At 43.4% G+C, this 72,089-nt stretch overlaps 2 protein-coding genes and 1 long non-coding RNA gene across 5 annotated transcripts in view; all 3 read right to left on the bottom strand.

Moving 5' to 3' along the window:
• The window catches only part of LOC139160154 (C-type lectin domain family 2 member D-like), a 13,247-nt gene extending 7,723 nt beyond the window's left edge, over positions 1 to 5,524 (bottom strand). Inside the window, exon 1 of one of the 3 annotated variants that reach the window (XM_070737741.1) lies at positions 5,296 to 5,524. The gene's annotated coding sequence lies outside the window, so the exon portion shown is untranslated. Of the gene's footprint in view, positions 1 to 3,737; positions 3,951 to 5,295 lie in introns of those variants that run through there. The other 2 variants (XM_070737739.1, XM_070737740.1) reach the window with 2 other exon arrangements.
• A 20,533-nt stretch (positions 5,525 to 26,057) lies between these two features.
• Positions 26,058 to 46,667, bottom strand: LOC139159371 (C-type lectin domain family 2 member B-like). The gene is made up of 6 exons (XM_070736690.1): positions 46,649 to 46,667; positions 44,616 to 44,804; positions 40,540 to 40,632; positions 31,980 to 32,164; positions 31,067 to 31,167; positions 26,058 to 27,513 (listed from the first exon to the last, which is right to left on the bottom strand). The coding sequence occupies exons 1-6, from the start codon at positions 46,665 to 46,667 to the stop codon at positions 27,390 to 27,392; spliced, it is 711 nt and encodes a 236-aa protein (XP_070592791.1). The 3' UTR covers positions 26,058 to 27,389.
• Positions 46,668 to 48,175: 1,508 nt separating this feature from the next.
• LOC139160153 (uncharacterized) lies at positions 48,176 to 64,064 on the bottom strand. The gene is made up of 8 exons (XR_011557889.1): positions 64,009 to 64,064; positions 61,091 to 61,180; positions 59,215 to 59,304; positions 58,808 to 59,039; positions 54,348 to 54,437; positions 53,941 to 54,172; positions 49,482 to 49,571; positions 48,176 to 49,306 (listed from the first exon to the last, which is right to left on the bottom strand). It is a non-coding gene; the product is annotated as an uncharacterized lncRNA (long non-coding RNA).
• Positions 64,065 to 72,089: the final 8,025 nt, after the last annotated feature.

Raw genomic sequence — 72,089 nt, 5'->3', positions numbered from 1 at the left:
ACCCATAGTTCAATGCCTAGGGAAGGTGAAATTGGCATCCCCTGCCTCCAGGAGGTCCTCTGGAGGCTGGAAACATCTGTTTCCCAACTTCTGGTAGCCCTCCCCAGGCTCCAGAACAAAAATGTCCTTCCCTGTCCCCCCGGAGACCCTCTGGAAGCTGAAAACGCCCTCCTAGAGTCTCCGTGTAAGCCTAAAATCAGCTGTCTAGCACGCACATGCAGATGTGGCTCTGCATACCAGCTGTGGCACGCATGCCATAGGTTCACCATCACTGGAATAGATGTTATCTTTGGTAACCTTTAATGGACATTTGCTAACTCAAATAAGTAATGAAAAAGTTAAAGCTAAGTTAAAGACTTGTTTATAGAAAACAGATGAGATAGCCGCTCCGAGTCTTTGGAGAGGGGCGGCATTCAAATCAAATCAAATCATAAAAAATAAGTAAGTAAGTAAGTAAGTAAGTAAGTAAGTAAGTAAGTAAGTAAGTAAGTAAGTAAATAAATACAGGAAGACAATATGGGAGGAAAACATTTTTGTCTGAAGTGTTAGAGGTTGTGATAATTTATTAAAACTGTTCATACTTATTATGGAGGGGGAAGTTATTTCTTTCTGGATTTTCTTCCTTCCTTCCTTCTCTTCACTTTTGACTTCCTTTTTATTTTTAATTTTATTTTGGTTTTAGTTATTTTTTTAAATGTAAAGTTCAATATAATGATGACAAAAGAGTTTCAAGGAAAACTATTTTTCCTCCATTGCAGTGGGAGTTCTCACAGTCACAAAGACCTCACAGTCACAAAACACTGTCTTTCTTCATGCTGCCCACAGCAGGAATCTCATCACAAGACTAGAAAACACACCTACTCACCAAAATGTACTATACAAGTCCTACTAATCATTCTATCACAATATCCTTAGCAAACGGGTGACCAGAAACTGGTGCTTGAAAAATAAAATGGAGTGGAGTGGAGTGGGATGGAATGGAATGGAATGGAATGGAATGGAATAGAATAGAATAGAATAGAATAGAATAGAATAGAATAATTTATTGGCCAAGTGTGATTAAACACACAAGGATTTTGTCATGGATGTACATGCTCTCAAATAAAGCCCCCAAACAAGCAAGACCCCTGCACAAACTCTCCAAAGCAAAGCTGTTGTTAGAGAACAATTCACCGTCAGGCAAAGGAGCCTGGCATGCTTCTGCTCAAGCCTCAAAATGCAACTCCACCGAGTCTCAGTCATGAAATACAGGTAGCCCTCGACTTAACAACAGTTCATTTAGTGACCATTCAAAGTTACAAGAAGACTGAAAAAAGTGACTAATGACCATTTTTTTCAGACTTACGACAATTGCAGCCAGAAGCCCACCCAAATCTGCATGCCTCTTCCACAGTAGAGGTAGTCCCCAACTTACGACCACAATTGAGCCCAATGCTTCTGCTATTAAGTGAGACATTTGTTCAGTGAATTTTACCTTTCTTGCCTCTGTTAAGTGAATCACTGCAGTTGAGAAGTTAGTAACCTGGTTGTTAAGTGAATCATTATTATTATTATTATTATTATTATTATTATTATTATTATTATTTAGATTTGTATGCCGCCCCTCTCCGTAGACTCGTAGAATCATGCCTTCCCCACTGATTTTTGCTTGTCAGATGGATACAAAACAGGATCTCATTACTCAGGTACCCAGCAAAGGTCATAAATATGAATCAGTTACCAAGCATCTGAATTTTGATCCCGTGACCATAAGGATCCTGCAAAGGTTATAATTGTGGGAAAACTGTCATAAATCACTTTTGTTCAGTGTTGTTGTAAGATTATACAGTAATCATATACTGTATTTAGCTCATGCAAGACGATTGTACTGATAGTCTTGGCTCATAACACATCAGATTATATTAATATATTGTTTCCTTATTGCTTTTTTGTACCCTATGACAATCATTAAGACTCATGATTCTTGACAAATGTATCTCTTCTTTTATGTACACTGAGAGCATATGCGTATGAGACAAATTCCTATGCACCAAAGACAAATCACACTTGACCAATAAAGAATTGAGTTGAGTTGTGCTGAATTCAAGTCTAGTCTAGTCTAGTTGTTGAAAAGAATAAAGTTTGTATAATTAATGTGGCCAATACCAGTAGAAGACAGAGAATTGGAGAAGATCAGAAAGTATCAAGACCTGAAAATTGGAACTGAAAGATTATAACATAAGTTGGTTGTGTTGGTTCCAGAGGTTATCCACATCACTTGGATTCCTCTCTATATATAGTAAGAACTTGATGCATATGAAGGAAAATACCATCTTAAAAGCTGGCACATATGGCTTCACATTGTTGTGAATAGAGAGTAACAATTAATTTTTTTTAAAAAAAACCCTCAAACCTTAACCCAAGTTTAGAAACCTAAAACTTTTAGCTATATTGATAGTAAAGATCTTTAAAGCTGTAGAGTCAACAGATAAGTTGACACTACTTACGACATTTGATAAACTCATAGATGAACTTATTTCTTCTTTCTTTCTTCTTTTTTAAAAATTTTCTTCTTTTCTCTTTCTCCCCCTTTTCTCTCCTTTTCTTTCTCTCTCTCTTTAGGTTTAGGTTTAGGTTTATTGGATTTATATGCCGCCCCTCTCCGCAAACTCGGGGCGGCTCACAACAATAATAAAAAACAGTACAGTACACAATACCAAATCCAATGCCCACCCATCCAGTTCCAATTTAAATTAATAATCTCATAAAAAACAGTACTGTATATATAAAAAACAGGCACACAGTCAATCAATCAACAAAACAACATGGGCAAGGGGGAGGTGTTTTAGTTCCCCCATGCCTGACGGCAAAGGTGGGTCTTAAGGAGTTTACGAAAGGCAGGGAGGGTGGGGGCAATCCTAATCTCAGGGGGGAACTGGTTCCAGAGGGTCGGGGCCCCCACAGAGAAGGCTCTTCCCCTGGGTCCCGCCAGACGACATTGTTTAGTCGACGGGACCCGGAGAAGGCCCACTCTGTGGGACCTAACCGGTCGCTTTTCCTCTTTATTTTCTTCCCTTATATAAGTGTGTATTTTATTTTATATCTGCATACTCTAAATTCATATAAATTTGTACTAATATTTACATAGTCCTTTTGCTTTCTGTACCCCCTCCCCCATTTATCTTCAATAAAGATTATATTTTATTTTTTTTAAAAGAATAACAATTTAAAAATTGGACTCATAAAATTGAAAACAGCAGAAAATTTAGAACTGGGACTTTAGAATTCAAATAGACACACACCTGCCATATAACACTCCAAATTTAATAATTGTCAATAAGAGGGCGGGGGAGTTTGGATAGTGAAGAGAAGATAATAGAAGAGGAACTAATGGAGAAAATCACAAAATATAAAGAATTTCAAATAGAAACAGAATGACCCTGGGGGAAAAATAAAGGAAAGTACTGTAGTATCAATAGTCATAACAGCCTCTGGTGCAACCTGAAAACAATTGGAAAATCATTTAGCACCATCGCATTGATAAAATCACCACCAGTCAATTGAAAAAGGCAGCTTTACATGTATTTGGAACAGTTTACATCCTGCAACATCCTCGTTTAACACCATAAAAGACCAACCTCTGCCTACCCCTTGTCCTCGGGACGGACCCGATAGGTGGACAAAAATGCCAAATCCAGTCTAAACTTACACCCACATCATGAAAGTTTATCATAGGACTACTAAACGCGGGTACTCACCAAAATGCAATAAAGCAGTCCTCGTAAACCATCGCATTTGCACGCGTCCTTAACACCACTAGAGGCACGGTTGTGTGACTCCAAAGTAGCGCACCCCGACTGTCAAATTAAAACCCCCGAATCCGCAGGACTCCTATGTGAATTTTAATCTCTCCACCGCAAAGTTGTTGGGAAGCGATGAAGCCTCAGGCAGACGCAGGACCACTTCTGTACAAGCCTCAAAGGGAGGCGGGTAACATGAGTCAACTTCGGAATCGGAACACGTGTTATTCGGGAAGCTGGGAGGGAGGCGAGGCGATGTTCACTCTCGCTTAAAGAAGCCTCGACCTCCCCCGCAGATTGATGGCTGCCAATCTCTGCTCTTCCCCAACAGGAGTCTGCAACCTTGGAAACTTTTAAGACTTGTGGACTTCAACACCCAGGGTTTCCTTACATGCTTTGTTAGCTGAGGAATTCTGGGAGTTGAAGTCCACAAGTCTTAAAGTTGCCAAGGTTGGAGTCTCTGTACCAAAGTATTAACTCCCAGTCCCGGAGGAGAAAACGTAAAATCGGCCTCCAGATCTTGCAGCTGTTCGTGCTGTCAAACTTGCCCGCTTTTCTCTTCCTTCCTTTCAGAGACCAACACCTGGCAACCCTCTGCAGCTGCTGCTGCTTTTTAATGCCTCCCGCGTCGCCTCAGCAGATCTGAACGGTTTACGGGGCTAATATAATCTTCATTATTTTATTGACATTATTCCAAGTCATTTAATTGTTCAAGTCTCAATAAATTTTCCAAAAACACCCAAAACGATTTCGTATATAAAATAGTAAGCAATCAGAGATTTTTTTTTCATTTTAACTATTTCCAATTTTTAAATGTCCGTCTTTAAAACTGGTAATTAACTGTATTCAGTCAAAAAAATTTAACCTATCACCATTATCAATGTATTCTTTTAGTGCAGTGTTTCCCAACCTTGGCAACTTGAAGATATTTGGACTTCAACTCCCAGAATTCCCCAGCCAGCATTCGCCATCGGTGCTGACAGAGAGGAGAGATTGTATTCGCTGGCTGGGGAATTCTGGGAGTTGAAGTCCAAATATCTTCAAGTTGCCAAGGTTGGGAAACACTGTTCTAGTGTATAATATCAGCCTATATAAACAAGATAGAAAATTCTTCACTCTTAGTAAAACAATTAAATTGATTTTATATATCAAATCCTAAATAGTTAACATTCTCATCACAATTAATTAAAGCATAGTGATTATAATAGAAAGAATTTAAAAAGAGAAAAAAATATTTCTACAACATTCCAACACCCCTCATCTATTTCCTTTTAATTTCTTTCTTCCCTTTTAATTTCCTTTTAATTTCGAGAAAAGCCTCTGGAGCCCAGGGAGGGCAAAAATTCCCCCCTCCTGCTGTGGTGCAACCACAACCAAAATTGCCACACCCACAGGAGCAACCTGGCAGAGAACACCTTGCTAAAAATTTTGAAGCCTAACACTCTGTAGGTCTGACTCTAATCCCATTTAATAGGGATTAGGGCAATGCCAATTATTGCCCCCAAAGTAATCATACCTATGTTGATCTTGGAGGAAAAGGCCCAGAATCCTAGGTTGAGAGGCTCAGAAGAGCCCAAATCCCCCCTCCCTTCTGTTAGAGGTTCCTTTTTACAGTCCTTTGAGATCACCATAGTACCTCCACAAGATCACTTCTGTCAGACGCCCAAGATCGTTCACACTACGAAGGGATCAATTCTTGGCCATCGGTGCTGACAGAGAGGAAAGATTGTATTTCTTCCAAGTGGAATTTGTTTCTAACTTGTTTCTATACTTGCTCTTTGAGATCATTGGCAGGCAGTAATAGGTGTGGCTAAAGCAGGTTGTAGAGTCCTTTCCTACTTTTATTGTTTTTGATGACTTTGCAATATAGCTGCAGGCATTCCTTTCTTATCAGATTATCTGAGGATTCAGGTTAATACAGTGATACCTTGTCTTACAAACTTAATTGGTTCCAGGACGAGGTTCTTAAGGTGAAAAGTTTGTAAGACGAAACAATGTTTTCCATAGGAATCAATGGAAAAGTGATTAATGCGTGCAAGCCCAAAACTCACCCCTTTTGCCAGCCGAAGCGCCCGTTTTTGCACTGCTGGGATTCCCCTGAGGCTCCCCTCCATGGGAAACCCCACCTCTGGACTTCTGAGTTTTTGCGATGCTGCAGGGAAATCCCAGCAGCGCAAAAACGAGTGCTTCGCTGGCAACGGAAGTCCAAAGCTGGGGTTTCCCATGGAGGGGAGCCTCAGGGGAATCCCAGCAGCGCAAAAACGGGTGCTTCGCTGACAACGGAAGTCCGGAAGTGGGGCATCCCAGCGGCAGCAGTGGGTTTGTAAGGTGAAAATAGTTTGTAAGAAGAGGCAAAAAAAATCTTAAACCCCAGGTTTGTATCTCGAAAAGTTTGTATGATGAGGCGTTTGTAAGACGAGGTATCACTGTACTTTGGAGGGTCTTAAACTATGTTACATCATTTTCTCCAATCTTCTTTTCTTGTGTTGTTTGTTTTATTCTTCATGATGGAGTTTTTCTTTTTATTTCATAATTTTCCCCCTATTTATTAAATTTATATGCTGTCCATTTCGCCATGAGGATTAATTTATTTCAGGGAGATTCTGACTGTAAATTAATCAAGTGGGTAACACTGAGCATAGCCAAATCTTCCAGTCTCTCTTCTTAACAGTGATGGCTAACCTTTTTGTCGTTTTTTAAAAATTTTCTTTATTTTCTTTTATTTATTTTGTCCAATACACAATAATACACAATGAAGGTTATAGAGGATATAGTAGAGAAGAAATACGAGATATAGGAGAGACTATAGGACAGGGGACGGAAGGCACTCTAGTGCGTTTATGTACGCCCCTTACTGACCTCTTAGGAATCTGGAGATGTCAACCGTGGATAGTCTAAGGGTAAAATGTTGGGGGTTAGGGGATGATACTACAGAGTCCGGTAATGAGTTCCACGCTTCAACAACCCGGTTACTAAAGTCATATTTTTTACAGTCAACTTTGGAGCGGTTAATATTAAGCTTGAATCTATTGTGTCCTCTTGTGTTGTTGTGGTTGAAGCTGAAGTTTCAAGTTTCAAGTTTCAAGTTTTATTGGATTTATATGCCGCCCCTCTCCGAAAACTCGGGGCGGCTAACAACAATCATGAACAATATACAGTACAATAAAATCTAATACTAAAAGCAAGTACTCTTAGACATGCAGAACATTGCAGCATATGATCTTGTGGGCAATACTTAGATCATGTTTAAGGCGTCGTAGTTCTAAGCTTTCAAGACCCAGGATTGAAAGTCTAGTTTCGTAGGGTATTCTGTTTCGAGTGGAGGAGTGAAGGGCTCTTCTGGTGAAGTATCTTTGGACATTTTCAAGGGTGTTAATGTCTGAGATGCGATATAGGTTCCAAACAGATGAGCTGTATTCTAGGATGGGTCTGGTGAAAGTTTGGTAAGCTCTGGTAAGTAGTGTGATATTTCCAGAGCAGAAGCTATGTAGAATTAGATTAACAACTCTTGTTTGAAACGTCTTCAAAGAATAAAGCAGAAAATCCAGTTGCCTCTTGAAAAAGCACCTTTGGGACCTCTTCCTAATAGTTTCTAGCCCTCAGTCCCTTTGTGACTCTATGCCCTCCACCTGCTGCCATGGCTCAGTGCTCCTGCCAGTTTCAATTCCACAAGTCACCCAGCCCTTCACATGGACTTGGACTGATGCCAAAAGGAGAGGAATTATTCCCATGAAACTGTAGTTTGCTGAAGCCTATAATACGATTTGTCATTTTAGCAATCCCATTACTTTGCTCACTTCTATTCAATTTGCAGCCATCTATAAACTTTTGTAGTGAATTCAGTATTTATTTAGAACATTTATTGGCTGCTCGTCTTACCAGGAGGTAACTTTGGGCCACTTAGAGACATAAAAGTACATCTTCATTAAAATCTGAATAAATTAAAAGAAAAAAAATTAAAAACAAGGTGTCAACCTTCGCTATGTTTCTGCATCATTTCTATGCTTGGTTGCCAATACAAACGGGGAGGGGTCTTGGGCATTGGGGGGGGGAGTGTGCAGGAGGCCCTGTGAAGTGGGATAAGTTTCATTTTCCTTGAACCCAGGTGACCAGGAGGAGATCGTAAGAAGCTGCATTCCATAAATGTGACGTGGGTTGAAGATTAGATTAGATTAGATTTATTGGATTTATATGCCGCCCCTCTCCGCAGGCTCACAACAATAGTAAAAAACAGTACATAGTGACAAATCCAATGCCCACCAATCCAATTACAATTTTAAGTTGAGAAATTCATAAAACAATCCCAATATATATAAAAAAGAAGCACACAATCAATCAGACAGCAAACAACATGGGCAAGGGGGAGATGTTTTAGTTCCCCCATGCCTGACGGCAAAGGTGGGTTTTAAGGAGTTTACGAAAGGCAAGGAGGGTGGGGGCAATCCTAATCTCAGGGGGAGCTGGTTCCAGAGGGTCGGAGCCACCACAGAGAAGGCTCTTCCCCTGGGTCCCGCCAGACGACATTGTTCAATCGACGGGACCCAAAGAAGGCTGACTCTGTGGGACCTAACCGGTCGCTGGGATTCGTGCGGCAGAAGGTGGTCCCGAAGATATTCTGGTCTGGTGCCATGAAGGGCTTTATATGTGTCCACCTGCTGGTCATGGACAACTAAAGATTGGCCAATCTCTAAGAGGGGGGGTCAAAAAGGGGCTTGATATACTGTACGCATGTATTGCACCTTTTTCTCCAGTCTTTGCTTTCACCGTGATTGCTTTCAGTTCTGATTTTTGATAAATTCACTTTTGAACCTTAAATGGACTCTGTGTTTTTAGTAGTTGACACAAGGACAGGTGGAAAGGGTGGGGATGGAATGGGGAGGTGGATTTCCATTGTGCTGTTCCCCCATTGGAGCCCTAAGGCAACTGGCTGAGCCTTTTGCCATGAATTTCATTTAAATGAACTTTGCCATCTGTTTTTCTGACATTTATGTTTTATTTCTGTCCGCTATTTGGTATCCGCTCACATGTTTACTCATTGCAGTTCTACTAAGAGTTTATTTTTTTTAATTTTATTTACTTATCTGTCAAACCAGTATAGTATTATAGTACATATTAACATAGCATAACACAACATAAGTAGAACGTAGTAATAGAAAGGATAATAAGACAGTAGGACAGGGACATTAGGCACATAAGTGCACTTATGCACGCCCCTGTGAACTCATTAGCACAAAGATCAGAGGGCCTTTGCTAAAAAGATTGGAATCATCCAAGGTTATGTGGAGTGTCAGCATTTCAAATAACATCTGAGAAATAAATCAGAGTCCAAACCTTGGGCTTTCTTCCAAGTTTCAGTTTATTGACAGAGCCATGTTGGTTATGAACTGTAGTCGACCCGATACTAACTTTTCCTACAGTTCTCCACCCAGGTTAAGGTTCATCTCTCATCCCCCACCCACAAGTTCATTACATGGACCACTCCCGTTCTCTCAACATCCACGATCCTCCCCTGGACTTCCGGTTGGTGCTGAACAAAGGATGACCTTGAATCACTGGAAAGAATTTGTTATGGCTAGTACCTTTCCCTCTCATGCAACCACCCTTCCCCAATTCCCACAGTACTTTTCTATTTGTGGGCAGCCAAAGTCTCTAACTCAAAATGATATAGAGCCTGCGGCAAAAATCATTGATTGCTTGATTGATTGATTGACTGATTTACTTACTTACTTACTTACTTACTTACTTACTTACTTACTTACTGATGCCGCTCCTCTCCGTGGACTCATGATATTAACCTTGCTGTTGTGTTCGCATTTACTATACACTTGTACTGTTTCAGGTATAATGAAATGTAACAATCAGCGTGTAGCAAAAAACAACAACCCCCCACTCATAGTAAGAACCCCTCAAATGAGGAAAAGTCAATTAATCACAAGTTTGAGATCCGCATAACAAATAATCTACAGATCTCACATTTCATTTCGGGTAATATTGACCAGAGCCGAACAACAAGGTTAAATGTGCTGTTGGGATTGAAATCTCACCTGTGTTTTTATATGTGTTGCACATGCATTCAATACAACATCTTGAATCCTATGAAAGGGTCCTCTTTGTAGACTTTAGTGCAGGATTCAATGCCATCATGTTGTTCATAAAATCATACATCATAATGTACTCCCTGTCAGTGACTACTTCACCTTTAACAACAACAACTCAAGAGCACGTAATAGGTACAAACTGGATGTAAATCGCTCCAAACTTGACTGCAGAAAATACGATTTCAGCAATAGAGAGGTCACTGCCTGGAACTTATTACCTGACTCTGTTGTTGCTTCCCCCAACCTCAAAATCTTCAACCTTACATTATCTACAATTGACCTCTCCCCTTTTCTAAGAGGCCTGTAAGGGGCGTGCACAAGTGTACCTTTGTGCCTAATGTCCCTGTCCTACTGTCTTATTATCCTTTCTATTACTACATTCTACTTACGTTACGTTATGTTATGTTATGTTATGTTATGATTCTTGACAAATGTATATTTTTATTTTATGTACGCTGAGAGCATATGCACCAAGACAAATTCCTTGTGTGTCCAATCACACTTGGCCAATAAAAATTCTATTCTATTCTATTATGTTATGTTATGTTAATATGCACTATAATACTATACTTGTTTGACTAAATAAATGAATAAATGAATGAATGAATAAAGAAATAAAGAAATAAAGAAGAAATAAAGAAATAAAGAAATAAATCATTCCAGACACTCTTCTAACTAAGCTGAACCAGCTAGTGGTACCTGAACACACTTGTAAGTGGATCATAAGCTTTCTAACAAACAGGAAGCAGCAGGTAAAGCTAAGCAGAATCACATCAGATACCTGTACAATTAGGACAGGGGCCCTCCACTTCTCTCTCCACTTCTCTTCTCTATATATACCTATGACTGCATCTCCTAAACCAGTGTTTCCCAACCTTTTTTGAGCCGCGGCACATTATTCATGTTTTCAAAATTCTGGGGAACGCTGAAGAGGGGGGCGGGGGGGCTAAAGAAAAGTTTGGACAAAAAAAATATCCCTTCCTCCATTTCACTCTATTTCTCCCTCCCTCTTTCTTCCTTCCTTTCCTTCTTTCTCTCCATCCCTCTTTCTTTCTTTCTTCCTCTCTTTTTTGCTCTCTTTCTCTCTCCCTCCTTCCCTCCCTCTATGTCTTTCCCTCTCCCTCCTTCCCCCTTTCTTTCTCTCTCTCTCTTGCTTTCTTTCCCTCTCTTTCTCTTGCTTTCTTTCTCTCATTCTCTCTCCCCTCCTTTCTCTCTCTCTCTTTCTCTCTCGTTCACCACGCCAGCAACAGAGAGAAAAAGAAAGAGTGAGAGAAAGCCGGAGAGAGAGTGGAGTGCGCAGCAGCCATCAGCCTCCTCGCCCTCCCAGACGTCCCCAGCGCCCGGCCTCGCACCGCCTCCCGCTAGCCCGGCCGAAAGCCACACAGTCCCAGACTCCCGGATCGCTCGCTTCTCCGGCCAGCGCGGCGCTTTCCTAGGTAGATGGCTTTGCTGACCGGAGAAGCGAGCGATCCGGGAGTCCGGGACTGTGTGGCTTTGCGCCATGAAGAGAAAACGGCAGCAGGGAAAAGTCGGCCGTTTTCTCTTCATGGCGCAAAGCCACACAGTCCTGGACTCCCGGATCGCTTGCTTCTCCAGCCAGCGCAGTGATTTCCTGGGCAGATGGCTTTGCTGACCGGAGAAGCGAGCGATCTGGGAGTCCGGGACTGTGTGGCTTTGCGCCATGAAGAGAAAACGGCAGCAGGGAAAAGTCGGCCGTTTTCTCTTCATGGCGCAAAGCCACACAGTCCTGGACTCCCAGATTGCTCGCCCCAAGGCAGGAGGCGGCGGCCGTGGAGAGTGGGCGGATCGGGCGGGCAATGGGGCAGGGTGGAGAAGCCAGGGGCGCGTTTGGCCAGAGGCACCGTGGGGAGGCAGGGGCAGGGAGGTGCGGCAGTAGGTGCCTCCGGCCAAACGCGTCCCTGGCTTCTCCGCCCTGCCCCATTGCCTGCCCGATCCGCCCACTCTCCTCCGCCGCCTCTCACCGCGGCACACCTGACGGTGTCTCGCGGCACACCGGTTGGGAAACGCTGTCCTAAACTACTGAAGTTCGCAGATAATGCAATAGTCATTTGACTCATTCAAGACAATGAATCCGCATACAGAAGGAAGGTTGAACAAGTAGCCTTGTGGTGCACCCAGAACAATCTGGAACTGAATACACTCAAATCCATAGAAATTGTGGTAAACTTTAGGAGAAACCTGCCCATTCTTCCACTTCTGACAATACTAGACAACACTAGAGACCTTTAAATTTCTACTTTTGACCATATCGCAAAATCTAAAATGCACCTAATCTCAAAAACGTTATCAAAAAAGCACAACAAAAAATGTTCTTTCCGCACCAATTCAAAAAGCTCAAACTGCCCAAGGAGCTGCTGATACAGTTCTACAGAGGAATCATTGAGTCTGTCATCTGCACCTGTATAACTGTCTGGTTTGGTTCTTCAACGCAATAAGACTGACACAGACTTCAAAAACACTTCTGCTCCTGCTATCTTGAAAATCAGTTAGTTTGATTCTCGGTTTTTTGCTTTGTCATATAAATTTTGAAGTAATTTTGTTCATGTGAATAAAGAAAATATTGTCCGATTTTATAGATATGGTTTCAAAAAAGTATAATAATTTGGGTAAAATATTCATTTTCATGGCAGCAATCTGACCAAATAATGATATTTGCAGCATCCACCTTTCTAAATCAATTTTTATTTGTTGCATTAGTTTTCTAGTTATTGTCGTTAATTGAAGAGCATCTGGTTGTTAAATTGACATATAGGTATTTAATTTTATTAGTGATTTATAGTCGCAATTGTTCTTCTAAATTTTCCTTCTGGTTTGATGTCATATTCTTAGTTAGTAATTTTTGTTTGTTAATTCTAAGGCCTGCCACCTCCCCGGACTCTTCTATTTCCTTAATTAATATTAATGTATTTTGTGGTTTTTCTAAGAAGAATATTAAGTTGTTGGCAAAAGCCTGTATTTAATGCTCTTTGTTTCTAATTTTGGTTCCTTTAATTCTTGAATTGTCTGTCTGTCTGTCTGTCTGTCTGTCTGTCTGTCTGTCTGTGTGTCTATCTGTCTGTGTGTGTGTCTGTCTGTCTGAGTGTGTGTGTGTGTGTGTGTGTGTGTGTGTGTGAGAGAGAGAGAGAGAGAGAGAGAGAGATGTGACTTTTGGGGGGTGCATTTTTCAGAATTGTCAAGAGAAATGTTAAAAGGGCAACCAGTTTGGAACTAAATTCCAAATGAAATTGGTGTCAGGGTTCCAAGTAAAAGACCCACCAAAATCAAAACTATCATTTGTAATCCACGTTGCTTTGAAGAGAATTTCCAAAGGCTCATCAGTCAATCCTAGGTTGCCAAATAAAGACAGGTAGAAGGAATACAAGAAGACAGCCCTTCCAGATGTTGTTTGCATTAATTTGTTACTCTTCTTATCTCTTTGTTTCTCTTCTTGTCTCTTTTTATAACTTTCAACATTTTTCAGCCCTGCAATAATATATCTTCTTTGTCAAGTAGATGACACCAACTCTAGTTCTCAGTACTAAAAGGAGTCCAGCTGATTGTCAAAATTCCATAATAAGAGCAAAGTAACTCTTTTTCATTGTACAGTTTCTTCCAACAGCCAGATAATAATATTCCCAGCAGATTAGGGTTACTTAGCATAACAAGTTCAACTTCAGACTATTTCAATATTGAAAACTTCAAAGTTTTAAAACTTCACATTCTTCTGTTAACATTTCCTTTCTCTTTTGGGTCTAAACTTTTTCTCTGTGTGCTAATTCACCACTTTCTCAGCACTTCAGAGTTATTCAAAAATTATTTTGTTTAAAGTGGGTCTCTAGTAAAAAAAAAAAAAATTAAGAAACACCACCCAGTTCAAATCCACTGTTCTCTAACCGCTCCAGCTCATTTCTTTCTTTGGTTTCTCCAGCTTTGGTCAGCCATAATGGCTGTCACTCTTCTTTGTTGGTCGAGTGGACACCTTGGATCAAATGAATTGAGATAAACCAGGAGCTCTTCATGTGGCTGTGTCATCCAACTTTCTAGCTGGTGGCAGAGAAAATACTTCTCCATGGAGCACATGGTACTATCAGCCCCTTTTCCATTTAGATATGCACAGAAGCCTTCTCCTCCCACTTGAAAACCTACAAAAAGGACAAGTAATTACCACACAGCGTTGACTAAGGGCAGAAATTAGCATTGCAGGAATGATCCTTCCAGGAAGATTCTCATCTTGAAAGCACAGGGAACATCAGCCAACATTATGGCCTCCAGGATGCACTCAATCAACTTGATTGCAAGAGATGAAATTTGTAGGAGTTTTGACCAACAAAATGTCTGTATGACTGCATGACTGTAACTTGTTGCTTGTATCCTTAAGATTTTTATTAATATTGATTGTTTTCTCATTGCTTATTTGACCCCTATAACAATCATTAAGTGTTGTACTTCATCTCATGTTCTTGACAAATGTATATTTTCCTTTGTGCACACTGACAGCATATGCGCCAAAGACAAATTGCCTGTGTGTCCAATAACACTTGGACAATACAGAATTCTATTCTATTCCATTCCATGCTACGCTACTGTACACTACTCTACTGTACTCTACTGTATTGTACTCTACTCTACTCTATTCTACTCTACTGTATGCTACGCTACGCTACTTTACTCTATTCTATTCTACTCTACTGTACGCTATGCTATGCTACTCTACTCTCTTCTCTTCTACTCTATTGTACGCTTCTCTACTGTACTCTACTCTCTTCTCTTCTACTCTACTCTACTGTACACTACGCTGCACTACTGTACTGTACTGTACTCTATTCTATTCTATTGTACGCTACTCTACTCTATTCTATTCTACTCTACTGTACGCTACGCTGCGCTACTGTACTGTACTGTACTCTATTCTATTCTATCCTATTCTATCCTGATCACAAGGAAAGCTTAACTGGATTAAGTTTACTCAGGTTTAGAGAAGGCTGCAACAATAACTTGTGCTATGCTAATGAAGGATGGAAGGATGAGTCAACTTTGAGCCTGGTGAGATTCAAACTGCCAAATTGCAGTCAGCTGGCATTCAGCAGAAGTAGCCTACAGTACTGCACTCTAACCACTGCACCACCGCAGTTCATGCAAGCAGCCTGTTCACAGCAGAAAACCAACAGTTTTTTAATTAAACAACAATTTCTCAAGCAGAGAATAGATCATGCCTCCTATGTCTTAAGAGCCCTATTTTGACAATTTATCTTTATTGATTAAGAGATCCTTTTCGGTCATGGTGTGCTACTCCTTTTTGAAGCGTGCACCATTTTAGAGGCAATATCAGTGTTCAATGACCGGAGAGGGAGTGCCAGTGACGAGGCAAAATAAAGAAGTCTGGAATATGTTCTTTTAAAAATAAATAAATATTTCAAATTTTATGGCGTAAAATTTGGCCTTGTTCTACAAAGTCTTCGGAGAGGGGTGGCATACAAATCTAATAATAATAATAAAAATCTGCTATTTTTGTTTGATAATGAGATAACTGTGAGGTGCTCGTAGTGGGAGAATGAATGCTTCCAGTTGTGGGTGAGACCATTTTCTTCCAACTTCAGACCTGCCAGTAATCTGCTCTTTGATCACAAGAGGGAGGCAAAGATTATAAAACTCTGTTCAACTTTATTGAACTTCAGAATAAACAAGATGTACATCTGTTCACAACCACAGCAAAGGTGACAGCCGCCACATGAGAAGCATTTTAGAGGAATGCTCAAATAAAATATTCTCCAATGCACTGCTGCGGAGAGTCCAACATGGGTGATACTTCAGCCTGATTGGTTAGGAACTGAGTTAGATTAGCATAATAATTAGCTCCGCCCTGTAGCCACCCCCCTATAGCTCAGTCTTAAAAACTCAGTCGTAGTGATAGGGACTAGAGTTTACTTCTCTGTGGAATTTGTATATATGTTTAATAAGTATTAAATGTATTGAATGTATTAATTTCTCTTATTTGTGTTTCCCTCCTTTTTTCTTTCTTACAGAAACAGAAGAGGACAAGAGGATTCAGGTGTTTACCCTCCGTGGGTATAACCTGCAACTCCTTACCGCCTCAGGGCTCGCACCCTCCGTGGGAGCAGCCCAGAGGTACGGCTCTCCCTGGGCTGGGTCCCTGACCTCCGTGGCCAAACCCCACCATCATGCCCAGTGGTTAATCCCAGAGCCGTGGAAGGAATTGAGGTCCCTAGCCTCCGAGGCCAAACCTCACCGAGCTCGGAGGGGCGAAGGTAAGGCTGCCCCAGAGGCACCCCACCCCCCTCCCTCACTCTTTGGAGCTCACCGCTGGCGCCCTCCAAGCCGGAAAAGGGTTTATTCCCGAGGCTTTTTTCTTCTGCGCCAGAGAAGGAGCCGCCGATTTCGGCGGCAGATTCAAAAGACCGACTAACAGCTGTTTGTCGGCTTTTGGAGCGGCGCGCCTGGCGTTTTCGGCGGCAAGAGAAGCGGCTGCGAAAAGACCCAGCGGAGGCTAATGAGAGCCGGCGAAGTCAGGACTGCCTTCGGAGGGAGGGCTAGACTTCGAAGAAGTGGGTCATCAGGTGAAATGCCTGCCTCGAATCCACCCGCCGGACTGCGCCCGCCATTTTGAGGGCTTGGCGTTGTTACAACAGCGCCCGCCTCGAATTTCCCGCGCTTCGTGGCGCCCGCTATCTTTAATGCGGAGCCACGTAACTTCCTCCAAGCCTTCCCAGCATTCCTAGAGGGTGACCACACCCATTGACGAGCTCCTTAGCGCCATTTTGTGGCAAATACAGAGCTCGGTTCGTCACCTTTTTCACTATCGTTATTGAGAGAGTATATATACATATATATATATATATATATATATATATATATATATATATATATATTTCACCGCTTACCGTGAGTAACGTTGCAATTGGGATGGCTGATCAAGCATCCAGCGCCCCTACCGAGGCTACAGCTGGGAGGGAGGAGGCCCCAAAATCTACCACCAAGGCACATTCTTCTAGAGCCAAAACCAAGGCTTCCTCATCCTTAAAGGAAGCAGAAAAGAAGATTAAAGCCTTAGAGGCGCAGCTGGAGGCCGCCCAAAAGCAGGCCTCGCTGAACCCTTCGCCTCGCACACTGTCCACTTGCCCAGCTCAGCCAACCTTGCCACAATGGCTTCCTAGCTGCTCCCCAGGGGCACAAAGAGATTCTGTGGCTTCAGTGCACAGTGCAGAATTATCCCCTGAAAGACAGGCTCCTCAACTGCTGATTGACCCACAGAGGTCTGACCTTTTAATGCCTCAGACCCAATCATGGTACCAGCCTCCTCAACCACGTTATGCGCCCCCTTCTGCAACATTCACCCCTTCAGCAGCGGGGCTTAGGGCCACTGAGACCTGACAGTCTATGCCACCTGCCTTGCAAGACATGTTAACCACTGCATATACACAGGGCGTGTCCATTGGTGCCCAACAGAAGGATGGATCGCAAAGCAGACCACCTAGGAGGGATCTTTGGTCTGTACCACATGCCTCCTCTTTCCCACAAGAGTCTGAAATGGAGGAGGAAGAGGAGGTGGACACAGATCACGAATGCGAGCTGTCGGAGGATGAAGCCCCTCCACCAGAACAGCCCGTTTCTGCAATGCTATTCAAACCAGCCCTTTACGATGTCCTCTTAAGAAAGGCAAAACTAGTAGCCACTGTGACAGACGCTTCCAAGCCTCCTGTGGCAGCAGCAGGATTACAACCAGCTGCGAGACTATTCAATGAACCACAAAAGGAGTCCCACCACATTCCATCTTCACAGATTTTCGTGGAAAGCGTCAAACGCCCATGGGAACACCCAGCGGCAGCACAGGGGCCGTCTATGATGGATCGTAGATTCTACACTTTCGATCCGGAAATCGAGGACTTACTATCCTTCCCGACCATTGATCAACCGGTTGCGAGTTTGGTCTCCAACGCGATGGTCCCGTCAGATCTGGCTGAAGGGCTGAAGCCGGAGGATAAAAGGGCAGAGACACTCATTCGCAAGACCCACCAGATGGCTTCATGGGCCTTGAGGGCAACTGCAGCCGCCTCATTCTTCAACAGAACCAGTATACTCTGGCTACAGGAGATGCAAGCCAGAGTGGGGCCAGAAGAAGGGCGGCTTAGGCAGGATCTAAGCAAGCTGATCCTGGCATCCGAATTTTCAGCGGATGCTACCTTAAACGCAGCCAAATTCGCCTCTAGAGCAATGGCAGCGACCCTGTCATCTAGGAGATTGCTTTGGCTACGATCCTGGCAAGCCGACGCTAAGTCTAAATGGCGCCTAGCTTCAGCACCCTTCTCTGGGTCAGAACTCTTTGGTCAGTCATTGGACAAGGTCCTTATCGAAGATAAGGACAAGAAAAAGGTCCTTCCAAAATCAGCCAGGCGAGCAGATAGACGTCAGACTCCCTTCTACCGCCGCCAACCCTTTCGCCAGGAGCCTGCCACGGCGGGCACACAAAATCCGAGGCCTTACACTGGCGGATACAACCAGAACACGTTCAGGAGTAACCGAGGTGGATACAACAATAGAGGTAGACAGTATCAGCAATCCAGGAAGCCCTTCGGAAACACCAACCAGAGGGGATTCCGTGGGCAAAAATGACTGGGATATGGAGATCCCTATTGGAGGCCGCCTCCAGGCATTTGCCACAGCATGGAGCGGTACAACTACAGATGCGTGGGCCCTCAATACAGTCTACCAGGGTCTCAGACTCAAGTTTCTTTACCTTCCACCTCAACGTTTTATCCAATGTCCCTGGACCAGCTGCCCCCACAAGAGGACTCTCCTGCAACAGGAAGTCCTTCACCTGTTGGACATTGGGGCTATAGAACCGGTCCCCCCAGATCAACGGGGGACGGGGTATTATTCGGTAGTGTTTGTAGTACCAAAAGCCTCAGGGGGATGCAGGCTGATCTTGAACCTGAAACAGCTCAACCTGTACATCAAATATGTCAGGTTCAAAATGCATTCACTCCACACTATTCTTGCCTGCGTAAGAAGAGGCGATTGGATGACCTCCATAGATCTAAAGGAGGCATACCTCCACGTACCGGTGCACGCAGACCACCGCCAATACCTCAGGTTCTGCATCAACGACAATCACTACCAGTACAAGGCAATGCCATTCGGTCTGTCATCCGCACCGCGGACTTTCACGAAGCTCTTGGACATTTTAACGGCATCCCTCAGATCCAGTTCAGTGCACCTGATGGCGTATCTGGACGATATAGTCATCTTATCGAGGGATCCAGAGAGGGCACAGTCAGATCTACAGGTGACCATTCAAACCCTAAGGGACCATGGCTTCACAATCAACTTCCCCAAAAGCCATCTGACTCCCACTACGTGTATCCCTCACTTGGGGACAGTAATAGACTCCCAAATAGGCAAGGTCTTTCTGTCCCAAGAACGTCAACAGAAGATCCGGGAGATGGTGAATCTTCTTTGCCAACAAAAGCAGGCATCATTGGCTTTCCTATCGCAAGTACTTGGGACCTTTGTTTCCTGCATCGAGATTATTCCTTGGGCCCGCCTCCACACCAGGCCACTACAGTGGTTTCTTCTTCCTTACCAGCGAAGTCGATCCAGCCACTCTCATCGCCTAGTGTCAATACCGAGAGAGGTCAGACGCTCCCTCCCATGGTGGCGCTCGTCGGCCCTACTTCAGGGTTCCACCTTCCTGAGGACAGCGGAACTGGTCATCACCACAGACGCCAGTCTCACGGGCTGGGGAGCACACTCGGAGACACAAGTGGCTCAGGGACTGTGGACTTCAGCGGATCTAGAAGACACCAACATCAATCTTCTAGAGCTGAGAGCGGTCTTCCTAGCTCTTCAAGCCTTCCACAAGGAGTGTCAGGCCAAGCATATACTGATACTCACGGACAATGTGGCCACCCGTTCCCACATAAACCATCAGGGGGGAACGAGGTCGGGCAGGCTAATGCAGGAGGCCAACGCCCTCATGTCCTGGGCAGAGTCAAACCTGCTATCCCTCAGAGCGGAACATATCTCGGGAGTGGACAATGTGCAGGCGGACTGGCTCAGCAGGTCCACCCTGCATCCAGGAGAGTGGCACCTGGGGAGGAAGGCGTTCCAGGCCGTGATAAGGAGATATGGAAAGCCGCTAGTGGACCTGTTTGCCACGTCAGACAACACTCACCTGCAACGCTTTTTCTCCCGCTTCCCGTCACCGGGAGCCGAGAGGGTCAATGCCCTCAGGAGCCCATGGCCGGAGGGCCTATTGTATGCTTTTCCACCAGTGTGTCTTATCCATCGGACAATTGCCAAACTGATAGCAGAGAGAGCCGAGATAATATTAATTGCTCCTTACTGGCCACGCCGTCCATGGTTTGCGGACCTGATGGACCTGTCAATATCACCACCTTGGCGGCTTCCAATCAGCCTTGTCTCCCTCAGCCAGGGGTCAGTCTACCATCCAGACCCCCAGTGGTGGAAGCTTGCCGCGTGGCACTTGAGGGGAACAGGATGAAGGCAGCGTCACTTCCGGAGGACGTAATAGCTACAATTCAGGCAGCCCGGAGACCTTCCACCACAAGGATATACCAGGCTACCTGGTCAGCCTTTTACCATTTCTGCAGGGCTAGGGGAGTGGATCCACAATCAGCATCAGTAGACCACGTGCTGTCTTTCTTACAAGTAGGTTTGGATAAAGGGCTTGCCCCGAATACCCTTCGCAGGCAGGTGGCAGCTATCTCCACCATAGTCAAGCTGAATGACTGGAGATCCATCTCCCATCATCCCTGGGTGAGAGATTTTCTCAGGGGAGCCTCCAATCTTCGGCCTCCAACAGTACACAGATTTCCATCATGGGACCTTTCCTTCGTCCTGGACACTTTAACAGCGCCTCCTTTCGAGCCGCTCCGTACTGTTTCACTTCGACTTTTGTCTTTCAAAACAGCCTTCTTAGTGGCCATCACATCGGCCAGAAGAGTATCCGAACTTACGGCCCTTTCGGTCAGACCAGACTTATGTCGCTTCCACCCCAATAGAGTGGTTTTACGCCTTGACCCAACCTTCCTGACAAAGGTGAACACCTTGTTCCATAGGTCCAACGACACTGTTCTCCCTGACTTCTGCGCACAGGGGACCCATCCGCTGGAACTACGCTGGCACAAGCTAGACGTGCGTCGAGCGGTAAAAATCTACACTCGCCGGACGGCCACATTCCGAAGGACGGAGGCCCTTTTCGTGTCCTTTGCGACATCTACGATGGGAGCCAAAATATCTCCTACAACATTTAGTCGCTGGGTGACTTCCTGTATAACTACTGCATATACGTCAAAATCACGGACAGTACCGGGGAATGTCACGGCGCATTCAACCAGGAGTGCGGCAACTTCCGCGGCGTGGTCCACGCAGGCTCCCTTGGAAGACATCTGCCGAGCTGCGACTTGGACCACCCCAAACACTTTCATTAGACACTACAAACTGGACTCATTTGGGTCCTCTGATGCGGCCTTTGGCCGGAGAGTGCTGCAGAGGGTGTGTGAATCGCATGCGCCCCTGGTCCAGCCTTCTCCCGCCCTGTTATCTTGATCTTGGGTATATCCCATGTTGGACTCTCCGCAGCAGTGCATTGGAGAAGGACCGTTGAACTTACCTGAACAGTCTTCTCGATGCACTGCGAGGAGAGTCCAAACCCATCCCGGCCATTTGGCCCAGGGGCTCAGTCGAGTTGTTATTGTTGAGTTAATAAAGTTGTGTTGATTGCACTACTCCTTCATTTTTTTTGACTGAGCTATAGGGGGGTGGCTACAGGGCGGAGCTAATTATTATGCTAATCTAACTCAGTTCCTAACCAATCAGGCTGAAGTATCACCCATGTTGGACTCTCCTCGCAGTGCATCGAGAAGACCGTTCAGGTAAGTTCAACGGTCCATTCAAGCAATCCAGGTGACAGAAATAAAGATTGTTACTCTAGGGAGAGGCAAGCAAACACAGAAACTTATGAAACCACTGAGGAGAACAGAAGATGTGGCACTCGCCCATTCACGATAATATGTGCACATGCTCTTTTGGCACCCGAGCAGAAATAGGTTTGCCATCACTGATCTATAGTGTGGAGATTAAATAATATGTATCATGCTGAATATGGCTGAAGCATATGTAAATTTGAAGAGATGAATCTTCAAGGTTGTTAAACTTTTGCATTAAATCTCTGAGTGAGCCAATTTAGCATAGTGGATAGAAATGGGGAGATTGTGAGATCTGGTCCTATCTTAGCCATGAAGCTGGCTGGGTGACCTGGGATCTTCTTCCTCAGCCCAGAGGAGGAGGGGGGGAGAGGAGGAGGGGGTAGGAAGAAGAAGAAGAAGAGGAAGAAGAAGAGGAAGACGGGAGGGGGAGGGGAGGAAGAGGAGGAGGGGGAGGAGGAGGAGGAGGAAGAAGAAGAAGAAGAAGAAGAAGAAGAAGAAGAAGAAGAAGAAGAAGAAGAAGAAGTAGTTAGTTGGGGGAAAGATCAAAAGCAACATGAGAAAATATTATTTTACTGAAAGAGTAGTAGATCCTTGGAACAAACTTCCAGCAGACGTGGTAGATAAATCCACAATAACTGAATTTAAACATGCCTGGGATAAACATATATCCATCCTAAGATAAAATACAGAAAATAGTATAAGGGCAGACTAGATGGACCATGAGGTTCTTTTTCTGCCGTCAGACTTCTATGTTTCTAAGAAAAAGGAGGAGGAGGGAGAGGAAGAGGAAGGAGGAGGAGGAGGGAGAGGAAGGAGGAGGAGGAGCAAATCTAGTAAGAGTTACCTGGAGGTCTTAAAACTCATTAGCAACGAAGATTAAAGAGGACCATACCTGAAAAGGTTGAAGTCTTCCAGGGTTGTTTGAAATCTGTAGTTAGAAAAAGACTGTGCTAGGGAGGGTGGAATGGGAAGACACCCAGCAGACAGGTTGGCAGAGATGGATGAATGTGGCCGGGTTGAAGCAGATGGGTTGGTGAAGATTGGTGGGTGTGAAGGAGTGGGAGTGGCTAGCTTACTAGTGGACCCAGATTGTTGGGGGCAATATGCTGACTCTCTGTAAACTTCTTAGAGAGGGCAGTAAAGCACTGTGAAGCGGTATATAAGTCTAAATGTTATTTCTATTTCTACTGCCACTGACAGTGCAGCTAGTTGATGAGGATGGGGAATACTAGACCTGAAAAAATAGTATTACTGTGGATGCTGTCAAAGTCCCTGATGAAGACAATGTCTTCAAAGGGGCTAAGTGCAACCCAGCCGTGTGGGATGAACGCAAATCCTAGAAAGAAGACTTGGCCACATTATCTCTCTGGGTGAAGTGACACGGTATGGAGCCATGTACCTCTTTTTATTTTGAAACATAAGGAAATGGGGATAATTACACGTACATGTCAAGTGATACACAAACATCCAATAACATAACTTCAAACATGACATATTTTTGAGTCCTTCCTTTCCCACAGATATCACAAAACAATTTCCTAGAAACACTTCCTAGAGCAGATGTTTCTCACACCAAATTTCCCTGAAGCCTTCTGCCTTATCACAACTAATTTCCTTAATCACCCTCTCGTCCAGTGTATGCTTCAGGCAATGTAAATCTCCCCCTTTGATCCTGTCCGGAGTGATGTAAACTTGTTTATCAGTGAGATGTTTATTGAGCCCTTTTGTTTCCCTTCACCAGTAATACAGACTAGGCAAGTTAGTGCCATCCTATCCTGGCTTATAATAGAAGCAGAAGCATTTTTATGCTAGAGGTCCAGATATATATAATTATGATATAATCCTATTCTAACATTATGCTATACTGCAACATATTACATTATATTGCCTATACTTATGGCAGCTAGAATCAGCCTTGCACAATGCTGGAAGCAAAGGGATATACCAACTGAAAATACAATAATTAAGAAAATTCTTGACTGTTCTGAATTAGACAAAATGACGATGGAATTAAATGAAAAGGAGGACTCGGAATACTATGAAATTTGGAACAAACTATATGATTGGCTTGAAAAGAGAAAGCAAAATAAACCGATAAATAATTAATTTAGTAGTGTAAATATGATGATTTTTAACTATATTAAAATGGAACAATTATATCAATGAATAATAACTAAATACGTTAATGAAAAAGACTATGTAAATATTGTTCTGCCGGGCTCTATGGTATGAGTCTCCCGAAAATTCAAGGGTACAAATTTCAGACACACACACCCTTGAAAGTTCAAAACAATGTTCTTTATCACAAAAATTCAAAAGAAACAAAGCACCCTTTTCGTATTGCAAAGAGCACTTGTTCCAAAACAACCTGGCAGTCTGTACAATCCCCTTAAGTACTTAGCTAGCAGCTGTGAAGGAATGTCACAGCCCTCCTTCTTCCACAAAGTGAAATCCCCACACTTTGCTCTGCTTTGGTTTCAAAGTCATGAAAAATCAACAAAGAAAGTCTGGAAACAGCAAGGCACAGTCCTGAAGAAACAATGATCAGATAATCTTCCACAACGGCCAAACCAGCACGCTGCTATTTATATCAGCAGCTCTAATTACTGGAGCGCCACCCAAACACAGGTGGCCTCTCTTATCTCCTGTGGAGGCACAGGGAACGCTCACTGACCAATGACCTTCTAGGAGTCATCCCAACCACTAGCGATGAACCAATAGCAGGCCGCCTCTCATCCACACCCAGGAAGGTCCCTGATTGGGCTGCCGCACACTTGTCATTGCGTAGCTGCAGTGAGTAGTTAAAGCTGCTACTCCTCCCCATGGTCCCGATTTCTAATCCTGGTCAGGACTGGAGGTAAATGTTGCCACCACTAGATGAAGCCTCAGCCACAGCTGGTTATGTCTACCCTGACGGTGTACATAGATATTGGACCCTTTTCTTTTTATAAGAGGCCTTTGCAGACTATATGTATAATATGTATTGGGTTAGAGTGTCATTTTGGTTCGTGGTGTGCCCCAGGATTTTGTAAATGTAAAAAATGTGCCCCCGCTCAAAAAAGGTTGAAAATCACTGCCTTAGCACACGGGTGACCAGAAACTGTTGCTTGCAAAATAAAATGGAATGGAATGGAAAGAATAGAATAATTTATTGGTCAAGTGTGATTGGACACAAGGAATTTGTCATTGGTGCACCAACAAGCAGGACCCCTACACAAACTCTCCAAAGCAAAGCTGACTGAGGTCCCTTCCCTCTCTATAATTCTGTAAGTCTCCTGAATGAGAAGGGGGGTCAGACTAGATGGTCACTGAGGTCCCTTCCCTCCCTATCACTCTGTAAGACTCCTAAATGAGAATGGGGGTCAGACTACATGGCCACTGAGGTCCCTTCCCTCTCTATCACTCTGTAAGTCTCCTGAATGAGAAGGGGAGTAGTAATTGATTGGTTTATAATTGATTCCATGACTGCATGGGATGCAGCATAGTGAAATTGGTCTGTAGTTATTGACAAGAGAGGGGTCTCCTTTTTTGAAGATGGGGATGACCGTTGCTTTCGACCATAGCTTAGGAAGTGTGCTGGTTCTGAAGGATTTTTCGAAAATTATGCTTAGTGGTTTAGCTATGGCAGAAGAGAGCTTTTTTAGGAAGTAAGCACAAAGACCATCTGGTCCGACTGATAGAGAAGGTTTAAGGTCACATAATGCTTTTTCAACTCGGTCTTCAGTGAAGTCTACTTGGGTTAGGTCATTGAGGGAGTTTGAAGTGCGATTGATGAAATTGGGGGATGAGCCATTGCTGTTAACAAAGACAGAGCCAAAGAAAGAGTTGAGGAGGTTGGCTTTGGATGAATCATCGTGGTATTCTTTGTTGTTGGGTACTTTGAGGTGGGCTAGGTCTAGAGTCTTTGAGTTTATTGTTGACAATGTTGTAGAAAGCTCTATTAGATTTGTTGCGTAGGTTTTCCTCGTTTGCTGTAGTTCAGGCATTCTGCTTTTTTATTATATTATATTATTATTATGATTTAATTTTAGTAGCTAATTATTATTTCTTGTGACTCTTAATTTTAGGCCTTATTGCTTCCTTTCTTCGTAGTATCTTTACTTATCTTTGTTTTTTTCCATTACAACCAATTACATTGTTGAAGTTGATTGTGGTAGGACTAGGAAAGGTTGGGCATGAGCCATTGTTGTTTACAAAGACTGAGCTGAAAAGAATAGAATAGAATAGAATTTTTATTGGCCAAGTGTGATTGGACACACAAGGAATTTGTCTTGGTGCATATGCTCTCAACGTACATAAAATAAAATATACATTTGTCAAGAATCATGTAGTACAACACTTAATGATTGTCATAGGGGTCAAATAAGCAATGAAGAAGCAATATTAATAAATATCTTAGGATATACGCAACAAGTTACAGTCATACGGTCAACACGGGAGGAAATGGGTGATAGGAATGAGAAAAACTAGTAGAATAGAAGTGCAGATTTAGTAGAAAGTCTGACAGTGTTGAGGGAATTATTTGTTTAGTAGAGTGATGGCGTTCGGGAAAAAACTGTTCTTGTGTCTAGTTGTCTTGGTGTGCAGTGCTCTGTAGCGACGTTTTGAGGGTAGGAGTTGAAACAATTTGTGTCCAGGATGTGAGGGGTCAGTAAATATTTTACCCGCCCTCTTTTTGACTCGTGCAGTATACAGGTCCTCAATGGAAGGCAGATTGGCAGCAATTGTTTTTTCTGCAATTCTGATTATCCTCTGAAGTCTGTGTCGGTCCTGTTGGGTTGCAGCACCAAACCAGACAGTTATAGAGGTGCAGATGACAGACTCCATGATTCCTCTGTACAACTGAATCAGCAGCTCCTTGAATGTGTTAGAAGTTGGCTTTAACTGTTTCATCATTATAGTCTTTATCATTTGGTCCTTTAAGGGGTGGGATGGATTCTAGAGTCTTTGGGTCGATTGTTTACCAAATTATAGAAGGCACAAGTGGACTTCATATGTAGAAGGTTTACTTCCTGATTAATGTGATAATTGGTACATTGAGACTTTATTTGGTGACACAAATTTTTGTAGCAGCTTTTAAAATTTGCAACGTAGCCTGTTTTATTTTTTTACCAAAGAGATCCTTTTTTTTGGATTGGGGCTTCTTTATTTTTATGGGTAATTTATTTTTCTTGGTTTTGGTGATTATTAGTGGTACATATAATTTTATGACTCTTTGGATTTCAAGCAAAAATATATTGTAGTAATTTTCAGCAGTATTATAGCCAGAGAATGTATGCCAATCAAGAGATGAGAGGTCAGCTTCTATGATATCACAGTTGGTCTTTCTAAAGTTGTAATTGGTTATCCCATCATTAAGATGGTTTCTGTAAGGACATATATTGAGACAAAAGTCATTCTATGTCTTCTAACACTGTTACAAAAGATTTCTTTTAGTGTAAACTGTTGCATGTAAACTGTTGCATGTAAACTGTTGCATGTAAACTGTTGCAGAAGATGAGATCAAGACAATTGTCTAGTATTGTCTGTAATTAGTTGATCTAGCCCTATCCAAGTTTGTGACAACCTTCTGGAAGGCTGCAAAGAAAATGTTTCTCTGTGGAGCATTTGGTACTATCAGCTCCTTTTCCATGTACATAGGCACAGAAGCCTTCTCCTCCCACTGGAAACCTGCAAAAAGGACAAGAGATTACTACCATATCTGCATGAACAGAAATTAGCATTGCAGGAAGAATCCTTTCATGAAGATTTCCAGCTTTAGAGTATAGGAAGCAACAGGCAACAATGTGCCTACATAGTGCAGTGAATCAACTTCATTATGAAGTCTGGAGTTTATAGAAGTTTTGTCCAATAAACATTTCCCATGACTGGGAAAAGCTGGTGTACAAATAAATACACATGCACAAACATAAAGTATCCTGTTTCAGGCATCTGGAATAACTGCATAGCATATGGTGGTCATATCCTCAACTTCACAGAGGAGTAAAAGTTTTACATGGCAGGTGACATGATAGTTGAAACATGGCAGCTTTTTCCACTTTCTGCTATTAGAAGAGATTCCAGAATGTTTTTAAACCCTCAATGGAATCTAGAACCTGAAAGTCAACTAGTCAACTCTTAGTGAAACTAACGTCTTAGAAATTATTTTCAGAACTCTCTTTACACATTAAATCTGAATATTACAAGCTGCGAGCATTTCCTAAATACAGTGGTACCTCTACCTAAGAACGCCTCTACTTACGAACTTTTCTAGATAAGAACCGGGTATTCAATATTTTTTTGCCTCTTCTCAAGAACCATTTTCCACTTACAAACCTGAGCCTCCCGAACTGTAACTGGAAAAGGCAGGGAGAAGCCTCCGTGGGGCCTCTCTAGGAATCTCCTGGGAGGAAACAGGGCCAGAAAAGGTGGGGAGAAGTCTCCATGGGGCCTCTCTAGGAATCTCCTCCACCCTCCCTATGGTTTCCCCAATCACATGCATTATTTGCTTTTACATTGATTCCTATGGGAAAAATTTCTTCTTCTTACAATCTTTTCTACTTAAGAACCTGGTCACGGAATGAATTAAGTTTTTGGATAGCGAGAGGGGCAGCATATTAAATTAGAGAAATAAAGAAATACCATATTTTTCAGAGTATAAGCTGCATCTTTCTACCCTCTCCCCCAAAAAGGGTGAAAACTTGGGTATGTCTTATACACCGAATTTAGCCCCACCCATCCACCTCAATCTTTGGTCTCTGCCTGCCAGCAATTTACCTTCTTGCAGCAAACAACAGCAGAACCTGCTTAGCACAAGCCACTGATTAACTGCCTCCTGACACTCATCTGATTGATTGAAGTTGCTGGCAAGCCCAAGTGCTAAAATGAAAGTGAAGTTAAACCTGCATATAGGCAAATTGCTGGAGGGATCAGCTGGTGCTGAAACTGGTTGTTTGTTTTTTGCTACAAGGAGATAAGTCAATAACTATAAATGCCTATAGAATGTTCAAACTTATTTTACTGCTTTATTATTAACTTAACAAAATGAAGAAGCTTTTTAAAATAAATGTTTGATCTGAAGAGACCCAGTGCTATTGTATTTTCTTTTAAATAGCAGAGAATACTTCCAGAAAGCCACATTAATTTTAAAGATCTTTAAAAGTATTATCTGAAATGTAACATTAAGATAAGGCAGCTGAGTTAAACCGTTTGGAGTAGATCTATTTAAATAATTGTGAGAATATAGTGTGATTACATTTAAGAAAACTTTCTGGGATTAATATATTTCCATCATGTACATTTCTTCAATTCTTTACTATTTCTATGGGTCAGGCACACATGCAGAGAAATACACAGCAAACAGTGTATATCATCTGTGCTGTTTGCTTTTTGGCAAATTGCTGAGAGATAGAAGCCTTTTTTCTTTGTTTTCTTCTCCCAAAACTAAGGTGTGAAAAATACAGTAGCTCAAATGTAATAATCTCAGCCGTCCCCTGTCTTATTGCTCTCCTATATCTCCTATACCTTTCTTCTATTCCTATATCTCTTCTTCTATTCTTTCATTGATATGTTTTATTCCTATATCTTCTCTTCTCTTCTTTCTTAGATATATTTTACTATGAGTATATCCTCTATAACCTTCATTATGTATTTTACTATGTGTATACCCACTAAAAACCTCATTGTGTATTGGACAAAATCAATCAATCAATAAAATAAATTTCAGTGATCAAGGAGATATTTAGGCAAGTTTCTAGCACCTCTGATTATGCTTAGTCATTGAAATTTTGAACTGAAATTTCAGGTGCATACTTCCTCTTTTATCTGCATATTCCAATTATTTGATCAGGATACTTAATTTGAAGTCCATTTGATGAAATCTACAATCAGATCCTTTCACCCAATCCAATTGTCTAGTCAACCTAATTTGATTACTTTTCAAATAAGTATGTTTTTCTAAAGGAAGCTAAGGAAACATTTTGAACTAAGGTAACTTTTCTTGTCATTTTTTTTTATTGTGAGCACACATCCACATTAAAATTGAAATTATGTTTTGTACTCTGAAGAGAAAATGTATATCTATCCAAACACATACATGTGCACATGCTATATACATACATATATATCTGCACCATGTATGTATGTATGTATGTATGTATGTATGTATATGTGTGCATATGCAGGTCTTGACATATTCGGGTTCTAGGGCGAACAAGGACAGAAGCACCAGCCTGAAGATGACGAGTGGGACCTCGTCGAAACATCGCCAGAAATCTCTGAATCCTACATGGGAAGAAACCCGAATATGCCAAGACCTTCATACCTGTACCCGTGAAAATCTACGAAAACATTTATACATATATACATTAATCACTGTCCATTTTGAATATGTAGCGGAAAGTGGAAACGAGAATTCACAAGATCAAGGATTTGAATCAGGTCAGGGGTGGTTGATACACCAACACATTGCAGTATAAACTTTAATATGTACACTCATATTGAGATTCGGTGGTGCAGTGGTTAGAGTGCAGTACTGCAAGGTACGTCTGCAGATCATTGGCTGCCAGCAGTTTGACAGATCGAATCTCAGTAGGCTCAAGGTTGACTCAGCTTTCCATCCTTCCAAGGTTGGTAAAATGAGGACCCAAACTCTTGGGGCAATATGCTTTCTCTCTGTGAACCGCTTAGAGAGGGCTGCAAAGCGCTTGAAGCAGTATATAAGTCTAAATGCTATTGCTATTTCAATGCCATGTTTTTTTAAAAAATATACGACCAAACAGAAACCCTAGCCCAACTTTCATGTCTACACCTACCCCCCAAATATCCCCTTGTTAAGCCCTGGCTACTGTCTGGTGGAGCAAGGCGCATGTATAAAGATCAAGGTAGGGCAGGCTCCACTCACCCGGCACCCACTTGCCTTAGCAGACAGGTCTACCATGTCTTGACTTCTTGTGTGCCTGCTTTCATCCAAATGCAGAGTGACTCATCGTGCTGGTGCCGCAGCTCACGGCAGAACACAAGGCACATTGCACCAGTACCAAAGCTTGCGGCAGGATACTGTGTGGCTTGTCACACCTGTGGCACTGCTTTTTTTTTCATTTTTCCTGTCTATTTGTGTCTTATTTTTGAGGAGAGAACCTAGATTCTCATTTTTTCAGCCACTCAAGATTTAGTATAATGTGTATTAATGCATTAAATAAGTAAATAGCTGTATATGTTCTATAACTAGATGAAACATACTTACTGATTTTTAAACTCTGTACCATTGGACCATTTCCAGACCTGATCTTTTTTTGAAAGTCCAAACCAATAATGATCAGAACGTAAAATATTTGCACAAAAGTCCTGGGAGAAAAGAAATAATGTATAATAAAATCCTCACTTAACACATTAATTTTGGAAAGCAAGTGTCTATTATTTTTTACCATCTACTGAATGCCAAAATACACAATTTGTGTCATGTGTATTTCATTTGTCATATGTATTTCATTTGTACAAGATCATATTCAACTAAGATAAAATTAATGCATATGTAACTGCCTTGTCAGAACTATTTCAGATAGCTTCCCAGCAGCCTCCCGAAGCCGAACGCCAAACCCGAACTTCCGGGTTCGCCGTTCGGAGGCTACTGGGAAGCCCCCCGGCTGTTTTAAAAGGTGACTGCCGGGCTGGGGGACTTCCCAGCAACACCCCGAACCCCAAACCCGGAAGTTCGGCAAAAGTTTGGGGTTCGGGAGGTTGCTGGGAAGCCCCCCAGCCCGGCTGTCACCTTTTAAAACAGCCGGGCGGCTTCCCAGGAGCCTCCCGAAGCCGAACGCCAAACCCAAACTTCCGGGTTCGGCGTTCGGAGGCTGCTGGGAAGCCCCGCCGCCCGGCTGTCACCTTTTAAAACAGCCAGGGGGCTTCCCAGCAGCCTCCCAAACGCCGAATCCGGAAGTTCGGGTTTGGCGTTCGTAACACGAAAAAAGTTCGTAAGAAGAGGCAATTTTTTTCTGAACCCTGGGTTCATATCTCGAGTTGTTCATAAGATGAGGGGTTCGTATCTTGAGGTACCACTGTACTATATAGATAATAATAAATATAATTAATATGTTTACTTTTTATAATTGTGAATGCCAGGACAATTATCCAATTGATCATGTCCATTTATTCCTTACCAATTCCTTCTGTGTATCAATCACAGCCATGGAAGCATTAAATGAGGAACAGATGTTTGAACTCATAGGCCAGCTTCTTTTTTCTTTTGATATATAGAAATATTTTCCATTGTATATGATCCAAGAATCTGGGCAGACAAAACTTTGACAAGGAGCACAAATGGGACAAGATTTTTCTTTTCTAACTAGAAGTAAAACAAAATGAGTAAATCTTAGAGCTTGTGATTAACTACAGTTCTGACAACAAAGTTTAACTAATCAGCATTAAGCACCTCTTTTAAATTGTAATTCAAGGGGTTTTTAAAAAAAAGAAAACCAAGTTAATTAATCTGAAAATACAGGTAGTCCTCACTTACAAATCAGAATTGTGATTAGCACAAACCAGTGAGGGGCTACCAAAATTTTTACTACCACACTGGGGGCATGGCTTATGCAGGATGCCCTGTATTTTCTTTCAAAATCTTTCAGTGCAAATTGAGTGCTCTGGGGTTGAGCTCCATTTTCACTACCCCACTGTATCCTGCCCCCCAGTCTGGGCAGCAGCCCACTCCTGGCCCAGACAAAGAGATAGATGGGATGGGATGGAGAGAGGAAGGAAGGCAGGGATAGATAGGAGAGTGAGAGTGAGAGAGAAAGAGAGAGGGAGACAGGGAGGGAGAGAGGGAGAGGGAGACAGAGTTTCCCACAGAAAAGAAAATACCGGGAGCCACAAAACCTGGGTAGGCATGGCTGGGGGGGAGGATTATGTATTTAAGTGGTAATAAATGACATCAGGTTGGCTATGCCCACCTAGGTTTTGTGACTCCCAGTGTTTTATTTTCTGTGGGAAACAGGTCCAAATTTATTTATTTATGCTGCCCTTCTCCGAGGACACAGGGTGGCTCACATGTCGAAAAACAATATAGAGTATACATAACTAAAAAACACAATTAATATAACTAAGACTTTAAAAGACACTAATAGAGTTAAAATCATCCATTACCATTCACACATCGAAACATACTACATTTGTCGGCCAGGGTCTAATGACTCCTTGAGTGTTTAAGGTTGCAGATCCTGAGCTAAGCAGTACAATTCTAATGTGAACAGTCACAGGAGTTTCAACTGCAGTTGCCTCACCATGGATGGTTAACTGCAATTTATTTATTTATTAGATTTGTATGCCGCCCCTCTCCAAAGACTCAGGGCGGCTAACAACAATAAAGAAAACAATGTAACAAATCTAATATTAAAAAGCAATCTAAAAAACCCCAATTTAAGAGACCAATCATACAAACAAGCATACCATGTATAAATTCTATAAGTCTAGGGGGAAGGGGAAAAAATTTCAATTCCCCCATGCCTGACAACAGAGGTGGGTTTTAAGGAGCTTGCGAAAGGCAAGGAGGGTGGCGGTAACTCTGATATCTGGGGGGAGCTGGTTCCAGAGGGTCGGGGTCACCACTGAGAAGGCTCTTTTCCTGGGTCCTGCCAAACGACATTGTTTAGTCGACAGGACCCGGAGAAGGCCAACTCTGTGGGACCTAACCGGTCGCTGGGATTCGTGCGGCAGAAGGCGATCCTGGAGATATTCTGGTCCGGTGCCATGAAGGGCTTTATAGGTCATAACCAACACTTTGAATTGTGACCAGAAATTGATCGGCAACCAATGCAGACTGCGGAGTGTTGGTGTAACATGGGCATGCCTTGGGAAGCCCATGATTGCTCTCGCAGCTGCATTCTGCATGATCTGAAGTTTCCGAACACTTTTCAAAGGTAGCCCCATGTAGAGAGTATTACAGTAGTCGAACATCGAGGTGATGAGGGCATGAGTGACTGTGAGCAGTGAGTCCCGGTCCAGATAGGGCCGCAACTGGTGCACCAGGCGAACCTGGGCAAACGCCCCCCTCGCCACACCTGAAAGATGTTTCTCTAATGTGAGCTGTGGGTCGAGGAGGACGCCCAAGTTGCGGACCCTCTCTGAGGGGGTCAATAATCCCCCCCAGGGTTATGGACGGACAGATGGAATTGTCCTTGGGAGGCAGAACCCACAGCCACTCCGTCTTATCCGGGTTGAGCTTGAGTCTGTTGACACCCATCCAGACCCCAACAGCCTCCAGGCACCGGCACATCACTTCCACTGCTTCGTTGACTGGACATGGGGTGGAGATTTATAACTAGGTATCATCCGCATACTGATGATACCTCACCCCATGCCCCTGGATTATCTCACCCAGCGGTTTCATGTAGATATTAAATAACAGGGGGAGAGGACCAACCCCTGAGGCACCCCACAAGGGTGTAACCTCGAGGTCGACCTCTGACCCCCCACTAACACTGACTACGACCGACCGGAGAGGTAGGAGGAGAACCACTGAAGAACAGTGCCTCCCACTCCCAACCCCTCCAGACGGCACAGAAGGATACCAGCCGCTGAGAGGTCAAGAAGCACCAGGACAGAGGACAAGCCCCTGTCCCGGGCCTGCCAGAGATCATCCATCAATGCGGCCAAAGCAGTTTCTGTGTTGTAGCCGTGCCTGAATCCAGACTGCTGGGGATGTAGATAATCGGCTTCTTCCAAGGATTGCTGGAGTTGGAGCGCCACCACCTTCTCAACAATCTTCCCCATAGAGGGAAAGTTGGAGACTCGACGGTAGTTATTAAGCACGGCTGGGTCCAGGGAAGGCTTCTTGAGGAGGGGGCGCACAAGTGCCTCCTTATAAGGAGCCAGAAAGGACCCCCTCCCCAAGGAGGTGTTGACAATCTCCTGGACTCAGCTCCGTGTCACCTCCCTGCTGGCCGAAACCAGCCAGGAGGGACACAGATCCAGTAAACAGGTGGCAGAACTCACAGCTCCAATGGCCTTGTCCACTTCATCAGGTGTCACCAGATCAAACTCTTCCCAGACAGGTGGACAAGTACGTGCCCCAGTCACCTCGACTGACTCGTTGTCAGTTGACTCTGTTATCCAATTGGAGTTGAGGTCCGCCTGGATCCGAGCGATTTTATCAGCGAAAAACATGTTAAAATCCTCGGCACTACTCTGCAAGGGCTCCCCAACTCCCCCCTGGTTAAGAAGGGAGCGGGTCACCCTAAACAGAGCGGCCGGGCGGGATTCCGCTGATGCAATCAAGGCGGCATGATACGCACATCTTGCTGCCTTGAGCGCCACTTTGTAAGTCTTAATGTGAGCTCTTACAAGTGTTTGATCGGATTCGGACTTACTCTTCCTCCATCGCTTCTCTTCTGGTGTTTCAACTCCCGGAGCTCCTCGTTGAACCATGGAGCTCTACGGGGTCTAGCGCCATGGAGAGGTCGCAACGGCACAATTCGGTCCAGAGCCTCCGCTGCAGCCTTGTCCCAGGCCTCAGCCAGAGACTCTGCCGAGCTGTGGATGAGTGTATCTGGAATAACCCCAAGCGCAGTCTGAAAACCTTCTGGATCCATCAGGCGCCTGGGGCGGAACAACCTAATTGGTTCCGCCTCCCTGTGGGGAAGGATTGGAGCCAGGAAGTCAAGCCACAGTAGAAAATGGTCCGACCATGACAAAGGCAATACAGTGATACCTTGTCTTACAAACTTAATTGGTTCCAGGATGAGGTTCTTAAGGTGAAAAGTTTGTAAGACGAAACAAAGTTTCCCATAGGAATCAATGGAAAAGCGATTAATGCGTGCAGGCAGAAAAATTCACCCCTTTTGCCAGCCGAAGCGCCCATTTTTGCGCTACTGGGATTCCCCTGAGGTTCCCCTCCATACTGCAGGAGAATCCCAGCAGGGAAATCCCAGCATCACAAAAACAAGCGCTTCGCTGGCAACGGAAGTCCAGAAGTGGGGTTTCCCATGGAGGGGAACCTCAGGGGAATCCCAGCAGCGCAAAACGGGTGCTTCGCTGGCAACAGGAGTCCGGAGGCGGGGCATCCCAGCGGTGGTGGTGGGTTTGTAAGGTGAAAATAGTTTGTAAGAAGAGGCAAAAAAATCTTAAACCTTGGGTTTGTATTTCGAAAAGTTTGTATGATGAGGCGTTTGTAAGATGAGGTATCACTGTACTTCTAAGCCCGTTTGTCTCAGACCAATACTCAATTGCTCAGAGAGGAATACCATGTCGGGTGCGTGCCCTCCCTCGTGAGTTGGACCCTGTACTACTTGGGTCAGGTCCATGGCTGTCATGGTGGCCATGAACCCCTGTGCCAGTCCAGAGATTTCGCCGAATGACGGCAGGTTGAAGTCCCCCAGGACAATAAGTCCGGGGAACTCCACCGCCAACCCGGCTACCTCCTCGAGTAGCACAGGCAGGGCCTGTGACACGCAGCTGGGAGGCAGGTACGTGAGAAACAAGCCCACCTGAACCCCTAAGTCCAACTTCACCTGGAGGGCCTCGCAACCCGCAATCTCTGGAGCAATGAGTTTACGCAGGCCAAGGCTCTCCCTGGCTATAATAGCCACTCCTCCCCCACTTCCCATGCTTTGTGATTTCAACTTGCAAACTTCCCTCAGAGTTTCCCCACTGACTGCTCATTGGTAACTGGTTGTGAAGATTACAAATGGCCACCATGTAATGTGGAATGCTGTGATTGGGTTATCAAGTACCTAAACTGCCATCAGGTGAATTTGGGGCTGTTGTAACAACTACAACTATAAGGACTGGTTATAAGTCATTTTATGCAATTGTCAACTTCAAATCTTCATTCAATCACAGACTAACACATAAAATAGAGGGAAACATGGTTGTTTCAAATAAAAAACAAGACAGGCAGAGAGAGAGAGAGAGAGAGTTCACAAACATGAGTACACACTAAAACAGGTTAGAAGCAATCCTATGGCACAACAAGAAAATTACTGAGCAGCACTTGCCTTTGGATAGAGATGGAATCAAATTGATCTGATAAGAGCATTTTAAGATAAAATAAACCAGCTTATTTAATAAGAAGTGGAAATAACTTCTGGAATACTTCTGCATAAAAGGAAAAATTGAGCACAATGTGTTCCATTTATAAATGATCCCAACATCACATGGACACAATCTTTATTTGAAAAGATTTTTTTTTGTATCTTCCTTCAATAATTTAATGATTGCCTCAGTGTCTGTTCAATTAGTGCTGAAAAAGCAACTTTGTGACCAAGGTGCACATTTATGACTTTCTCAATCTGGTGGCTCATATGGTTAGGATTCAGTATTGTGGTTCATCAAGCCCATGTTGAAGGCCCGAGTGCTGCTGTATGCAGGGGTAATCTCCAATCATTCACTCCAACTGCCGATCTAACAATTCAGAAAAGTGTAATCACAAATACTACATGTTATCTTGTTTGTAGTTTGGTATGGGACTAAATCCTTTTATCTTTTAACAAGCCAGATGATCATAATAAATCTTGATACTTTATTAAAGAACAGGATGCGTTGAAATAGTGATGTTGTGTACGGGGTATAGATTTTGTTTTCAGAACATGTGCCTCAGGCTAAGCTGTTTTTATTGCCCCAGAACAAAATGGAGTCTGGCTTCTCAGGATATAAGAATACTCAGTAGACATAAAAATAGTACCAAAAGCATTGTTCTAAACAATGAAAGGTGTGTCCCTGGCCATTAGATGGGGCTCAACACACACCAAGAACAATAGTACATACATAACTATGTTGGAGGCACCTGAGGGTAGAATAAGAAACAATGGGTGGATGTTGAACAAGGATAGAAACAACTTAGAACTAAGGAGAAATTTCCTGACAGTTAGAACAATTAATCAGTGGAACAGCTTTGCCTACAAAAATTGTGAATGCCCCAACACTGGAAGATGTTGGAAGATGTTGGATAACCATTTAAGAAGATGTTGGATAACCGTTTGCCTGAAGTGGTGTAGGGTTTCCTGCCTAAGTAGGGGGTTGGACTAGAAGACCTCCAAGGTCTCTTCCAACTCTGTTGTTTGTTTGTTTGTTTATTTTTTTGATTTGTATGCTGTCCATCTCCCTAGACTTGGGGCGGCTCACAGCATTGACAAAACAATATATAATAACAAATCTAATATAAAAAGTCTAAAATAGCAACTTTATATTAAAAGCCTAAAGACCCCATTTGTTGTTGTTGTTGTTATTATTATTTAAAAATAGTTTTATGCCAGGCAGGAGACTGACTAGGACATGATGGCAAACCTATGGCGCACATGCCACAGATGGCATATAGAGCCATGTGCAAATGTATGCAAGACTTCCATGTTTCATCTCCAGTGCATATGTGCGCACTGGGTTGCTGATTTTCGGCCTTGGGAAAGGCTGTTTCATTCTCCGGATGCTTCACTGAAGCTTCCCTGAAGCCCCAGAGGCAAAATAAAAAATCCCCCAACGGACAAACCGGAGGTTCGGAAAAATTCACTTCAGGTTTGCCTGTTTGGGCATTTTTTCCATCTATCAGCAGTGGTAGGTTCCTACCGGTGTGGTCCTGAGTGCTGTATCAATAGGAACCCACTGATGCAATTTTCGGTGATTTGTTTTCCAGCGTCTCCTGAGACGGAGCTTCTCAGCTGCACTTTGGATGAAGACATTAAGGTGAGGGTGGGCCAGAGGGATTCTTCCAATATGGAGACGCTTGAAAAAAATTGCTGAAAAATGCATTAGTGGATTCCTACCAATGGGGCCTTCCAGACCACATGGGTATAAACCCACCATGCCTACCAGGGTTCAGAAAGGCCTGTGCGCATGTGCAAGGGGGAGCGAAGGGGTGTGGGCAAGTGCACGCATGCTAGCACACCCACCCACACTTTTTGGGCAAGTGAATCCAAAAAGGTTCACCATCACTGGACTAGGAGAAAGAAATTTCTGGGAAATGTAAAAACAATCAGTGGAACATCTTGCCTCCAGAACTTCTGGATGGTACCTCTATGGTTCCTTCTAACCCTGCTATTCTGCTTTTCGGAAAGCTTTAAGACTGGCTGTTCTCTTGGGCTAGGCCAGGATGTTGGGAGATGTGGTAGATAATAGATGTTACTGTGCCTCAACTGTGTATTTTGTTGTAATTTCTGGTTTTTAAACTGGATATATGATAATTCTATTTTTATGGCTTTACACTGCTGGAATCATGTTTTGCATGTTGGGTGGCCATATAAATCATTTGAATCAGTGCTTCCCAAACTTTGTCCTTCATTACACACTCCGCAGTCTGCATTGGCTGCCTATCAGTTTCCGGTCACAATTTAAAGTGTTGGTTATGACCTATAAAGCCCTACATGGCATCGGAGCAGAATATCTCCGGGACCGCCTTCTGCCGCACGAATCTCAGCGACCAGTTAGGTCCCACGGAATTGGCCTTCTCTGGGTCCTGTCGACGAAACAATGTCGTCTGACGGGACCCAGGGGAAGAGCCTTCTCTGTGGTGGCCCTGACCCTCTGGAACCAACTTCCCCCAGAGATTAGGATTGCCCCCACGCTCCTTGCCTTTCGCAAACTCCTTAAAACCCACCTCTGTCGTCAGGCATAGGGAAATTGATTCCCCTGGGCTGTTCCTGCTTTACGTATGGTTTGTATGAGACGTGTGATTGTTTTTTATATTAAGGGTTTTAAATTGTTTTTTAACTATTGGATTTGTATTGTTCTGTTGTTGTGAGCCACCCTGACTCTTCGGAGAGGGGCAGCATTCTAATCTAATCTAATCTAATCTAATCTAATCTAATCTAATCTAATCTAAAAATACAAACAAACAAACAAAACCCTTTTTTACCTAACATAAATAAAACACAATATCACTGTTGTAATAAAGTAACAGGTTTATGTGTCTTTATCCAAAGAAAAACCACTTTTATCCAATTTGGGATAATTTACCCATGTTTGGGAAGCACTAAATAAACTAAATTAGGAAGTGAGAGTTCAGTATGTCAGGAGAAACATAAAAGTTTAATTATAGTAGGAAAACACCATTTGGTACAGTGGCTAAGGCTTCAAATTAGAAATGGGGAGATTGTGAGTTGCAATCCTGCCTTCTGCACAAAACTAGTTTGCTTCACTCTGTCTCAGGTCTAGAAAGATGAAAGAGCCAGGGACAATTTTGCTATGAAATTTGCAAGGTTTGTCCAAGCAGTTGCTAGGACTCAAAGACTGACCTGATGGCACTACTTAAAACTTCTCAAAAAAGCCACTCAATACTTGAGTGTGTATGATAAAACCTGGAGAGAAATTATCAGGAATGAAAGGTTATGGAATCAAATGCTAATTTAGGTTGGATCATGCTCTCTTCTTTCTGCCCTGCCCAACCCCCACACATCTGCACTGGGCTTGTCCTAATTTTAATATAACAATATTTGCTTCCTGAAGCATTTATAAGAGTCAAAAAATAATGCAATCACAGTAGTGCAATAAAATTCTTCCCTTTGTGGCTATGAAGGGAACATTTGACACACTCACAGAAGTTATACAAATCTAATAAATAAACAACAGAGTTGGAAGAGACCTTGGTGTATGCATTATTTTTACTGATTTGACAAACACACACACAATTGCTACAACTTCCTTCCAAATTGTTCTGTGGTTTAAATGCATGTAGTGATCTTGATGTAAACAATAACAATTATGGAGAAAGTTACATAGAAATGTCTCACTACTTACCAGCCAATGAAATTATAACAATAATCAAAACAATGACCAGAATAGCAGCTACTATAGTGATATTTTTGACTGTAATGTACTTATTTAGGTAACCTGAAAAACAGAAAGGGAAATAGCAGGAGATGAAATTCAAGATTATACCAATAATTAAAACAATATCCAGAATAATAGCTCCTATAAAGATTGTTTTGTACATAAGTACTTTCAGTACAAGATCTGAAAAACAGAAAGGAAAATATCCGGAGATGAAGTCCAAGATTTTATTTTGATTGTTTTGTTTTTGTTGTGTTGTAAGCTTCCCAGGATATGGTCATATTCAATGTTCCCTGTAAGCTGTGCAGGTGTGCGCCCGTGCAGCCATCAGCAACCCCCCATGCACTAACTTTTGAAGTGGCGCAAAGCTGCACCATCCTGGATCGCTTGCTTGCTCACTCACCTCTTCCTGGCTGCGATCACTAAGATCGCGAAGAGGAAGTTTGGCCCCACGCGGTTGCCGCCCCAAGCAAGATGGTGACACCCATTAGGCACTTCCGGCTGGCTTCGCTGAGTCCGAGCAGCATTGGATCGGAAGGAGCGAGCCAGCTAGCTAAGAGTGAGAAGCCTGCTTTCTTCTGCCGGGGTGCCTGCCACCACCCTGCTGCCCAGGCTTAGCCACTGGCTGGCCGCGGCCCTGCCGCCACCAAGGCCCAGCCGCCAGCCGGCCATTGCCCTCATGCTAGCCCCTTACCGCATGCTGCTGCCGGATCCATAATCATGGGGGGCGTGGCCATGGAACCCGCATCAGGCCGGCGCCTTCCCGTCACCCAGGCCCAGCCCCTTGCCGCCTTTCCCTCTGCCATAGGATGGGGAGAGAAAGAAAGAGAAAGAGGGAGGGGGAGAAAGAGAGACAAGAGAGAAAGAAAGAGGGAGAGAGAGAAAGAGAGGGAGAGAGAAAAAGATAGGGGGAGAGATAGATTGATCTTGGCAAAGATAGAGTGGACAAAGACAAAGATGAAATGGACAAAGACAATGATGGAATGGTCATCATCAATGTGAGAGATAGACGTGAGAAACTCTAAGGTGAGCCAGACTTTTTTGACTTATAATTAAATACATTTATGAATATATTGGATGTTGATGTTTTTGATCTGAGACTGACAGACTAAGTTCTCAAATACATCTTGGTATTTCTAGAGGGAAAGATTTATAATTTGCAATGTCTGTTGTAAGAGGCTAATCTTAGAAAGTTTGGGATGTTGAATGATTACTGTCTATTTGAAAATATGCTGTTGAAAATATAGAGTTATGGATGTCAGAACTCGCGCATGCGTGATAGCACATGCCCACTTGATTGATTGATTGATTGATTTTTTTTTACTTCTATGCCGCCCAGTCCTGAAGGGACTGCCACTCAGACACTATACTTTTTCGCCCACACTGAAAAAAAATTAGAGGGAACATTGGTCATACTGTAAGTGGCTATGTAGGAGAAGCAGACACTATGACATGCTAAGACAAACAGATGTACAGACAGAAAGAGAGACAGAGGGAAAAGTTCAGCTATACTTAATGCCAGAAACCAAACATTTACCAAAAACAACTGACTTTAATTTGTATATAACAGTTTTTATATTCTGTATGTTAGAACTTAGAATCTTCAGTCTTACCTGTTGCAGCTGGCATATAAAACAGTAAGGGAGGGGAATTTAGGAAAGGAATTTGTAACTATTTGGACAGCTTTCAAATGGGAATGTCGGATGTATTTCCATGTGTTGACAATTCAAGATTTTGGTCTGACTCACAGCAGCTGTTTTTGCCACAAATAACCCTGAATAACCCTCACTTTCCTCCCTTCGCTCCACAAGGAAAACAGAAGGAAGCAATTAGTGTGACTCGAAAGAGCCCAGAAACACAGCCTTGTCGTCTGTTGTGTGTGGCCTTCAGGTTTCTTTCCCACAGAACAGATCAAGTGGATTAGGAGTGGCTAAGATCGTCCATCGTGTCATAGTCATGGGAGACACAAAGTTAATCTGAATACCACCATTTTTAAATGCTCAACAGTCCTGTTAGAAGGAAAGGCTGGCAACCCCTTGGGAGATTGTCATGGCCAAAAATGTAACAACCCCAAATAAAGTGATACCTCGTCTTACAAACCCCTCATCATATGAACTTTTCGAGATACAAACCTGGGGTTTAGGATTTTTTTGCCTCTTCTTCGGAACTATTTTCACTTTACGAACCCAAACCGCCACCGCTGGGATGCCCCACCTCGCAACATCGCAAAAACACGGAAGTTCTTGAAACCCCACCTTCAGACGTCTGTGTTTTTGCGATGCTGCGATTTCGCTGAGGCTCCCCTCGCTGGGAAACCCCCACCTCCGAACTTCCATTGCCAGTGAAGCACCCATTTTTGGGCTGCCGGGATTCCCCTGCAGCATCACAAAAACACGGAAGTCCAGAGGTGCTGTTTCCGATGGAGGGGAGCCTCAGGGGAATCCCAGCAGTGCAAAAGCGGGCGCTTCGGTTAGCAAAAGCGGTGAGTTTTGGGCTTGCACGCATTAATCGCTTTTCCATTGATTCTTATGGGAAACAAAAGTTTGTCTTACGAACTTTTCACCTTACGAACCTCAGTAATATTTTTCCAAAACTTCAAATATTTTTCCATAAGGCAACGTGGGAAGAAGGTTGACAACAATGAACATACACACATGGGAGGGAGCTGGGAAAGTAGATTAGGCAAAGCAAAAAACAAACAAACAAACCCTCAGCTACCAAATTTATTCATGAACGAGACAGTAAAACAAGACAGGGCATGTCTGAATGTAAATACAAGACTTACACACACACAGAGAGTAATATTTCTAATGTCTCTTGTGCTGCTGAGGAATCCTTGCTAGAGACAGTGGCAGATTACAGATTATCAGAGTTGTAAGGAACCTTGTAGGTTATCTTGTCCAATCCTCTGCCCAAGCAGGACTAATTTCTGACAAATGACTAATCTCTTCTTCAAAGCCTCCAGTGATGAAGCTCCAACAACATCTGAAGGCAAAGCTGTTCCATTGGTTGATTGCTCTCATGTTCAGAAAGTTCCTTCTTATTTTTAGGTTGAATCTCTCCTTGATCAGTTTCCATCTATTGTTCCTTATCTGGTGCCTTGGAAAATAGCTTGACCCTTTACTCTCTGTGGCAGTCCCTCAAATATTGGAACATTGCTATCAAGTCTCCCTTAGTCCTTCTCCTCACTAGACAAGCCATGCCCAGCTCCTATATCTGTTCTTCACATGTCTTAGCCTCCAGCCCCCTAATCATCTTGGTTGATCTTCTCTTCACTTTTTGTAGAGTCTCAACATCTTTTAAAAAAATATTATGGATATTCATCACTTCCTTTGGCTACTATGGTTTAGTAATGATGTAAGGGCTATAGTCAATGAAAAAAGGGCTGCCTATAGTAGGTATAAAGAGTCTGGAAGTATAGCTGACAGAGCGGTGTATAAAATGAGACAGAAGGAGGCGAAACAGATAATATATGCTGCCAAAGCCTCAAAACAGGAAGAAATTGCCAAATCTGTAAAGAAGGGGGATAAAACCTTCTTCAGATATATTAGTGATAGGAAGAAGAAAAACTGCAGCATCACAAAGCTTCGTACTGGAGATAATACATACATTGATGGGAATAAAAAGATTGCTGACCATTTGAATAGTTACTTCTGTTCAGTTTTCTCAGAAAGGCAGCTTAAAATATATTTTTTTACTTGCTCCAACCACTGTGTTTCATTTCTTCCCCTTCCAAGATTACAAAAGCTCCCATGCAGATATTAGTCTATATTTTTTCCATATATTTCTCTTGCACTCTTTGCATCAGACCTTTGAGCAGAGGGTTCAGAAATCAGATTATCACAACATTCAGAATTTCCTTCTTCCCCTAAAAAAAGGTAGAATGTTACAAGTATGACAATAAATAAGATATATGGTCCAAATTGAAAAGATGCTGCCCACAATACCCAACAAGGGGCACTTTGTTCCAACCACTGTGTTTCATTTCTTCCCCTTCCAAGATTACAAAAGCTCCCATGCAGATATTAGTCTATATTTTTTACCATTTATTTCTCTTGCAGTCTTTGCATCAGACCTTCGAGCAGAGGGTTCAGAAATCAGATTATCACAACATTCAGAATTTCCTTCTTCCCCTAAAAAAAGGTAGAATGTTACAAGTATGACAATAAATAAGAGATAGGGTCCAATTTTGCAATTGAAAAGATGCTGCCCACAATATCCAACAAGGGGCACTTTCACAGTCAAAACAATTTAAAAAAATATTTTAAGTAGCTGAAACCCACAAAGATCCCAACATTCTGAACTATTGAACACTCACTGGCCGAACTGCAATATTTCAGATGATTATATTAGGGGATGGTGCCCGTGTCACAGGACAAAGTTGGGCATGAATCTGATATATTTCCACTGCTTTTGTGATGCACATTGGAAGATCTTGCTGTTGCAGAACCAGGTATGTATATTGCTGAATTCTATCTGAAAGTGATATTCCACATAGAATCTCATGTTTCAAAGCCTCTGATTTACACAATGAGCCTCTTAAAGCTTTGAAAATCATCTGGCAGAGCCCTCTCAGATGTTCTTCCTGGTTGGTTAGAATTTGAGCATTTTGCTACCAAAATTTTTACTACCACACTGTGGGGGTGGCTTATGCAGGATGCCCTGCATTTTCTTTCAACATCATTCAGTGCAAATTGGGTGCTCTGGGGTGGAGCTCCATTTTTGCTACTCCATTGCGTTCTACCCAGTCCGGGATGTAGCCCACCTCTGGCTTGCTCCCAGTACACCTCTTACCAGAAGAACTAGGGATGACTGAAGAAAACAATCCTACTGGTAACCCGTTCTCTTACCAGTTCAACCTTAATTCTAGTTTGAGTCAAGGGTCTGTTCTGGGTCCTAATCTTTTTAATATGTTTGTGAGTGACATAGGGGAAGGTCTGGTAGGGAAGGTTTGCCTATTTGCTGATGACTCTAAAGTGTGCAATAGGGTTGATATTCCTGGAGGGGTCTGTAATATGGTAAATGATTTAGCTTTACTAGATAAATGGTCAAAGCAATGGAAACTGCAGTTTAATGTTTCCAAATGTAAAATAATGCACTTGGGGAAAAGGAATCCTCAAACTGAGTATTGCATTGGCAGTTCTGTGTTAGCAAAAACTTCAGAAGAGAAGGATTTAGGGGTAGTGATTTCTGACAGTCTCAAAATGGGTGAGCAGTGTGGTCGGGCGGTAGGAAAGGCAAGTAGGATGCTTGGCTGCATAGCTAGAGGTATAACAAGCAGGAAGAGGGAGATTGTAATCCCCTTATATAGAGCGCTGGTGAGACCACATTTGGAGTACTGTGTTCAGTTCTGGAGACCTCACCTACAAAAAGATATTGACAAAATTGAACGGGTCCAAAGATGGGCTACAAGAATGGTGGAAGGTCTTAAGTATAAAACGTATCAGGAAAGACTTAATGAACTCAATCTGTATAGTCTGGAAGACAGAAGGAAAAGGGGGGACATGATTGAAACATTTAAATATGTTAAAGGGTTAAATAGGGTTCAGGAGGGAAGTGTTTTTAACAGGAAAGTGAACACAAGAACAAGGGGACACAATCTGAAGTTAGTTGGGGGAAAGATCAAAGGCAACATGAGAAAATATTATTTTACTGAAAGAGTAGTAGATCCTTGGAACAAACTTCCAGCAGACGTGGTTGGTAAATCCACAGTAACCGAATTTAAACATGCCTGGGATAAACATATATCCATTGTAAGATAAAATACAGGAAATAGTATAAGGGCAGACTAGATGGACCATGAGGTCTTTTTCTGCCATCAGTCTTCTATGTTTCTATGTTTCTATGAGTCCAGTCATCTCCAAAAATTGCAGATCAAAACCTTGGCCCATTCAAATTTGCTTTTTTCAACTCATGCTTGCCTTATTGTGATTCCTCTGCTTAGAATAGAACCCAATGCTTTTAGCCATAAAATCAATTAAGAGTTTTTTTCTGAGTTTTTTCATAAGTACCCTAGGTTTTTCCTCCTGCTTTCTGTAATTCTCAGCTAGATGAAAGAAAGAGCTGAAGGCCTCACCCGTAATTTTTTCTGGCATCTTCCAAACCTTCTGTAGTCATCCCCACCACTCCCCCCAAAAAACCAGGATTCGGACCATATGGAAAGAAAAGAAATTGGTATTACCCATTCCTGTACTGGAATGCACCGTTTCCTGTAGGCTGCGTGCGTGCACACACGTGCGCCCCAAAAAATACCCCCTGCACACCCTTTTCCATGGGTGCGCGCTCCCCATCCCCGTGCCAGCCCGCGGGGGGGCGGGCGGGGGCGGGGAGGTGCGGCAGTAGGAAGAAAGGGAGCCGCGGCAGCCCCTGCCTCCCCATGGTGCCTCCGGCCCCCTCGCGCCCCTGGCCTCTCGCCTCTGCCCCCCGCCCGCCCGATCCGCCCTCTCTTCTCCTCCGCCGCCTCCTGCCTTGGGGCGCGACTTCTGCCACAGCGGTGGCGGCTGCGGGACATAGAAACATAGAAGTCTGACGGCAGAAAAAGACCCCATGGTCCATCTAGTCTGCCCTTATACTATTTTCTGTATTTTATCTTAGGATGGATATATGTTTATCCCAGGCATGTTTAAATTCAGTTACTGTGGATTTATCTACCACGTCTGCTGGAAGTTTGTTCCAAGGATCTACTACTCTTTCAGTAAAATAATATTTTCTCATGTTGCTTTTGATCTTTCCCCCAACTAACCTCAGATTGTGTCCCCTTGTTCTTGTGTTCACTTTCCTATTAAAAACACTTCCCTCCTGGACCTTATTTAACCCTTTAATATATTTAAATGTTTCGATCATGTCCCCCCTTTTCCTTCTGTCCTCCAGACTATACAGATTGAGTTCATTAAGTCTTTCCTGATATGTTTTATACTTAAGACCTTCCACCATTCTTGTAGCCCGTCTTTGGACCCGTTCAATTTTGTCAATATCTTTTTGTAGGTGAGGTCTCCAGAACTGAACACAGTATTCCAAATGTGGTCTCACCAGCATTCTATATAGCGGGATCATAATCTCCCTCTTCCTGCTTGTTATACCTCTAGCTATGCAGCCAAGCATCCTACTTGCTTTCCCTACTGCCTGACTGCACTGTTCACCCATTTTGAGACTGTCAGAAATCACTACGCCTAAATCCTTTTCTTTTGAAGTATTTGCTAACACAGAACTGCCAATACAATAGTCAGATTGAGGATTCCTTTTCCCCAAGTGCATTATTTTACATTTGGAAACATTAAACTGCAGTTTCCATTGCTTTGACCATTTATCTAGTAAAGCTAAATCATTTACCATATTGCCGAAAGCGCTCCCAGCCAGGGGGCTGCGGGACGAAAGCGCTCCCAGCCAGGGGGCTGCGGGACGAAAGTGCTCCCAGCCAGGGGGCTGCGGGACGAAAGCGCTCCCAGCCAGGGGGCTGCGGGACGAAAGTGCTCCCAGCCAGGGGGCTGCGAGATAGGGCTTTCTCCGCGCACTTGGGGAATGCACACCCCGCCCCTCTCGCAGCCCCTTCGCTGGGAGCGCTTTCATCCCAGACTTCCAGCAAGGGGGCTGCAGTAGAGGCAGGGCAGGCATTCCTGAAGCACTCGGAGAAAGTGCTCTCGCAGCCCCCTCACCGTCGGTGCCTCCATTCCGGAGCTCCGCCTCACATGTGATCACCCTGCTGCCGCCCCACGGCTACTGCCCAATGCTGCTGCTGAGAGAAAGAGAGAAAGGGAGGGAGGGAGAGATAGCAAGAGAGAGAAGAGAAAGAAAGCAATAAAGAGAGAGAAAGAAAACAAGAGAGAGCCTCCAGTGATGAAGCTCCAACAACATCTGAAGGCAAAGCTGTTCCATTGGTTGATTGCTCTCATGTTCAGAAAGTTCCTTCTTATTTTTAGGTTGAATCTCTCCTTGATCAGTTTCCATCTATTGTTCCTTATCTGGTGCCTTGGAAAATAGCTTGACCCTTTACTCTCTGTGGCAGTCCCTCAAATATTGGAACATTGCTATCAAGTCTCCCTTAGTCCTTCTCCTCACTAGACAAGCCATGCCCAGCTCCTATATCTGTTCTTCACATGTCTTAGCCTCCAGCCCCCTAATCATCTTGGTTGATCTTCTCTTCACTTTTTGTACAGTCTCAACATCTTTTAAAAAAATATTATGGATATTCATCACTTCCTTTGGCTACTATGGTTTAGTAATGATGTAAGGGCTATAGTCAATGAAAAAAGGGCTGCCTATAGTAGGTATAAAGAGTCTGGAAGTATAGCTGACAGAGCGGTGTATAAAATGAGACAGAAGGAGGCGAAACAGATAATATATGCTGCCAAAGCCTCAAAAGAGGAAGAAATTGCCAAATCTGTAAAGAAGGGGGATAAAACCTTCTTCAGATATATTAGTGATAGGAAGAAGAAAAACTGCAGCATCACAAAGCTTCGTACTGGAGATAATACATACATTGATGGGAATAAAAAGATTGCTGACCATTTGAATAGTTACTTCTGTTCAGTTTTCTCAGAAAGGCAGCTTAAAATATATTTTTTTACTTGCTCCAACCACTGTGTTTCATTTCTTCCCCTTCCAAGATTACAAAAGCTCCCATGCAGATATTAGTCTATATTTTTTCCATATATTTCTCTTGCACTCTTTGCATCAGACCTTTGAGCAGAGGGTTCAGAAATCAGATTATCACAACATTCAGAATTTCCTTCTTCCCCTAAAAAAAGGTAGAATGTTACAAGTATGACAATAAATAAGATATATGGTCCAAATTGAAAAGATGCTGCCCACAATACCCAACAAGGGGCACTTTGTTCCAACCACTGTGTTTCATTTCTTCCCCTTCCAAGATTACAAAAGCTCCCATGCAGATATTAGTCTATATTTTTTACCATTTATTTCTCTTGCAGTCTTTGCATCAGACCTTCGAGCAGAGGGTTCAGAAATCAGATTATCACAACATTCAGAATTTCCTTCTTCCCCTAAAAAAAGGTAGAATGTTACAAGTATGACAATAAATAAGAGATAGGGTCCAATTTTGCAATTGAAAAGATGCTGCCCACAATATCCAACAAGGGGCACTTTCACAGTCAAAACAATTTAAAAAAATATTTTAAGTAGCTGAAACCCACAAAGATCCCAACATTCTGAACTATTGAACACTCACTGGCCGAACTGCAATATTTCAGATGATTATATTAGGGGATGGTGCCCGTGTCACAGGACAAAGTTGGGCATGAATCTGATATATTTCCACTGCTTTTGTGATGCACATTGGAAGATCTTGCTGTTGCAGAACCAGGTATGTATATTGCTGAATTCTATCTGAAAGTGATATTCCACATAGAATCTCATGTTTCAAAGCCTCTGATTTACACAATGAGCCTCTTAAAGCTTTGAAAATCATCTGGCAGAGCCCTCTCAGATGTTCTTCCTGGTTGGTTAGAATTTGAGCATTTTGCTACCAAAATTTTTACTACCACACTGTGGGGGTGGCTTATGCAGGATGCCCTGCATTTTCTTTCAACATCATTCAGTGCAAATTGGGTGCTCTGGGGTGGAGCTCCATTTTTGCTACTCCATTGCGTTCTACCCAGTCCGGGATGTAGCCCACCTCTGGCTTGCTCCCAGTACACCTCTTACCAGAAGAACTAGGGATGACTGAAGAAAACAATCCTACTGGTAACCCGTTCTCTTACCAGTTCAACCTTAATTCTAGTTTGAGTCAAGGGTCTGTTCTGGGTCCTAATCTTTTTAATATGTTTGTGAGTGACATAGGGGAAGGTCTGGTAGGGAAGGTTTGCCTATTTGCTGATGACTCTAAAGTGTGCAATAGGGTTGATATTCCTGGAGGGGTCTGTAATATGGTAAATGATTTAGCTTTACTAGATAAATGGTCAAAGCAATGGAAACTGCAGTTTAATGTTTCCAAATGTAAAATAATGCACTTGGGGAAAAGGAATCCTCAAACTGAGTATTGCATTGGCAGTTCTGTGTTAGCAAAAACTTCAGAAGAGAAGGATTTAGGGGTAGTGATTTCTGACAGTCTCAAAATGGGTGAGCAGTGTGGTCGGGCGGTAGGAAAGGCAAGTAGGATGCTTGGCTGCATAGCTAGAGGTATAACAAGCAGGAAGAGGGAGATTGTAATCCCCTTATATAGAGCGCTGGTGAGACCACATTTGGAGTACTGTGTTCAGTTCTGGAGACCTCACCTACAAAAAGATATTGACAAAATTGAACGGGTCCAAAGATGGGCTACAAGAATGGTGGAAGGTCTTAAGTATAAAACGTATCAGGAAAGACTTAATGAACTCAATCTGTATAGTCTGGAAGACAGAAGGAAAAGGGGGGACATGATTGAAACATTTAAATATGTTAAAGGGTTAAATAGGGTTCAGGAGGGAAGTGTTTTTAACAGGAAAGTGAACACAAGAACAAGGGGACACAATCTGAAGTTAGTTGGGGGAAAGATCAAAGGCAACATGAGAAAATATTATTTTACTGAAAGAGTAGTAGATCCTTGGAACAAACTTCCAGCAGACGTGGTTGGTAAATCCACAGTAACCGAATTTAAACATGCCTGGGATAAACATATATCCATTGTAAGATAAAATACAGGAAATAGTATAAGGGCAGACTAGATGGACCATGAGGTCTTTTTCTGCCATCAGTCTTCTATGTTTCTATGTTTCTATGAGTCCAGTCATCTCCAAAAATTGCAGATCAAAACCTTGGCCCATTCAAATTTGCTTTTTTCAACTCATGCTTGCCTTATTGTGATTCCTCTGCTTAGAATAGAACCCAATGCTTTTAGCCATAAAATCAATTAAGAGTTTTTTTCTGAGTTTTTTCATAAGTACCCTAGGTTTTTCCTCCTGCTTTCTGTAATTCTCAGCTAGATGAAAGAAAGAGCTGAAGGCCTCACCCGTAATTTTTTCTGGCTTCTTCCAAACCTTCTGTAGTCATCCCCACCACTCCCCCCAAAAAACCAGGATTCGGACCATATGGAAAGAAAAGAAATTGGTATTACCCATTCCTGTACTGGAATGCACCGTTTCCTGTAGGCTGCGTGCGTGCACACACGTGCGCCCCAAAAAATACCCCCTGCACACCCTTTTCCATGGGTGCGCGCTCCCCATCCCCGTGCCAGCCCGCGGGGGGGCGGGCGGGGGCGGGGAGGTGCGGCAGTAGGAAGAAAGGGAGCCGCGGCAGCCCCTGCCTCCCCATGGTGCCTCCGGCCCCCTCGCGCCCCTGGCCTCTCGCCTCTGCCCCCCGCCCGCCCGATCCGCCCTCTCTTCTCCTCCGCCGCCTCCTGCCTTGGGGCGCGACTTCTGCCACAGCGGTGGCGGCTGCGGGACATAGAAACATAGAAGTCTGACGGCAGAAAAAGACCCCATGGTCCATCTAGTCTGCCCTTATACTATTTTCTGTATTTTATCTTAGGATGGATATATGTTTATCCCAGGCATGTTTAAATTCAGTTACTGTGGATTTATCTACCACGTCTGCTGGAAGTTTGTTCCAAGGATCTACTACTCTTTCAGTAAAATAATATTTTCTCATGTTGCTTTTGATCTTTCCCCCAACTAACCTCAGATTGTGTCCCCTTGTTCTTGTGTTCACTTTCCTATTAAAAACACTTCCCTCCTGGACCTTATTTAACCCTTTAATATATTTAAATGTTTCGATCATGTCCCCCCTTTTCCTTCTGTCCTCCAGACTATACAGATTGAGTTCATTAAGTCTTTCCTGATATGTTTTATACTTAAGACCTTCCACCATTCTTGTAGCCCGTCTTTGGACCCGTTCAATTTTGTCAATATCTTTTTGTAGGTGAGGTCTCCAGAACTGAACACAGTATTCCAAATGTGGTCTCACCAGCATTCTATATAGCGGGATCATAATCTCCCTCTTCCTGCTTGTTATACCTCTAGCTATGCAGCCAAGCATCCTACTTGCTTTCCCTACTGCCTGACTGCACTGTTCACCCATTTTGAGACTGTCAGAAATCACTACGCCTAAATCCTTTTCTTTTGAAGTATTTGCTAACACAGAACTGCCAATACAATAGTCAGATTGAGGATTCCTTTTCCCCAAGTGCATTATTTTACATTTGGAAACATTAAACTGCAGTTTCCATTGCTTTGACCATTTATCTAGTAAAGCTAAATCATTTACCATATTGCCGAAAGCGCTCCCAGCCAGGGGGCTGCGGGACGAAAGCGCTCCCAGCCAGGGGGCTGCGGGACGAAAGTGCTCCCAGCCAGGGGGCTGCGGGACGAAAGCGCTCCCAGCCAGGGGGCTGCGGGACGAAAGTGCTCCCAGCCAGGGGGCTGCGAGATAGGGCTTTCTCCGCGCACTTGGGGAATGCACACCCCGCCCCTCTCGCAGCCCCTTCGCTGGGAGCGCTTTCATCCCAGACTTCCAGCAAGGGGGCTGCAGTAGAGGCAGGGCAGGCATTCCTGAAGCACTCGGAGAAAGTGCTCTCGCAGCCCCCTCACCGTCGGTGCCTCCATTCCGGAGCTCCGCCTCACATGTGATCACCCTGCTGCCGCCCCACGGCTACTGCCCAATGCTGCTGCTGAGAGAAAGAGAGAAAGGGAGGGAGGGAGAGATAGCAAGAGAGAGAAGAGAAAGAAAGCAATAAAGAGAGAGAAAGAAAACAAGAGAGAGCCTCCAGTGATGAAGCTCCAACAACATCTGAAGGCAAAGCTGTTCCATTGGTTGATTGCTCTCATGTTCAGAAAGTTCCTTCTTATTTTTAGGTTGAATCTCTCCTTGATCAGTTTCCATCTATTGTTCCTTATCTGGTGCCTTGGAAAATAGCTTGACCCTTTACTCTCTGTGGCAGTCCCTCAAATATTGGAACATTGCTATCAAGTCTCCCTTAGTCCTTCTCCTCACTAGACAAGCCATGCCCAGCTCCTATATCTGTTCTTCACATGTCTTAGCCTCGAGCCCCCTAATCATCTTGGTTGATCTTCTCTTCACTTTTTGTAGAGTCTCAACATCTTTTAAAAAAATATTATGGATATTCATCACTTCCTTTGGCTACTATGGTTTAGTAATGATGTAAGGGCTATAGTCAATGAAAAAAGGGCTGCCTATAGTAGGTATAAAGAGTCTGGAAGTATAGCTGACAGAGCGGTGTATAAAATGAGACAGAAGGAGGCGAAACAGATAATATATGCTGCCAAAGCCTCAAAAGAGGAAGAAATTGCCAAATCTGTAAAGAAGGGGGATAAAACCTTCTTCAGATATATTAGTGATAGGAAGAAGAAAAACTGCAGCATCACAAAGCTTCGTACTGGAGATAATACATACATTGATGGGAATAAAAAGATTGCTGACCATTTGAATAGTTACTTCTGTTCAGTTTTCTCAGAAAGGCAGCTTAAAATATATTTTTTTACTTGCTCCAACCACTGTGTTTCATTTCTTCCCCTTCCAAGATTACAAAAGCTCCCATGCAGATATTAGTCTATATTTTTTCCATATATTTCTCTTGCACTCTTTGCATCAGACCTTTGAGCAGAGGGTTCAGAAATCAGATTATCACAACATTCAGAATTTCCTTCTTCCCCTAAAAAAAGGTAGAATGTTACAAGTATGACAATAAATAAGATATATGGTCCAAATTGAAAAGATGCTGCCCACAATACCCAACAAGGGGCACTTTGTTCCAACCACTGTGTTTCATTTCTTCCCCTTCCAAGATTACAAAAGCTCCCATGCAGATATTAGTCTATATTTTTTACCATTTATTTCTCTTGCAGTCTTTGCATCAGACCTTCGAGCAGAGGGTTCAGAAATCAGATTATCACAACATTCAGAATTTCCTTCTTCCCCTAAAAAAAGGTAGAATGTTACAAGTATGACAATAAATAAGAGATAGGGTCCAATTTTGCAATTGAAAAGATGCTGCCCACAATATCCAACAAGGGGCACTTTCACAGTCAAAACAATTTAAAAAAATATTTTAAGTAGCTGAAACCCACAAAGATCCCAACATTCTGAACTATTGAACACTCACTGGCCGAACTGCAATATTTCAGATGATTATATTAGGGGATGGTGCCCGTGTCACAGGACAAAGTTGGGCATGAATCTGATATATTTCCACTGCTTTTGTGATGCACATTGGAAGATCTTGCTGTTGCAGAACCAGGTATGTATATTGCTGAATTCTATCTGAAAGTGATATTCCACATAGAATCTCATGTTTCAAAGCCTCTGATTTACACAATGAGCCTCTTAAAGCTTTGAAAATCATCTGGCAGAGCCCTCTCAGATGTTCTTCCTGGTTGGTTAGAATTTGAGCATTTTGCTACCAAAATTTTTACTACCACACTGTGGGGGTGGCTTATGCAGGATGCCCTGCATTTTCTTTCAACATCATTCAGTGCAAATTGGGTGCTCTGGGGTGGAGCTCCATTTTTGCTACTCCATTGCGTTCTACCCAGTCCGGGATGTAGCCCACCTCTGGCTTGCTCCCAGTACACCTCTTACCAGAAGAACTAGGGATGACTGAAGAAAACAATCCTACTGGTAACCCGTTCTCTTACCAGTTCAACCTTAATTCTAGTTTGAGTCAAGGGTCTGTTCTGGGTCCTAATCTTTTTAATATGTTTGTGAGTGACATAGGGGAAGGTCTGGTAGGGAAGGTTTGCCTATTTGCTGATGACTCTAAAGTGTGCAATAGGGTTGATATTCCTGGAGGGGTCTGTAATATGGTAAATGATTTAGCTTTACTAGATAAATGGTCAAAGCAATGGAAACTGCAGTTTAATGTTTCCAAATGTAAAATAATGCACTTGGGGAAAAGGAATCCTCAAACTGAGTATTGCATTGGCAGTTCTGTGTTAGCAAAAACTTCAGAAGAGAAGGATTTAGGGGTAGTGATTTCTGACAGTCTCAAAATGGGTGAGCAGTGTGGTCGGGCGGTAGGAAAGGCAAGTAGGATGCTTGGCTGCATAGCTAGAGGTATAACAAGCAGGAAGAGGGAGATTGTAATCCCCTTATATAGAGCGCTGGTGAGACCACATTTGGAGTACTGTGTTCAGTTCTGGAGACCTCACCTACAAAAAGATATTGACAAAATTGAACGGGTCCAAAGATGGGCTACAAGAATGGTGGAAGGTCTTAAGTATAAAACGTATCAGGAAAGACTTAATGAACTCAATCTGTATAGTCTGGAAGACAGAAGGAAAAGGGGGGACATGATTGAAACATTTAAATATGTTAAAGGGTTAAATAGGGTTCAGGAGGGAAGTGTTTTTAACGGGAAAGTGAACACAAGAACAAGGGGACACAATCTGAAGTTAGTTGGGGGAAAGATCAAAGGCAACATGAGAAAATATTATTTTACTGAAAGAGTAGTAGATCCTTGGAACAAACTTCCAGCAGACGTGGTTGGTAAATCCACAGTAACCGAATTTAAACATGCCTGGGATAAACATATATCCATTGTAAGATAAAATACAGGAAATAGTATAAGGGCAGACTAGATGGACCATGAGGTCTTTTTCTGCCATCAGTCTTCTATGTTTCTATGTTTCTATGAGTCCAGTCATCTCCAAAAATTGCAGATCAAAACCTTGGCCCATTCAAATTTGCTTTTTTCAACTCATGCTTGCCTTATTGTGATTCCTCTGCTTAGAATAGAACCCAATGCTTTTAGCCATAAAATCAATTAAGAGTTTTTTTCTGAGTTTTTTCATAAGTACCCTAGGTTTTTCCTCCTGCTTTCTGTAATTCTCAGCTAGATGAAAGAAAGAGCTGAAGGCCTCACCCGTAATTTTTTCTGGCATCTTCCAAACCTTCTGTAGTCATCCCCACCACTCCCCCCAAAAAACCAGGATTCGGACCATATGGAAAGAAAAGAAATTGGTATTACCCATTCCTGTACTGGAATGCACCGTTTCCTGTAGGCTGCGTGCGTGCACACACGTGCGCCCCAAAAAATACCCCCTGCACACCCTTTTCCATGGGTGCGCGCTCCCCATCCCCGTGCCAGCCCGCGGGGGGGGCGGGCGGGGGCGGGGAGGTGCGGCAGTAGGAAGAAAGGGAGCCGCGGCAGCCCCTGCCTCCCCATGGTGCCTCCGGCCCCCTCGCGCCCCTGGCCTCTCGCCTCTGCCCCCCGCCCGCCCGATCCGCCCTCTCTTCTCCTCCGCCGCCTCCTGCCTTGGGGCGCGACTTCTGCCACAGCGGTGGCGGCTGCGGGACATAGAAACATAGAAGTCTGACGGCAGAAAAAGACCCCATGGTCCATCTAGTCTGCCCTTATACTATTTTCTGTATTTTATCTTAGGATGGATATATGTTTATCCCAGGCATGTTTAAATTCAGTTACTGTGGATTTATCTACCACGTCTGCTGGAAGTTTGTTCCAAGGATCTACTACTCTTTCAGTAAAATAATATTTTCTCATGTTGCTTTTGATCTTTCCCCCAACTAACCTCAGATTGTGTCCCCTTGTTCTTGTGTTCACTTTCCTATTAAAAACACTTCCCTCCTGGACCTTATTTAACCCTTTAATATATTTAAATGTTTCGATCATGTCCCCCCTTTTCCTTCTGTCCTCCAGACTATACAGATTGAGTTCATTAAGTCTTTCCTGATATGTTTTATACTTAAGACCTTCCACCATTCTTGTAGCCCGTCTTTGGACCCGTTCAATTTTGTCAATATCTTTTTGTAGGTGAGGTCTCCAGAACTGAACACAGTATTCCAAATGTGGTCTCACCAGCATTCTATATAGCGGGATCATAATCTCCCTCTTCCTGCTTGTTATACCTCTAGCTATGCAGCCAAGCATCCTACTTGCTTTCCCTACTGCCTGACTGCACTGTTCACCCATTTTGAGACTGTCAGAAATCACTACGCCTAAATCCTTTTCTTTTGAAGTATTTGCTAACACAGAACTGCCAATACAATAGTCAGATTGAGGATTCCTTTTCCCCAAGTGCATTATTTTACATTTGGAAACATTAAACTGCAGTTTCCATTGCTTTGACCATTTATCTAGTAAAGCTAAATCATTTACCATATTGCCGAAAGCGCTCCCAGCCAGGGGGCTGCGGGACGAAAGCGCTCCCAGCCAGGGGGCTGCGGGACGAAAGTGCTCCCAGCCAGGGGGCTGCGGGACGAAAGCGCTCCCAGCCAGGGGGCTGCGGGACGAAAGTGCTCCCAGCCAGGGGGCTGCGAGATAGGGCTTTCTCCGCGCACTTGGGGAATGCACACCCCGCCCCTCTCGCAGCCCCTTCGCTGGGAGCGCTTTCATCCCAGACTTCCAGCAAGGGGGCTGCAGTAGAGGCAGGGCAGGCATTCCTGAAGCACTCGGAGAAAGTGCTCTCGCAGCCCCCTCACCGTCGGTGCCTCCATTCCGGAGCTCCGCCTCACATGTGATCACCCTGCTGCCGCCCCACGGCTACTGCCCAATGCTGCTGCTGAGAGAAAGAGAGAAAGGGAGGGAGGGAGAGATAGCAAGAGAGAGAAGAGAAAGAAAGCAATAAAGAGAGAGAAAGAAAACAAGAGAGAGCCTCCAGTGATGAAGCTCCAACAACATCTGAAGGCAAAGCTGTTCCATTGGTTGATTGCTCTCATGTTCAGAAAGTTCCTTCTTATTTTTAGGTTGAATCTCTCCTTGATCAGTTTCCATCTATTGTTCCTTATCTGGTGCCTTGGAAAATAGCTTGACCCTTTACTCTCTGTGGCAGTCCCTCAAATATTGGAACATTGCTATCAAGTCTCCCTTAGTCCTTCTCCTCACTAGACAAGCCATGCCCAGCTCCTATATCTGTTCTTCACATGTCTTAGCCTCCAGCCCCCTAATCATCTTGGTTGATCTTCTCTTCACTTTTTGTACAGTCTCAACATCTTTTAAAAAAATATTATGGATATTCATCACTTCCTTTGGCTACTATGGTTTAGTAATGATGTAAGGGCTATAGTCAATGAAAAAAGGGCTGCCTATAGTAGGTATAAAGAGTCTGGAAGTATAGCTGACAGAGCGGTGTATAAAATGAGACAGAAGGAGGCGAAACAGATAATATATGCTGCCAAAGCCTCAAAAGAGGAAGAAATTGCCAAATCTGTAAAGAAGGGGGATAAAACCTTCTTCAGATATATTAGTGATAGGAAGAAGAAAAACTGCAGCATCACAAAGCTTCGTACTGGAGATAATACATACATTGATGGGAATAAAAAGATTGCTGACCATTTGAATAGTTACTTCTGTTCAGTTTTCTCAGAAAGGCAGCTTAAAATATATTTTTTTACTTGCTCCAACCACTGTGTTTCATTTCTTCCCCTTCCAAGATTACAAAAGCTCCCATGCAGATATTAGTCTATATTTTTTCCATATATTTCTCTTGCACTCTTTGCATCAGACCTTTGAGCAGAGGGTTCAGAAATCAGATTATCACAACATTCAGAATTTCCTTCTTCCCCTAAAAAAAGGTAGAATGTTACAAGTATGACAATAAATAAGATATATGGTCCAAATTGAAAAGATGCTGCCCACAATACCCAACAAGGGGCACTTTGTTCCAACCACTGTGTTTCATTTCTTCCCCTTCCAAGATTACAAAAGCTCCCATGCAGATATTAGTCTATATTTTTTACCATTTATTTCTCTTGCAGTCTTTGCATCAGACCTTCGAGCAGAGGGTTCAGAAATCAGATTATCACAACATTCAGAATTTCCTTCTTCCCCTAAAAAAAGGTAGAATGTTACAAGTATGACAATAAATAAGAGATAGGGTCCAATTTTGCAATTGAAAAGATGCTGCCCACAATATCCAACAAGGGGCACTTTCACAGTCAAAACAATTTTAAAAAATATTTTAAGTAGCTGAAACCCACAAAGATCCCAACATTCTGAACTATTGAACACTCACTGGCCGAACTGCAATATTTCAGATGATTATATTAGGGGATGGTGCCCGTGTCACAGGACAAAGTTGGGCATGAATCTGATATATTTCCACTGCTTTTGTGATGCACATTGGAAGATCTTGCTGTTGCAGAACCAGGTATGTATATTGCTGAATTCTATCTGAAAGTGATATTCCACATAGAATCTCATGTTTCAAAGCCTCTGATTTACACAATGAGCCTCTTAAAGCTTTGAAAATCATCTGGCAGAGCCCTCTCAGATGTTCTTCCTGGTTGGTTAGAATTTGAGCATTTTGCTACCAAAATTTTTACTACCACACTGTGGGGGTGGCTTATGCAGGATGCCCTGCATTTTCTTTCAACATCATTCAGTGCAAATTGGGTGCTCTGGGGTGGAGCTCCATTTTTGCTACTCCATTGCGTTCTACCCAGTCCGGGATGTAGCCCACCTCTGGCTTGCTCCCAGTACACCTCTTACCAGAAGAACTAGGGATGACTGAAGAAAACAATCCTACTGGTAACCCGTTCTCTTACCAGTTCAACCTTAATTCTAGTTTGAGTCAAGGGTCTGTTCTGGGTCCTAATCTTTTTAATATGTTTGTGAGTGACATAGGGGAAGGTCTGGTAGGGAAGGTTTGCCTATTTGCTGATGACTCTAAAGTGTGCAATAGGGTTGATATTCCTGGAGGGGTCTGTAATATGGTAAATGATTTAGCTTTACTAGATAAATGGTCAAAGCAATGGAAACTGCAGTTTAATGTTTCCAAATGTAAAATAATGCACTTGGGGAAAAGGAATCCTCAAACTGAGTATTGCATTGGCAGTTCTGTGTTAGCAAAAACTTCAGAAGAGAAGGATTTAGGGGTAGTGATTTCTGACAGTCTCAAAATGGGTGAGCAGTGTGGTCGGGCGGTAGGAAAGGCAAGTAGGATGCTTGGCTGCATAGCTAGAGGTATAACAAGCAGGAAGAGGGAGATTGTAATCCCCTTATATAGAGCGCTGGTGAGACCACATTTGGAGTACTGTGTTCAGTTCTGGAGACCTCACCTACAAAAAGATATTGACAAAATTGAACGGGTCCAAAGATGGGCTACAAGAATGGTGGAAGGTCTTAAGTATAAAACGTATCAGGAAAGACTTAATGAACTCAATCTGTATAGTCTGGAAGACAGAAGGAAAAGGGGGGACATGATTGAAACATTTAAATATGTTAAAGGGTTAAATAGGGTTCAGGAGGGAAGTGTTTTTAACAGGAAAGTGAACACAAGAACAAGGGGACACAATCTGAAGTTAGTTGGGGGAAAGATCAAAGGCAACATGAGAAAATATTATTTTACTGAAAGAGTAGTAGATCCTTGGAACAAACTTCCAGCAGACGTGGTTGGTAAATCCACAGTAACCGAATTTAAACATGCCTGGGATAAACATATATCCAAAGGTAGAATGTTACAAGTATGACAATAAATAAGATATATGGTCCAAATTGAAAAGATGCTGCCCACAATACCCAACCAGGGGCACTTTGTTCCAACCACTGTGTTTCATTTCTTCCCCTTCCAAGATTACAAAAGCTCCCATGCAGATATTAGTCTATATTTTTTACCATTTATTTCTCTTGCAGTCTTTGCATCAGACCTTCGAGCAGAGGGTTCAGAAATCAGATTATCACAACATTCAGAATTTCCTTCTTCCCCTAAAAAAAGGTAGAATGTTACAAGTATGACAATAAATAAGAGATAGGGTCCAATTTTGCAATTGAAAAGATGCTGCCCACAATATCCAACAAGGGGCACTTTCACAGTCAAAACATCTCTCTCTCTCTCTCTCCCCCCCCCTCTTTCTCTTTCTCTCTCTCTCACTTCTCCCGCGGCGGTGGCTGCAGCTTCTCCTCCTCCTCCTCCACTTCAGCGCTCCCAGGCAGGGGGCTGCGAGAGAGGGCTTTCTCCGCGCGCTTGGGGAATGCACACCCCGCCCCTCTCGCAGCCCCTTCGCTGGGAGCGCTTTCATCCCAGACTTCCAGCAAGGGGGCTGCAGTAGAGGCAGGGCAGGCATTCCTGAAGCACTCGGAGAAAGTGCTCTCGCAGCCCCCTCACCGTCGGTGCCTCCATTCCGGAGCTCCGCCTCACATGTGATCACCCTGCTGCCGCCCCACGGCTACTGCCCAATGCTGCTGCTGAGAGAAAGAGAGAAAGGGAGGGAGGGAGAGATAGCAAGAGAGAGAAGAGAAAGAAAGCAATAAAGAGAGAGAAAGAAAACAAGAGAGAAAAAGAGAGAGAGATGAAAGGGGGAGAGAGAGATAGCAAGAGAGAGAAGAGAAAGAAAGCAAGAGAGATAGAAAGGAAGAGTGAGAGAGAAAGAAAGCAATAGAGAGAGAGAAAACAAAAGGCAACGTGCGAGTCTCGGATTCCGAGGGAAGAGAGCAAGGCGATCAGCCGAGAGGTGCCTTAGTTAGGCTCGCTCGGTCGTGGGTTTTTTGGTGTGTGTGTGTGTGTGTGGATTACTGAACCCGAAAGGGACCGTCAGATGGCCGGACTAGACAGGTTGCTGTGGCGCGCCCTCCCCCCCCAGCCTCTTCCTTGGCGTAGAAATGAGCGAAATGCTCCTTGGAAAGAAAGTGGAAAAAAGTAGAAAGAGGGAGAGAAGATACATGGAGGGAGGGAAAGAAGAGGAGGAGAGGAGGAGGAAGAAAGCAGAAAGGTGGGGAGAGCGATAGAGGCGGGGAGTGCAAAAGGCAGCCTGAAGACATGGAATGGAAAAGGGGTGCCAGTTTACGATTGATTGATTGAAAATGTGTGTATGTGTATATCATCGATGATCTCAAGGTATGTGTATATCTATGGATGGATGGAGTTTGTGGAGAATTTTTTTTTTAAAAAAAACTCCTTTGGTTGTGATTGCTGGTTGTTCCTCCTAACTTCCAAAAGTGCTGTTTTTTGTTTGGTTTTGAAGATAGTGTTTATAGATGCAGGAAGGACAGTTGGAAGGCAAGAAAGGAAAAACGCTATTTTTTTTGCTTCAGTTCCCATTCAAACACACACACGCATGCACGCAGACACTATTGTGACCGTCCCCAAGTCAGCCTGCAATGAAATCCCATGTTAGCCCTCCCTACGTTTCAAGGAAACCTTGGCCGGGCAGTTTCTCCTGCCACCTTTGCCCATCTTCGGCAGCGCCCTGGACTCGTTTGCCCATCGTGTCTCGTTCGCCCATTGTGTTTAAACTTGTTTGGGAAAGTTGCATCGCCGTCTTTGTTGCATCCTTGTCTTTTCTCCTCTTCTCCTCCCCTCCCCAGCTGCCCAATTACCTTTATAAACTTTCTCTGTTCCCTTAAATTGGAAAGGGGTGTATGTTAGAGAAAGAGGGAGAGAGAGAAAGAGAGAGAGAGAAAGAGGGGGAGAGAGAAAGAGAGAGAGAGAAAGAGGGGGAGAGAGAAAGAGAGAGAAATGACTCTTGATTTAAAGCATGTGGTAAAAAGCACCCAAATAATAACAGAGAAAAAAACCCGAGCTGTGTCTGTGTGTGTGTGTGAACTCTTGAACCATTTCCAATAGCTCACCTGTTATTGGAAATGGTTCAAGAGTTCACACACACACACACAAAAGGGGGGAGGAGACAGGGATGGAAAAAGAGGAGAAGATAGTAATAAAATAGATTTTGGTTTTGTTTTATTATTAATTTCTTTTAATAAAAAAAAGAAGGGAATTTTTTTCTTATTTATTTATTTATTTATTGGAAATGGTTCAAGAGTTCACACACACACACAGACACACACACACAAGGGGGGAGGAGACGGATGGAAAAAGAAGAGAAGATAATAATAGTAACAGATTTTGGTTTTGGTTTATCATTAATTTCTTTTAATAAAAAAGAAGGGAATTTTTTTTCTTATTTATTTATTCATTCATTCATTCATTCATTCATTCATTCATTCATTCATTTATTACTTCTATGCCGCCCAGTCCCAAAGGGACTGTCGCTCAGACACTATACTTTTCCGCCTACACCGAAAAAAAATTAGAGGGAACATTGCTGGAATGTATTATTGAGAAATTACTATAGAGAAGATACTGCTGTGCTCTGGCTCACCACTGCTTGGATTTCCTGTGGTTCGCACAGCACATTCAGACTGTCTGCCTTCCCCTTCCCCTGTCTGCTCTCTGTATTGCTACATGAAGATGAGCCTTGTGCTTCCTGCCGATCCAGCAGACCAATGCTCAGTAGCATGTCAGGCTCGCCTGCCTTACCCCGTTTTCATCTGTTTGCACATGTAATCAATTCACCTGTGCTGAGTGGGCTGAGGCTGCTGCCAGACATCATCGACCTGCGCACACTCATCACCTATGCTGGTCATGCCCATCCAAGGGTTGGTTTTGTGGGTAGGGCTTATATTAGGCACAGGCATAAAAGACAGGCTAGGCCCTTATTTTTGGGATAGGTCTTATTTTGAGGAAACATGGTAATTATCTCTTAAATTTCATGCTCTACCTTTTTTTCAAGTACAGTATTCAATAATTCACATACCTGATTTTTCCATTCCAGTTTCCAGTTTCACCCTTCAGATGATCCTTGGAGTGAGGTGGACTGCAAACTGTTGGTGACCAAAGATTTAAATTTCAGGGATATATCACACCAGCCTTATCCTCGTTGTTTCACTAAGAACCATACGTTCTGGGAATAAGTTAATGAATCAGTACTGTAAATCCCAAGGAGCAGGATGCACAATGATAAAAATCCATACAAACACACAAAAAGAGATGGCCTTGTTTGCCTAGAGCAGTGTTTTTCAACCGGTGTGCCACGGCACACTGGTGTGCTGCGAGACATGGTCAGGTGTGCCATTAAGCTCAGCTTCCAAGACCAGAAGCTGAGATTTATTCTTCGCACCCAGCTGGAGCTTCCCTGGCGGGGGCGGCAATAAATGTCCTTTGGGGCCTGGCAGGAGGGCAATGGCAGCGGGAACGGAAGGCTGCTGGCTGCAGCGGCCCCGGGCAGTTGCCGGGCGATGGCGGCGGCAAGCAAGAGCTCCAGGGCGGAGCCACCGACAGCACCCCGCCCAGCTGGAGCTTTCCTGGTGGGGGCGGCAACAATTGTCCTTTGGGGCCCGGCCATACATGCTGGTGCTGCGGGGCTGGCACCGGCTTGCTGGCTGGGCTGGAGGTGCCAGCTCCGCAGCGCCAGCATGTATGGCGTCCAGCAGCACGTCCACCACCGCCGGTGCCTCCACCTTGGAGCTCCCTCTCACCGGAGCCATCCCCTGGCGACCGCCCGGGGCCGCTGCAGCCAGCAGCCTCCCGTTCCCACTGCCATTGCCCTCCCGCCAGGCCCCAAAGGATAAGCAGCACGTCCAGCTGCCGCCATCAGGGCTCCAGCTCAGTGTCAATCGCTCTGCCGCCACCCCTGGCTACTGCCCGATGCCGCTGTTGCTGACATGGTGTAACAAGAGAGAAATAGAGATAGCAAGAGAGACAGAGAGAGAGAAAGAAAGAGAAAGAGATAGCAAGAGAGAAAGAGAAAGGGATAGCAAGAGAGAAAGAGAAAGAAAGCAAGAGAGAGAGAGAAAGAGAGGGGGGAAGGAGGAAGAAAGAAAGACATAGAGGGAGAGAAGGAGGGAGAGAAAAAGAGGAAGGAAGGAAGAGAGAAAGAGAGAAATAGCGAGAGAAAGAAAGAGATAGCAAGAGAGAGAGATAGCAAGAGAGAGAGAAAGAAAGAGATAGCAAGAGAGAAAGAGAAAGAGAGAGAGATAGATAGCAAGAGACACAAAGAGAAAAAGAGAGACAGAGAAAGAAAGAGAGAGAAAGAAAGAAAGAAAGAAAGAAAGAGAAAGACATAGAGGGGGGAAGGAGGGAGAAAGAGAGGGAGGAAGGGAGGAAGAAAGAGGGATGGAGAGAAAGAAAGGAAGAGAGAGAAAGAGGGAGGGGGAGAGATTTTTTTGTCCAAACTTTTGTTTAGGCCCCCCCCCCCCCGTCGCTCAATATTCCCCAGGATTTTGAAAATATGAAAAATGTGCCGCGGCTCAAAAAACATTGGGTTAGAGGCTTGAGTGGAAAAAGGACAGGTTTCAGCTCAACCCTAAAAAGACCAAGTGGCTTTGGGTTTTAGTGATCATGGGATCTGGTGACTTGCCATTTTGGGGTGGCACTATCCCAAAGAAAACAGTTTGAGCAGTTTGGCAGAACTTCTGGAGATGCAGCTCCACTTTGTGGAACAAAGATATAACTTATCTTTAGAGCACATCACATCTTCATCTTTCTTTTTATTTTCCCAAATATTTTTATTATTTTCAAATTTAAAAAGGTGACATGTCGAACAAACATAGAATAGACAGAACAAAACACATAACATAAAAAGGAGCTACAGTTGCTCCGCTTAGTATTGAAGTCTTCTTAATACAAAAAGGAAAAACTAATTGTAGTTTACATCAATTCAGAAAAGTAAACATTTCTATAAAACATCTTTATATAATATATTCTATCTAGTAAATTTAACTATTAAACTCTTTATTTTAACTTCTTTAAACATTTTTTTAATTCCACCAACTGTAAACCTTCTGCCAAGTTTTATAGAATTCTATTTCTACTTCATCTTTCTAACAGATTAGATTACTAGGGTTGGGACCTTGGAGGTCTTCTAGTCCAACCCCCCACTCAAGCAGGACCTTATAGGGATGGCGGACGCTTTTTGACTCGGATGATAGCAAGCACTTGTGTGCCCAAACCCTCCCCTCGTGCATGCGTGCAACCCCCATGCTGCCCTCTGCACATGCACACAACTCCCCACGCATGCGCATAGGGCTCACTGAAGCCTTTGGACTTGTGGTTGGTCCTTTGGGCTGTTTTTTGCTCTCCCCGGGGCTCAGGAAAATCTCCTGAAGCTGTTGGGCTGTTCTTCGCCTCCCCAGCCCTTCAGGAGGCATTCCTAAAGCCAAAAGCTGACCATCGTGCACATGCATGCTGGAGTTCACATAGGGCAATGCCTTGTGTGCCCTCAGATATAGCTCTGTGTGCCACCTATGGCACGTGTGTCATAGGTTCACCATCACTGTCATATACTGTACTTAGCTCAAGCAAGAAGATACGAACTGATAAAGTCTTGGCTCATAAAACATTTTATTTATTTATTTATTTATTTATTTATTTATTTATTATTGATTGATTGATTGATTGATTGATTGGACTTGTATGCTGCCCCTCTCCGTGGACTCGGAGAAGCTCACAGCATATACCAAAACATAACAATACAGGTTATCCAATTAATATACAGTACTAAAAAGATTTTTAAAAATTCTAATTCTAAATTCTAACTTTAAGACATTCATTTGCATTCATTCAATAAGCCCACTAACAACATTCGTTGGTCAGGGGGAAGGTCTAATGTCTCAGGCTGGTGCCAAAGATGTGTTTTTAAACTCTTTCGGAAAGCAAGGATTTAAAGTGTTTGAAAAGAAGAAAGTTTGTATAATTGATGTAACCAATACCAGTAGAAGACAGAGAATTGGAGAAGATCAGAAAGTATCAAGATCTGAAAATTGAAACTGAACATTGTAACATAATCTTTAACATTCAACGTAACATCGAGAAGGGCAGCATAGAAATCTAATAAATAAATAAATAAATAGATAGATAGATAGATAGATAGATAGATAGATAGATAGATAGATAGATAGATAGATAAATAGGTCGTGGTAGTTGCAGAGGTTATCAGAAGACTGAATGCCATACACCCCCCCCCCCCCCAAAAAAAATATCTGCACTAACATTTCTATCTGTTTGGATCCTGAAGTTTTTAGTAAGAACTTGATGCATATGAAGGGCAATACCAGCTTAAAAACTGGCAGCTATGGCTCCACATTATTGTGAATAGAAAATAATAATTTAAAAAAACTGGACTCATAAAATTGAGAAAATAGCAGAAAATTAAGTTAAATTGCTGTGGGACTTTAGAATTCAAATAGACAGGCACCTGCCATATAACACCCCAGACTGAATAATTGTCAATAAGAAAGAGAAAAAAGTTTGGGTAGTGGAGACAACATAATAGAAGAGAAAGAAATGGAGAAAAGTCACAAAATATAAAGAATTTCAAATAGAAACAGAAATACAGTACTGTGGGGGGGGGGGGCAGCTTTACTTGGAACAGCTTATATCGTACAACAACTTGTTTAATAACTCCATAAAAGACCAACCTCTGTCTGTCCCTTGCCCTTGGGAAGGACTCAATGCCAAATCCAGTCTAAACTTAACACTAAACTTTCAACAGCATGAAAGTTTATCAGAAAACGCGCGTACTCGCCAAAATGCAACAAAGCAGACCTCGTAAATCATCGCATTCTCACGCGTCCTTAGCACGGATGTATGACCCCAAACTAGCGCACCCCGATTGTCAAATAAAAATCCCGAACCCGCAGGACTCTTACATGAATTTTAGTCGCTTCCCCGTAAAATTATTGTTGTTGGAAAGCGATGAAGTCTCAGGCAGAGGCAGGAACGCTTTTGCACAAGCCTCAAAGGGAGGCGGGTGAATCAATTTCGAAATCGGAACACGTGCGATTCGGGAAGCTGGGTGGCAGGGGAGGCAAAGTTCACTCTCGCTAGGCTGCAGCCAGAAGCCTCATCCTCCCCAGCAGATTGGTGACTGCCCATCCAACGGGGATCTCCAACCATTGGAACTTTTAATACTTGTGGACTTCAACTCCCAGAATTTCTCAGCCAGCTTTGCTTACGTGCTTTACTGGCTGAGGAATTCTGGGAGTTGAAGTCCACAAGTCTTAAAGTTGCCAAGGTTGCACAACCCTGTTCCACGGCACAGTATTAATTCCCAGTCCCGGGGGAGAAAACGTAAAATCAGCCTCCAGATCTTGCAGCTGTTCATGTTGCCATAGTTACGCGCTTCTTCCTTCCTTCCCATCAAAAGAAAACGAACCGGTGAGGGACGGAGTTTTTCTACTCTTATTGGCTTCTCCTTTGTGCCGATTTGCGAATCGAAGCGCCGAGCAGGGGCGGAAACGCAAAGAAACCCTAGACTTCACTTGAACGCGCAGCGCCCGAAGGTTTTTCCTTCCCCGCCTTTTGCAGCTTTTGAACCTAAATGGCAGCCAGCCGAGTCCCGGAATCTCAAACCAAGCCAAAAACCCTCCTTCCGTTTTCTTGCCACTGGCTTTTGTCTGCAAGCCAAGCCTACGAGGCCCAGAACAAAAAACAAAACCCTACGAGATCCCACTTAAAGGCAAAACTACAGCGCAAAAAAACCCTCTACGCCAGTGGTTCTCAACCTAGGGGTCGGGACCCCTTTGGGGGTCGAATGACCATTTCATAGGGGTCGCCTAGGACCCTGAGAAAAGACAAATTTCCCACGTGTTCGGAACTAAAGTTTCTATTCTGGCGCCTTGGAACATATTTTTACAATTCCACCAATCAGGCGTTGACAGTGGGGATGTCCCTCTGACCCTCCTGCCAATCAGCTTAAAGCTCTGTTGGGAGAATTGGCGCTAAACTTATGGTTGGGGGTCACCACAACAAGAGGAACTGTATTAAGGGTCGCGGAATTAGAAAGGTTGAGAACCACTGCTCTACGCGATCTACCATTGATTATGATCCAAAGCCCCCCAAATAATCAAACCTTTGTTAATCTAGGAGGAAAAGACCCCAAATCCTAGGTTGAGAAGCTCGGGAGAGCCCAAATCCCCCCTCCCTTATGTTAGAGGTTTCTTTTTGCAGTCCTGGGTCCCACACCGTACTGCCACAAGGTCACTTCTGTCACACGCCCAGGATTGTTCACACTACAAGGGGATCGATTCTTTGCCGCCAGTGCTGACAGAGGAGAGACTGTATTTCTTCCACGTGGAACAGCTGTCGCTCTTTGAGATCACTGACAGGCATCCCTACTTATAGGGGGATAACGTCTATTGTTTTTGATGGCCCCAAAATAGCTCCAGGTATTCCTTTCTTGGCAGGAGATGATTTGAGAATTTAACTGTGTTAGATCATTTTCTCCAATCTTCTTTTGCTGTGCTGTTTCTTTTGCTCTACATCAGTGGTTCTCAACCTTTCTAATGCCGTGACCCCTTGATACAGTTCCTAATGTTATGGTGACCCCCAACCATAAGTCTAGCACCAATTCTCCCATCAGAGCTTTAAGCTGATTGGCAAGAAGGTCAGAGGGACACCCCCCCATTGTAAACACCTGATTGGTTGGATCGTAAAAATAGGTACCAAGGCTCCAGAATAGAAGCTTTAGTTCCTAACACCATGGGAAATTTGTATTTTCCCATGATCTTAGGCAACCCCTGTGAAATGGTCATTCGACCCCCAAAGGGGTCCCGACCCCCAGGTTGAGAACCACTGCTCTACATCATGGTGTTTTTATTTCATAATTTTTCCCTATTTATTAAATTTATATATGCTGTCCATTTCACCACGAGGATTAATTTATTTCAGGGATATTTTGACTGTAAATCAAGTAGGTAATGCTGAGCATAGGCAATTCTTCCAGTCCCTCTTCCTAACAGTTTAGGGCAGGGGTAGGCAAAGCTGGCTTTTCTATGACTCGTGGACTTCAACTCCCAGAATTCCTGAGCTAGCATGATTGTCTCAGGAATTCTGGGAGTTGAAATCCACGAGTCATAGAAGAGCCAACTTTGCCTATCATAGGGATGTGGACCAAATTAGTGCACCCGCTGCTCTGCAAAATAAAACCTCCACATCCGGATGAGCCCTGCATGAATTCACTTCATCTCAAAGTTGTTGTTGGAAAGTGATTAACCCTCTCAGGCAAAGCGGGAAGAACGCTTCTGGACAGTCTAAAACCGGGGCGGGCAACCGGATTAGGAGTCGATCGTGAAACCCGAAGATCCGGGAGGTCCGACAATGATCCTACACCCCCTCCCCCACACACAGCTGCCAGCTCTGCCAGTATTTACTCCCAGGCGCGGGCGACAACCTCTCCACCTTCACATCCTGCAGCGGCTCCTACTGCCAAAGTAACCCGCCTCCTCCCCCGTTTCCTGTGTCACTGCGGCCAATACCTGGCAGCCCTCCGCAACTGCTGCTTTCTTTACAGCTCTTGAGCCGCTTCAGCAGAGCTCAGAGCGGTTAACGCGGCCAAGAGTCAAGAATCAGTCGAGGACGAAGTTTTCTAACCCTTCTTTGCCTTTCCCTCAATGAAAAGGGTGGCGCCGCATTGTGAAGCGCAGCTGTAGAAAACGCGGGAAAACCCCTTCGCCAACAGCCCAGATAATAGGCGCAAAGAGCAGGGCTGACCTTTCCGAGCACCGCCAGAAGAGCCGAGTCCCCTTCCTCACCTGAGCGTGCAGACCCCCCGGAGGGGGCTTTTCTCTCGCCACGTTGAGTTTACACAGAATAGTTTCGAAAGAACTGCTGAACTAGCTGGAGCCTGCCCATATTCGAAAGAACAGGGGCGTGCATAAGCGCACCATTGTGCCTACCGTCCCTGTCCTATTGTCTACTTTTTATCATTACTTATCTAATGTTTTATATGTACAAATTATCACCCTATAATTGTTTGACAAATTAAATAAATAAATAAACAAACAAGGTGGAGTCTCCCAAATCCGATAACAGTTCATTTGAAGGGAGGACGATGCCTAGGCGCCGCCCCCCACTCAATCAAATTACTGTACTTAGAAAGAAGCAGTGAATGAAGAGAACAAGAAGTACATGCGGGGTGGGGGTAGCTTGTTAAAGAGAGATCCAATCTAGAAGTAAAGGAAAGCAAAAAATTTCTGGGAGAACAATGAAAAGAGCTTGCTTCTCAGAATTGTAGGTGCTCCATCGGTGGTTCTCTTCAAAAATAGCCAGGTGGAAGCAAAACAAGGTTTCTCCCCCCCCCCCATGAAATGGTGATCAGTAAGATTTTCGAATGTGCTGAAATGGATAGGATGAGGATGGAATTCAAAGAAAAAAGAGGAATCAGACTATTATAGAATTTGGAATAGATTTTACAATTGGCTAGAAATTAGGAATCAAAGTAAGAAACAGAAAAAACTAAAAACTAAATGGCAAAATATTAATGTATATATGAAACTACAGGTTAAATTACTAATGGCAAAAAACATGTACCAACTTAAATGGTGAAGTAGGAAAGTAGTATATATATTTTTACATGAAATACTGTAAAATGTACAGTTCTTAATGCTTATATTTATTGATTTATTTATTTAATTAATTAATTGGATTTGTATGCTGCCTTTCTCCAAGGACTCCAGGCGGCTCACTAATATATAAAGAGACAATAGCAAAATCAATCCAATTAATACATAAAAACAATCCTTAAAAATCTACTTTAAAAACTTCCATTACCATTCATTCAACAATCATACTAAAAACATTCGCTGGTCAGGGGGAAGATCTAGTAACTCCAGGCCTGGCGACAAAGATTAGTTTTTAGGCTATTTCAGAAGGCAAGGAGGGTGGGGTCAGTGCAAATAGTCAATGCAGTCCACGGAGTGATGATGATATTTGTACACATTCTGTATTTGTTCAATTTGATTTTTGTCTAATTTTTTATTTTGATTTATTTTCCTTTGCGTTTTTTATATTTGTATTTTTTATTTGTGTTTTTTTAACATTGGAAAATTAATAAAGATT

Source organism: Erythrolamprus reginae, chromosome 2 (genome assembly GCF_031021105.1).
Source record: "Erythrolamprus reginae isolate rEryReg1 chromosome 2, rEryReg1.hap1, whole genome shotgun sequence".
Taxonomy (NCBI): domain Eukaryota; kingdom Metazoa; phylum Chordata; class Lepidosauria; order Squamata; family Dipsadidae; genus Erythrolamprus; species Erythrolamprus reginae.
The sequence above is the reverse complement of the archived record's forward strand: the minus strand, read 5'-3'. Positions and strand labels throughout refer to the sequence as shown.

Bases quoted from the DNA above. Each gene is read 5' to 3' on its own strand.
- LOC139159371 (XM_070736690.1), bottom strand. The intron at 32,165-40,539 runs GTAAGTAGTGAG...TTTTACTTCTAG, and splicing joins TGTTATAATTTCATTGGCTG to TTAGAAAAGAAAAATCTTGT. The intron at 27,514-31,066 runs GTAAGTATGTTT...TCCTTTTTGCAG, and splicing joins GGTACAGAGTTTAAAAATCA to GTTTCCAGTGGGAGGAGAAG.